The sequence below is a fragment of the Polistes dominula genome, unplaced genomic scaffold (genome assembly GCF_049000335.1).
Source record: "Polistes dominula isolate Pdom_NZ unplaced genomic scaffold, Pdom_raw_medaka contig_84, whole genome shotgun sequence".
In the NCBI taxonomy this organism is placed as follows: Eukaryota; Metazoa; Arthropoda; class Insecta; order Hymenoptera; family Vespidae; genus Polistes; species Polistes dominula.
The window spans coordinates 1243838-1315926 of record NW_028300944.1 but is presented as its reverse complement, the minus strand read 5'-3'; the positions used below and the strand labels follow the sequence as shown (position 1 = coordinate 1315926).

Here is a 72089-nt window from a genome sequence, read left to right as displayed (position 1 = left end):
TTGATCTTCTTGAAAAATTCATTTTTCATTCATTTTTCTTTTTGTTCTTTTTTTTTTTTTTATTTGGAATTATTTCGTAGTTAATCGTTCGAGTGTATGCAATGTGTGGAATTTGTTTTATAAATATTTTGTATTATCTCATTTTTTTCTATCTGATTGTTAATCATTTTATTTCATAAACACACACAAAAAGATTGTTTCTTCAATGAAGATTCCTTTTTTTCGTACACTTGGTCCAGTTGATCTTCTTTATTAAAAATTCATTTCTCATTCATTTTTTTTTTTTATAGATGAAAATTATTTGTAATTAATCTGACAACTTAAAACATAGTAAAGTATGTGTTAAAAAATATTTTTTAATATCTAATGTCTTCCATCTTATTCGTTTTATTTCATAAACACAAAAAGATAGTTTCTTCAATGAAGATTCCTTTTTTTTCGTACACTTGGTCCAGTTGATCTTCTTTTTGAAAATTTCACTTCTCATCAATTTTCTTTTTTTTATTTAGAATTATTTATAGTTAATCTTTAGACTGTATGTAACGTTTGGAATTTTTGTTAAAAATATTATGCATATATTTAATGTCTTTCATCTTAATTATTTTAATTCATAAACATCCCCAAAAAATGGTTCTTCAAAGAAGATTCCTTTTTGGTAAACTTAGAAGAGCTGATCTTCTTTAAAAATTCATCTTTTATTCATTTCTTTTTTTATCTACAATTATTCGTATTTAATCTTTCAACTGCAAGCAACGTGACATTTGTGTTAAGAATGTTTTTTATTATCTAATTCTTCTAATGCATTTGCATCTTACTTAATCATTTTATTTCATAAATCAAACAAATTATTCCTCACCCCTGCCCTAGTTGACCTTTTTCAAAATTTCATTTTTCAATAATTTCTTTTTAAACTACCATCATCCATACTCAATCTTCCAATTGCAAGTAACGTGACATTTGTGTTACATTTTTTGTCATTTTTTATTATTTAATTCTTCAGATGCATTTTCATTTTACCTAATCATTTTATTTTATAAATCAAACAAATTATTCCTCACCCCTGCCCTAGTTGACCTTTTTCAAAATTTCATTTTTTAATAATTTCTTTTTAAACTACCATCATCCATACTCAATCTTCCAATTGCAAGTAACGTGACATTTGTGTTACATTTTTTGTCATTTTTTATTATTTAATTCTTCAGATGCATTTTCATTTTACCTAATCATTTTATTTCATTAATCAAAAAAATTGTTTCTCATCCCTGCCTTAGTTGACCTTATTCAAAATTTCATTTCTCACTCATTTTTTTATCTACAATCATCCATACTCAATCTTCCAATTGCAAGTCCCATGACATTTGTGTTAACAATATTTTTTGTATTATTCAAATTTTTTAAAATGCATTTCCATCTTAATCATTTTATCTTCTAATAAAAATAAATGCTTCTTCAAAAAACAAAAAAAACTCCTCTCTCATCAATCAGTTGACCTTATTCAAAAATTCATTTCTCATTTATATTTTGTATCTACAATTATTTTTACTTAATCTTTCAACTTCAAGCAAACTTTGAATTTATATTAAAAATATTTTGTACTACTCTACTTTTTAAGATGCATTTGCAATAAATCATAATATCTTATTTAAAAAAAAGATTCAGAACTAACCAACGATTGAAGAATCTGTCGAAGTAGAAAAAAAACAAACGAAAAGAAAAGAAAAAAAAAAAGATTAAAATAACCGAGTAATTATTTCCATTACTTTGCAGCTTTCTCCAAAGTCATACTTCCGTGTCCGTTGACACGTTGTTTCTACGACGAAGAAATCTTTGTCGAGTCGATAGAATTAATACAACAAAATGAAATAACACACGTTCGTTCGTTCGTTTGACGAACCACTCGAACTCGTTGCTTAACCTCCTCAGATGTATGTAAATATTAAACAAAAGAATAGAATAGAAAAAGAAAAAGAAAAAACACAACAAAAATGAAAACTCATTGAAGTTTATAGATTTCACTTGTTATATACGTTCAAATCATCATATAAATCACTAGAGTTACACATTTTTTATTTAATATCATTTCCTTTCTAATTAGTTTTAAGTTTCTTCTTGCAGTTCTTGAAACAACCCACACACTAGGGATTTTTCATCAATCCCCATGTAAGTGTACCATACTTGACACTTTCATTTCTGTTTAAATAAGAAAAAGAAGAAGTTTAAGAATAAAAAGAAGAAGAAGAAGAAGAAGAAGTTTGAGAAGAATAAAAATAGTTTACTTGTCTATTATAATCTTGCTGTAACAACTAACAGAACAATGATCCTTTTTAAAGTATTGCAATGGTATAAGAAAACGAGTACAAATGTAGTAATGAAAACAACACAACTGAAATCGTGAAATTAGAAACGCTTAAAGTTTCCGTTAATGAACGAATGAGAGTGACAATGTGCAAGTGAAAATTCTAAGCACGTAATAGGCGAATATTTCAGCGTTTCCTTTAGTTTTACAAGTTTGCTTACTTTTTTAACATTCCGACCTCGTCCGATATTCTACGAATATATTAGTAACTTTGTTGCAATTTAGAATACGTTACGCAAAAAACTTTTTCATCGTCAATATACATCTCTCTTTCCCCCTCTCTCTTTCTCTATTTAACAATTATGAAGTTAATAATATGAGAATCACGAAAAGAGATCTCTCGTTAAAACGAACAATAAAAAAAAAAAAATAAGAGCGAGCACCACCTTTTCTACCTTTCAATGATTTATTTAAATAACTACATTAATATTTAATATACAGTGTGGAACATTTTAAGTGGGAAGTTTTGCTTTCTCTTTACTATCTCATTCTATCTCGTTCTCTTGCAAACTCATCTTTATTATTCTCTACCAAAGTCAAAGTCGTCAGATGGGCCCATATAATTATAGTAACAACCCACACCTATAACAACAACAACAATAACAATAACAGACCAAAAGATATATTATAAAATATAAACATTTCAATATAGTATCTCTCAAAATCATTAATTTGAAATAATACGAGTATATAAAATAAATGAACACAAATTGTGAACCATGGTGGTGCATAGTGATAGGGGAGGGGGATTTTAAGGGGTTCATATCCGATGATTCTAGGGAATATTAGATTTGAAATTATTTAGTGATCATTTTTGAAAGTACTTAAGAAACTTACGTGTTGTTAAAACAAAACTTATCTCAGTGATTTAAAATCTGTGTCATCTACAATCCCACACCTATAACAACAACAACAATAATAAACAAAAAGATATATTATAAAATATAAACATTAAAATATAGTATCTCTCAAAATCATTAATTTGAAATAATACGAGTATATAAAATAAATGAACACAAACTGCGAATCATAGTGGTGTATGGTGATAAGAATAGGAGTAAGGGGATTTAATGGTGTAATGGTTACGTCAAGATTTCTAATAAAATATTTCTAAATATCAATTATTTTCATAATTTATTTAATCAGTTTATATCATTTCAGATCTCTTTTATAAATTCTGTAACAATTGGGTAGTTACAGAAAACAATTGACAAACGCATATATGCGTCCTAACTCCACACAGATTGTTTCCAATATTCCGATTGTGTTCAAATCGTTATAATAAAAATTAACTTAGAAATAGTTGGTAGATAAAAAGGAAATATTAAGATTAAAAAGAAATAAAACGAATTGTAAGAAAAATAAACCCATCAACTCAAAAATCAAAAGAAACCAACGAAAAATTCTGGTTTGGTTTTATAAGTATTGTACATTCAGCATACCTCTAACCGATTTTGTAGGCTGTCAGGTCATCGGCATTTTTCCAAATGCATTATGATAATTGTGAAATAATGAATTTATAATTTGCGCAAATAATACATGAGAGAGATGAGTGCGGCCCAGGGAAAATTATACGGTACCACCGGCAAAACAATTTCTGTCTCTCGTCTTCTCTTCTTCTCATATATATATATATATATATCTCATTCTTTCTTACTATTATATATATATATATACATATACATATACATTTTTGTGTTTCTTTTTCTTTTCTTGTTCTGGGTACTCTCGCGCGGTTGGGCACGCCATTTTTTGCGCTAATCGTCGAAATTATCCTCGTGAGAAAATCGCGAAAAACGCTATTATACTCTCGTCGTACTATCGACGTGCTCTCTTTATTTTATTTGATTTTTTTTTTTTTATATTATTTCCATTCTCTCTTTCAAGTTCTACGTGCGACTGTTGGCTGCTTTTGATGCTGCGGCTGCTGCTGCTGCTGCTGCTGGTGTTGTTGCTTATGTTGGCTCCCTCGACTTCGACGAATCCCTTAGAATCGAACAACTCTCGTAATGATACGTCATTTCAAAAAGGGGATTCCTGGCTCAGACTTGTTACTCATCGCTTATTGGGTACAAATATAACACGCACCGGATACAGACGGAAATGACGGTGGTGGTTAATGACGGACAGTTTTGTAATGCGGATTTTAAAATCACTGGAGATAAGGTTTGTTTTAACAACACGTAAGTCGTCTCTTACGTATTTTTCAAAATTATCACTAAATTTCATAGATAATATTCCCTAGAATCAAATATGAATCTCCTAAAATCCCACTCCTTTATCAACATACTACCATGATTTGCAGTCATCATTATTATTTTATTTATACTTGTATTATTTCAAATTAATGATTTTGAGAGATATTATATTTAAATATTTATATTTTATATTATATGTTTTTGTTTATTAATGTTGTTGTCTTTGTTGTTATTGTTTTAGGTACGGGATTGAAGATGACACAGATTTTTAATCACAGAGATAAGTTTTATTTTAACAACACGTAAGTCTCTTAGGTGTTTTTCAAAATTATCACTTAATTTCATAGATAATATTCCCTAGAATTATCGGATATGAATCCCCTAAAATCCCACTTCTTTATCACCATACATCACCATGATTTACAGTTTGTGTTCCTTACTTTTTTATTCTCGTATTATTTTAAATTATTACGGTTCAAAATATTATTTTAATTTGTAATAATTAATTGACTCACAACTCTATTGGGATCTCTGGCAGGGGCGTGGCGTTGCAATTCGACCTATGTACTCTAATTTTGAATTTAGCCACCAGATAGCGTATTCAAGTGCTAGAAATCCCACGTGGCGTAGCAATTCGACCTATCTACTCTAATTTAGAATTTAGCCACCAGATAGCGTATTCAAGTGCGAGATTTCCCACGTGGTATAGCAATTCGACCTATGTACTCTAATTTTGAATTTAGTCACCAGATAGCGTATTCAAGTGCTAGAGATCCTACGTGGCGTAGCAATTCGACCTATGTACTCTAATTCTGAATTTAGTCACCAGGTAGCGTATTCAAGTGCTAGAGATCCCAATACAACTTCTCAAAATTTGTATTATACTTTTTCAATATCATAACTATGAGATTTAATATATGGTGACCAAGTTGTACCACACTACCATTTTCAAAAATTGAGCAAACTAATTGACAGTAGAAATTTTTGACTGTATTTGTATTTTTAAAATGTTTGAAAATTCTATAAATGAATCTACGAATGCATGGTGACCAAATTGTACCACACTACCATTTCAAAAATTGAGCAAATCGATTAACAATAGAAAACTTGTAATGTATTTGTATTTTAAAAATATTGAAAAAATATACAAATGACTCAGCAATGAATTAAAATTATTTGGAAGGATATTGTGTTAAAATGTGATTGACAAAAAAAATATCAGAAAAAATATAATACCTAAATCATTAACAGAATTAATCAAAGATAACAAAGAGATGAATTTGTACGATAATTAAACGTATAATTTATGAATACGTGGAAGAATAATAAATTAGATAAGAGAAAAGTAAAAGAAACATTGATTTTATTTTTCGAACAGCTTGTTTCCTGTTCGAATAGAAGAATTCTCATCGGCACGTTGTAGATGACTATCACGGAAAGCACGATCGATCGGGAAGATCGTGAAGGATCGCAACGATAGCGGAAAAAAAGTCTCTTTAAATCCATTCTAACAAATGTCTGTCGTATCAGCTACGCTATTGGAATTTAATTCTATACTTCGTACATGTCCTTAGTAAGGGAAAGATACGTTGTATCACTTGTAAGATCTTTTGCAAAAAAAAAAAGAAAAGAAAAATGTATTTAACATTTAATTCATCGTACTTTTGATGTCAAACGTGACTCAACATTCGTTTTTTATCTTTGAAAGTTTCGTTTCATCGATGTCTAACACTCGACGTTTTAATTCTTATCAAATTGATTAAATTTTCATATGTATTATTTCTTATTAAATGTATAATTCAAATAAAACATTTTATATATAAATGATTGTTTAACAAATATTAAATAATAAACGAATATGGAATGAAATATAATTCGAATTGCAAAAAGGGTATTTAACAAGGAAACTTTGTATGAAATTTTGAATTATTAAAATCACAGGATGAAATCAATTTTTATCAATAACATATTGCATTATTTTGATTATATTTCATTTATTTACTTTTTTTAAATATTAAACTTCATTTCAAATAAAATATTTAATTGCAATGATAACTGTTGGTAATATTAAATATAATAAATAAATATATATAAAGTATATAGTTTATAGTATTATATATATAAGTATATATTAGTATATATTAATATATATACTAATTATTATTATTATATTATTTATAATTTTAATTTTATTAATATAATTATTACTGTTATTTTAATATACACATTTTATATATAGTATATAGTTTATAGTATTATATATATTAGTATATATTAATATATACACTTATTATTATTATTATAATAATTATAATTTTAATTTTATTAGTATATTTATTACTGTTATTTTAATATACAGTAATAATTATATACATATTTTATAATAAATAATATGTATTTTAATATAAAATAATTATAATACTAATATTATTATTATAAATTATATATATTAAATATATTTTTATAAATATTTTTTTTAAATAAATTCATATAAAATAATAAACACAAAAGTATATTAATTAATAAATATATAATATATTTATTATTATTAATTAGAATTAGAAACTCGAAAGTTTATTGATAGAATATATTTATTAATGAAATAAAATTCAGATTGCAAAAAAAGGGTGTTAAACAAATTAATTTTGTATCAAATTTTGATTAATTAAAACCACACGATGAAATAATAAAATAATAATAAATTGCATTATCATATATGTGCCATATATAATGAGCTCAACGCATACTATCTTATCTTTCAATGATGCGTCAAAAATTCGTTCGTTCATTCGTTCGTTTGTACAAACAAACAAACAAACAAACAAACAAACAAACAAACAAACAAACAAACAAACAAACAAACAAACAAACAAACAAACAAACAAAAAGATCTTTTTTTTCATCTAACTTTCCCGACTTGTTTTAATCTCGCTATCATCCGACAAGCTTTGACGATTTACATTTTACTACGACAATCACACACTCCACACAATCTAAACACACACACACACACACATATACACATATGATTAGAAAAAATTCAAAGTACGTGTCCAGTTCGTTCTTTTTTTTCTTTTTTTTTTTTTATACACTCTTTCAATCTTTCATTCAATCATAAGATGAATTAAAAAAAAAAAAGAAAAAAATATGAAGTGAAGTTCAAACGACGAAATGTAAATTCAACGTGATCTTCTCCCACCACTTCCTTTATTTCCACACCTCCCACTTAATTTAATCTTCTTCGTGCAAATCACGCTTTTGTCACAGCAATAACTCACCTGACAGAAAAAGAGAAATAAAGAATGAAAGATTGCACGAACAGAGAATGAATTTAAATAAACGAAACTTACGATCAATGGATGAACTAATATTATAATCTGTATTTTGTAATAACTTGAAAATAATTTATGCAAAAGATGATCGCAAAATTGGTTTACTTCGATTACCTTCTGAATTGATTTAGGAAAATAATATGAAGTCTGCCAATATTTCTATAGATTTATCAATATGTCATTTTGTTATATAAATTTGTTTTAGATGAATTTTACTAAACTAAAGTATATTTATGGGCTGCAAATAAACTTAAGCGAAACTTTCTGCTCAAATTTTAGCGATATTTCAAAACGATTATGTAATTAACAGTTTTTATTTCTTTGTCTTTCATCGATGTTTTATATAAAATAGTGTATAGTACAATTTTAATAAACCTCATCCAACATATTGGCAAGCAATTAACCTTTTCTTCATTAGTTTCTTCTTATCTGCTTTTTGATTGCGTTATGAAGATTTTTTCTTGAGACGAAATTCTGTCCTTTTATTTCATGTAAAATGAATTTATTATGTTTGCTATATTGTTTTAATAAATCATAATAATCCTCTGGTTTATATAGAAAATACTTTTTCCCTTTTTTTTTTATTACTATAAAACTTTCGTAATCAATGATTATGCAATTTCTTTTACTGAGAAATTTTAAACTGTATAAAACATAGGCATTTTTTAAGAAATTAAATACTATCTAGTTATACATGAGAAGTTTACATTAAATTAAGTATAAATTTCGTGATATCTCATTCTTTTTAAAAGTGGACTTTAAAAAAAATTAAATCACTTTTAAAATAAATGGTCTATATATTAAAATATAATAATAAAAAACGGATAAAACGTGTTGTACAGGATCATACGATTCAATTTATCAGTGACACCTCTAAACAAAATCAGGAGCCGTCGATTTCTGTTTTCAGCAGGAAAACACTGCATCGTCTAAGATTCAGGTAAGTAGTAAAGCAACATTTCTGTCTTTAAGTCTCTAGAATATTTGTCCATTTATAATAAGCTCCATTATTATTTTTTATATGATAAGTTTTTTTTATTTTAAGAACGGATTAAATAATAATCGCGTAATGATTTTATTATCTTGTCACTTAGTATTAACTAGTCCTTCTACGCTTAACAGTCAAATCTAAATTCAAAATAGCGAAAGAAAAAAAATAAGATAAATATTTATATACACAGTGAGTCAAAGAATTATTCTATATATCATTACTGCCAAAGTTTATAAACAATAATTGAAACCCAATGTTTTCAAATTCAAATTCATTTCAAATTTATATCATTTTAATAAACGGAAAATCTATTTTAAAATCATTTATTCTTTAATGAATACATTGAGATCAGTTTAATTACTTTCAAAAGAAAATTTAATCTAGAAGAAAAATATTATTTCAGATAAATGATAAAAAAATAAGTAATTATGTATATTATATCATTTGTATAAAACACGTCAAATTTAAAATGAATTCTATGGAACGAATATTCGTAAATAAATATTATTTGTTATACCTAGTAACGGTTTATGTAATATTATATACTGAAGAAATAAATCATAAATAAACTTTGATAATAATCATAAAAAATAGAAAATATGTTTCAAATAAACAAACAAACAAACGAAAAAATAATAAAATTTTTTTTTTATATTCCGCCGATTTCAAAGAGAAAGTAATATTTTTATTATATATATGTTACTATTAGATATAGAACTTTGCTTACAACTTTTTTCATTTTATTCGTTTTCTATTTTCAAAGGGTCTATGATCCTTTCAGCTTGAGATATGCTTATGTCATGTACTTTTGCTAACTCTTCTGGAGTTACACCCGGGAATTCATCTATAAAATGCTCTAATTCTTCATCTTCCGACTCTGTGCTTGGTGTTCTTGAAATACGTCTTTCTAAGATAAAATCACATCTCTTGAAGCGTTTATTTCATACACAACATGTACTTAAGGATATAAAATCTTGTATATATATACATTATATGATAGTAATATTTAATATATTATATTACTTTTAGGTATAGAACTTGGCTTCAGCCCTTTTTCTTTTAATTTGTTTTGTATTTTCTGAGTGTTTACGCCTTTTGAAGTTGTTGGTAGGTTCATTTCCAATTGCTTTGCTAGCTCATCTTGACTCATACGAGGGTTTTCAGAAATCAAACGAACCAATTTTTTATCTTCCAATTCTCTATGTTGTCTTTTTAAAGTAGTTCTTTCTGAGTAAAAATAACCCGACTTGTAGCGTTTATACCATGCACAACATATACTTAAGGATATAATATCTATTCTATATATATGTATACATAAACTAAATATATTTTTTCCGATCGTTCAATTTCATTTCTTGAATTTTACAGTTTTTTTCCGAAAAATAAATAAAAGACAAAATATATATATCGTATAATATAAAAATTTTATGTATTTATTACCATAAGGTATAGAACTTTGGTTCTGCTGTAGTTTTTTTAATTCCTTTTTATACTCCTGACTTATTTGGTATCTGCTAACTGATTTTTGACTTATTCCCACTTTTGCTGCCATCTCTGCTTGAGCCATACACGGGTCTTCAAGTCTCAAACGCACTAATTTTTTAATCCTCTCTTCTCTAATATATCTCCGTCTTGATGTAGTAAGTTCTAAGATAAAATTACCTTTCTTGAAGCGTTTACACCATCCACAAAATTTACTTAAGGATTTCATATCCTATATATATTAGAGTGGGTCAAAAAAATCAATTATTTTTCTTCTACTAAATTGGATGCTGAAAATCAGATGATGAATATTTTTTAATCGCTTAACTTAATCGCCAAAAAATAAAAAACTATTTTTATAGAGCAGTTAATTTCCTACAAAAATTTGTATTGTGTACTTTTGAATAGTCATTTATTGTCGAGATACAAAATTCATAAACAAAAATGAACTTTGTCGTATTAAAATTAAACTTAAATCTTCAATATAATTCAAATTGTGAGATTTACGGAAAAATTATAAGATCCCTTCTTTTTAGATCATTAAATTTCCTAAAAGACTCCATCAAAACATTGTTCTGTATAATAAATAAATAATGAGGTATGAATTTTAATCTATTGGACTGAGAAAAAAATAAAAATCTGCGATGCGGAGGATCTTCCTATTAAAATTAAGTGCTCATATCTGGTGAGAAATTTTTTAAGGTGTCTAGCAACCAATTTTTCAGTGTTTCTTGTAAAAAAAAAAAAATAATTGATATTCTGGACCCACCCTAATTTATATATATATAAAATAAATTTAATTTTTCTAATTTTACAATTTTTTCCGAAAAATAAATAGAAGAAAAAATATATATGTATATTGTATTTTGTTAAAATTTTATATATTACCGGGAGGTATAGAACTTTGGTCCTGCTGTAGTTTTTTTAACTCGTTTTGATACTCATGACTTCTTTCGTATTTGGAAACTGTGTCTGGACATATTCCCACTTTTGCTGCCATCTCTGCTTGAGTCATACCCGGGTCTTCAAGTCTCAAACGCACTAATTCTTGAATTAACCGTTCTTTATTTAGTCGTCTTCTAGTACGTCTGTTTAAGTTAAAATCACCGCTCCTGAAGCGCTTAAAGTTTCTTATACATGTAATTAGGGATATAAGACCCTTGCCATAAGCGTGTACGAGCATTCGGTGAGCCTCAGAAGCGGATTTGTCACTATTAAAATAATAAAGTAACACTTCTCGCAAATGACGCATTGTTGGCTTATAAACTGACATTTCTAATTTGAAATTACTATACGATGTAAACACAAGTAAACAACTGATACTACCAAGTTATCTTCACGAAATTGTTAAGAGTATTCAAAGCTGTCTTATATATATGAATTCGGCGTCTACTTGTCGCTAACGCCATCTACAGAAAAGCTATATATATATGTCTACACAGAATTTATTAATATTATATTTAATATAGAGTTCACGTAAAGTCTAACAGCACCTAGCGTCGGCTACTCATATATGGACCGTTTCTTTTGAAAGTTGGGTAAATCTACTTTCTCTTGTTACAAGAAAATTAAAATTTAGTATATCTGTTCACTAAAAAATTTAGGCAAATTATATGAAGCCTGCCAATATTTCTACAAATTTATCAATATTTCATTAGTTATATAAATTTGTTTTAGGTGAATTTTACTAAACTAAACTATATTTATGGGCTGCAAATAAACTTAAACAACTTTGTAAATGAAACAATTGTAAATATTGTTTTTCTCACACCTGGATGGAAAGTACGTATTTTGCTCCCTGTTTTCAGGGAGCAAAGTGCCCCATTCCCGCCCGGTTGAATCTGTGCCAGGGAGAAAAGTGCCTCATTCCCTCCCGCTTGAATGTAGTAACGAATTAGTGCGCATGCGCTAAAAAATAGAAGCATGCGCACTAGTTCCTTAACCTTAAAAATGTTTTAATAAATTACTGCTCATGCTTATATATATTATATATTATGATATATAATTAATGATTTTAATAACATGTGTTGTCTCATATATTTTATATTTTATTTATTTTTACAAGTTTTAAAGATATTTGTTTAGTTAAATATTACAAACATAAATAGGTTACTACGTATACATTTAGTTATTTTCTTGATTATGAGAGTTGTATTTGTTATTATTTATTATAATCTGTTTAAACTTACAATTCTTGAAAGTGACAAAAGGTGTATTGACGGTCAAAGAATCAATCACTTCGTTCTCGATTTGAATTTCATTTAAATGCTTTTTTTTGGACTCACACAGACTTACACACACAACCTCTTCGATTTTCAACACTTCCCAGAATAATATAATTTATAAACTCCCTACTTAATTAATTAAATTTTATTTTAAAAAATATTTTTTAAACTTAAACAATAATGTATATTTTTAATAGAATCAAATTTTATATTTAAATTTTTTTTTAAGTTTTTTTATATTTTATTTTATTTTTATATTTAAATTTTCTTAAAGTGGGGGGCTCCGCCCCCATCCCCGGCGGGGGGCTCCGCCCCCCTCAACCCCCGCCGGGGGCTGTGCCCCGGACCCCCCTGATTTTTTTTTTCTGGGGGCTTCGCCCCGAGACCCCCATCGGGGATTTCACCCCTGGACCCCTTGATTGTTGTTAAATTTGCATAATCTTCGCAAAATGTATTAATTGACAACAAATAAAATAGTATATTACATACCTAGGACAGTATAGTAAGAAAGCGGCAACTTCGTTTTACGCAGCGAGAAGAGAGGAAGGCAGGAAGCGACATCTACGTTTGTTACAGATGCAGCGGGAGAAAAGTAGGCGCTTTTCGCCCGGGTAGAAAAGTAGGCACTTTTCGCCCGGGTAGAAAATTAGTATATTATTATTTAATTACAAGCGAACTTTCGATCCAGGTGTGAGAAAAAATTGTATACTCACCACGGGAGCAAAGTATGACATCCCGACCCGCGTTTTGTCACCCTCGCCTTCGGCTCGGGTGACAATATTACGCGGGTCGGAATGCCATACTTTGCTCCTAGGTGAGTAATATACTATTAATTTTAATATTGAAAAATCAAATATTATATTTAAAATATATTTTATATTATTCCAATTTTCTTTACAAATAATTACAAGATATAAAATGAAAGTATTATTTTTTATTTTAGACGTTATATACATTGTTAAAATTGCAACATATTGGTAGTATTTACTTATGCTCTATATATGAGAGTTTTTTGAAATATTTATGATCCACAGAAGGTATTTAAGTTAATAACTACTTGATATCTCTATATTTTCCATAACTAATAGGTCTGATATCATGGTACATAGACGCGAGAACTATGTTTTCAAATTTTATCGATTTTTCAAGACGATTATGTAATTTATAGTTTTTATTTCTTTGTCTTTCATCGATGTTTTATATAAAATAGTGTACGGTGCACTTTTAAGAAACCTTATCCAACAAACTTAACATCAATTTATCATTTCTTCAATAATGCTGTTTCTTTTCTGTTTTTTGATTGTGTTTTGAAAATTTTTTTTGAAATGAAATTTTCTCGTTATATATCATGTTAAATGAATTTATTATGGTTTTTATATTGTTTTACTAAATGATAATAATAATGTGATTTATATGGGAAATCCTTTTTCTCTTTTTTTTCTTATTTTACTACAAAAATAGGACTAAGACTTCTTCTAAAATAAACTGCCCAGATCTTAAAAAATAATAATCAAAAACGAATAAAATGTGTTGTAAAGGATCATAAGATCCAGTTTATCAGTGACGCTCACGACAACATCAGGAGCGGTCGAATTCTGTTTTCAGCAGGAAAGCACTGCATAGTCTAAGATTCAGGTAAGTGTTACAGCTACATTTCTGTGCTTTAGTCAATGTGATACTTATTCATTTATAAGAAGCCCCATTATACTACGTTATATATGGATTGTTCGTTTATTTTCAAACTAGATTTTGTATACATCACGTATTTTCGATATTATCCTGTCTCCTAGTACGAAACAGAAAGAGTCCCTTAACGATTTTCAGTGAGACCTACATTCAAATTAGCAACAGAAAAAAAAAAAGACAAATATTTTTGTATACACAGTGAGCCACAGAATTATTCTATATATCATTGTTTATAAACAATAATTGAAATACAATGTTTTTAAATTCATATCATCTCATTACACAGAAATTTTAATTTAAGATTATTTATTAATTTAATCAATAGATAAAGATCAATTATATTACTTTCAATGGAAAAAATATTTCATTCTAAAAGAAATATATTATTTTAGATAAATTATTTAAAAAATTAATCCCGTATATATATCATTTGTAAACAGTAAATCAAATATAAAATGAATTCTTTGCAACGTATGTTCGTAAATCAGAATTATTTTTAATTCCTAGTAACGGTTTATCTAATATTGTATACTGAAGAAATAAATAAACTTTGATAATGATAATAAAAGTTTGAATATATGTTTCAAATAAACAAAAAAACAACAAAAAAATAATAAATTTTTTTTGTCAAATTTCGCTGATTGCAAAAAGAAAATAACATTCTCATTATATACATATGTTCATATATATAAATTAAATATCATTTTTTCACTCGTTAAATTTAATTTCTTGAATTTTAAAATTTTTTCTAAAAAAAAAATAGAGTAAAAGTAATATATATATAGATATATTATGTTATATTAAAATTTAATATATATATTACCAAGAGGTTCACAACTTTTCTCCGGCTCATTTTCTTATAATTTGCTTTGTCTTTCCATATTGTTTAGGAACTCTTCAGTTTCAGATATGCTCATTCCATATATATTTTTTCTCTCGTCTAGAGTTATAGGCGGGATTTCATTCAGACTGTTCAGTGATCCTTCCTCTACCAATTCTTTACTTGGTGTTCTTGAAATACGTCTTTCTAAATTGGAATTATCTTTCTTGAAGCGTTTATACCACACACCAAATGTACTTAAAGATATAATATCTATTCTATGTATATATATATATATAAACTAAATATCATTATTCCATTCTTTAAATTTCATTTTTTTATTTTTAGAATTTAAAAAAAAAAGAAGAAACATTAAAATATATATATATATATATTCATTATATTATAGTAATACTTAATATATTATATTACTTTTAAGCATAGAACTTGGCTCCAGCCCTTTTTCTTTTAATTTGTTTTGTCTTTCCATATTGTTTAAGACCTCTTCAGTTTCAGATATGCTCATTTCATATATACTTCTTCTCTCGTCTGCAGTTATAGGCGGGATTTCATTCCGACTATTCAGTGATTCTTCCTCTTCCAATTCTGTATGTTGTCTTTTTAAAGTAGTTCTTTCTAAGTTAAAATAAACCGATTTGTAGCGTTTATATTATCCACAAAATTTACTTAAGGATTTCATATCCTATATATATTTGAGTGGGTCAAAAAAATCAAATATTTTTCTTTTACTAAATTAGATGCTGAAAATCGGTTGATGAATATTTTTTAATCGCTTAACTTAATCGCCAAAAAATAATGAACTATTTTTATAGAACAGTTAATTTCCTACAAAAATTTGAATTGTGCACTTTTTAATAGTCATTTATTGTCGAGTTTTAAAATTCATAAACAAAAATGAAATTTGTCTTAAGATAATTCAAATTAAATCTTCAATATCATTCAAATGGTGCGATTTACGGAAAAGTTATAAGATATTTTCTTTGTAGAGCATTAAATTTTCTAAAAGATTCCTTTAAAACATTTTTCTGTACAATTAATTAATGATAAGGTATAAATTTTAATCTATTGGACTGAAAAAAAATAAAAATCTGCGATGCGGAGGATTTTTCCATTAAAATTAAGAGCTCATATCTGGTGAGAAATTATTTAAGGTGCTTAGCAACCAATTTTTCAGTGTTTCTTGTAAAAAAAAAAATAATTGATATTTTGGACCCACCCTAATTTATATATATAAAATAAATTTAATTTTTTTAATTTTACAATTTTTTCTGAAAAATAAATAGAAGACAAAATATATATGTATTGTATTTTGTTAAAATTTTATATATTACCATGAGGTATAGAACTTTGGTCCTGCTGTAGTTTTTTTAACTCGTTTTGATATTCCTGACTTTTTTCGAATCGGCAAACTGTCACATTACTTGTTCCAACTTTTGCTGCCATCATTCTTTGAGACATACTCGGGTCTTCAAGTCTCAAACGCACTAATTCTTTAATTATACGTTCTTTATTTAGGTTTCTTGTAGTACGTTTGTGAATATTGAAATCACCTTTCTCGAAGCTTTTATACCAATTCCGACATGTTTTATAGGATATAATATCGTTGCCATAAGCGTGTACGAGCATTCGGTGAGCATCAGAAGCGGATTTGTTACTATTAAAATAGTAAACTAATACCTCCCGCAAATGACGCATTGTTGGCTTGTAAACTGACATTTCTAATTTGAAATTACTATACGATGTAAACACAAGCTAACAACTGATACTACCAAGTTATCTTCACAAAATGTGAAAGAATATTCCAAGCTGTCTTATATATATGTATTCGACGTCTACTTGTCGCTAATGCCATCTACAAAAAGCTTTATATCAACCGTTTATTTTGAAATTGTTTAAAGTCTCGTTTCTTTTGTTTTAAGAAAATTATATATTTTCATATCAAAGACTAGTCATTATTCTTTGCCGACCAAATTTATATTGTACAAGACATATGCTCTTTATATGAAAATAAATATTTACTAGTAATCTATAAAAAGTTTACATTAAAATAAACATAAATTACGTTATATCTCTTTTTTAAAAAATTATTTAGGGTTATGAACAAGATATCTAATAGAACAACATTAATGTTTAAAATAATTTATATTTTGAATATATATAAAATAAAGTTTATTGATAAAACAGTCAAGAAATTACTTAAATAATATTACAATTTAGAAAATAAATTTACAATAAATAATATAATATTATGTTTCTCTAAAGATTTAATGATAAGCATATTTATATTTGAGGTACATTTAAATTTGCACTTAACTTTTTCCGAAACCCTGTCAAGTATCAAGGAATTATTTTATTATTACTTGACGTAAAAATATTTCTACCGTAAGTTAATCTTCTACAATGATACTTTAACGATACGGAAACGGTTAATGTGTTCATTAGATAGGTAAAATACGGAAAACTCTTGGTACCCCACATAAAAGAAATAAATCATATAATCTTTTGAGTTTTCCCCAAACTTCAACTCCACATATATCTCAAATAATAATAATCAAAAAAGGTGAAAGGGGTGCAGGGTCATACAATCCAGTTTATCTAGGGACGCTCATGGTAGCATCGGTCGATTTCGTTTATCAGCAGGAAAACTTTGCATCGTCTATGGTTTCGGTAAGTGCTACAGCAACATTTCTGTGCTTTAGTCAATATAGTATTTGTTCATCTATAAGAAGCCCCATTAATATACGTTATATATGGATTGTTCGTTTATTTTCAAAACGGATTTGGTATATATCAGGTATTGTCGATATTACCCTGTCCCCTAGTACCAAATAGATATAGACCTTTAAAGCTGTTCAGTTAGACCTACATTCAAAATAGCAAAAGAAAAAAGAATAAGATAAATATTTATATACACAATGAGTCACAGAGTTATTTTATATTTCATTGTTTATAAACAATAATTGATGTACAATATTTTCAAACTCATATATACAGTAAATCGATTTTAAAATAATTTATTCATTTAACGAATAAATTAATATCAATTTTATTACTCTCTAAAGAATATTTTACTCTATATAAATATATTATTTCAAATAAATGATAAAATAAAAGAAATTTGGTATATTATATCATATGTATCTAGTACTTGAAATATAAAATGAATTCTTTGAAACGAATGTTCGTAAATCAGTATTATTTATAATACCTAGTAACGGCTTATATAATATTATATAGAGAAGGAATAAATCATAAATATGTTTTGACAAAGATCTTAAAAGATTCAAATAATGTTTAAAACAAAAAACAAATAAATCCTTTACATAAATTTTTCTCATTTTAAACTGACCCATGAGCTCTTCAGTTTCAGATATGCTCATTCCATATATATTTGTTCTCTCATCTGGAGTTATAGGCGAAATTTCATTCAGACTGTTCAGTGATCCTCCCTCTTCCAATTCTTTACTTGGTGTTCTTAAAATACGTCTTTCTAAATTGGAATTATCTTGCTTAAAGCGTTTATACCACACACGAAATGTACTTAAAGATATAATATCTATTCTATGTATATATATATATATAAACTAAATATCATTATTCCAATCTTTAAATTTCATTTTTTTATTTTTAGAATTTAAAAAAAAAAAAGAATCCTTAAAATATATATATATTCATTATATTATAGTAATGCTTAATATATTATATTACTTTTAGACATAGAACTTGGCTCCAGCCCTTTTTCTTTTAATTTGTTTTGTCTTTTCATATTGTTTATGACCTCTTCAGTTTCAGATATGCTCATTTCATATATACTTCTTCTTTCGTCTGGAGTTATAGGCGGGATTTCATTCCGACTGTTCAGTGATTCTTCCTCTTCCAATTCTCTATGTTGTCTTTTTGAATTAGTTTCTTCTAAGTTAAAATAAACCGATTTGTAGCGTTTATACAATCCACAAAATTTACTTAAGGATTTCATATCCTATATATATATATATAGTTTGGTTGGTCAAAAAAATTAGTTATTTGTTTTCTACAAGACACACTGAAAAATTGGTTGCTGAAAATTGGATGATGAATATCTTTTAAACGCTTAATTTAATCGCCAAAACATGAGACACAATTTTTATAGAGCAGTCAATTTCCTACAAAAATTTGTATTGTGCACTTTTTAATAGTCATTTATTGTCGAGTTTTAAAATTCATAAACAAAAATGAAATTTGTCTTAAAATAATTCAAATTAAATCTTCAATTTCATTCAAATGGTGCGATTTACGGAAAAGTTATAAGATATTTTCTTTGTAGAGCATTAAAAATTTTCTAAAAGATTCCTTTAAAACATTTTTCTGTACAATTAATTAATAATAAGGTATGAATTTTAATCTATTGGACTGAAAAAAAATAAAAATCTGGGATGCGGAGGATCTTCCTATTAAAATTAAGAGCTCATATGTGGTGAGAAATTTTTTAAGGTTTCTAGCAACTAATTTTTCAGTGTTTCTTGTAAAAAAAAAAAAATAATTGATATTTTGGACCCACCCTAATTTATATATATAAAATAAATTTAATTTTCTTAATTTTACAATTTTTTCCGAAAAATAAATAGAAGATATAATATATATGTATATTGTATTTTGTTAAAGTTTTATATATTACCAGGAGGTATAGAACTTTGGTCCTGCTGTAGTTTTTTTAACTCGTTTTGATATTCCTGACTTTTTTGGAATCGGCAAACTGTCACTATACTTGTTCCAACTTTTGTTGCCATCTCTGCTTGAGTTATACCCGGGTCTTCAAGTCTCAAACGCACTAATTGTTCAATTAACCATTCTCTATCATATCTTGGTCTTGTTTTAGTAAATTCTAAGATAAAATCACCTTTCTTGAAGCGTTTATACCATTCACAAAATTTACTTAAGGATTTCATATCCTATATATATAAGAGTGGGTCAAAAAAATCAATTACTTTTTTTCTACAAGTCATACTAAAAAATTTGTTGCTGAAAATCGGATGATGAATATTTTTTAATCGCTTAACTTAATCGCCAAAAAATAAAAAACTATTTTTATAGAGCAGTTAATTTCCTACAAAAATTTGTATTGTGCACTTTTTAATAGTCATTTATTGTCGAGTTATAAAATTCATACAAAAAAATGAAATTCGCCTTAAAATAATTCAAATTAAATCTTCAATATCATTCAAATGGTGAGATTTACGGAAAAATTATAAGATATATTCTTTGTAGAGCATTAGATTTTCTAAAAGATTCCTTTAAAACATTTTTCTGTACAATTAATTAATGATAAGGTATGAATGTTAATCTATTGGATTGAAAAAAAATAAAAATCTGCGATGCGGAGGATCTTCCTATTAATAGTATATTACTCACCTAGGGAGCAAAGTATGGCATTCCGACCCGCGTAATATTGTCACCCGAGCCGAAGGCGAGGGTGACAAAAACGCGGGTCGGGATGTCATACTTTGCTCCCGTGGTGAGTATACAATTTTTTCTCACACCTGGATCGAAAGTTCGCTTGTAATTAAATAATAATATACTAATTTTCTACCCGGGCGAAAAGTGCCTACTTTTCTACCCGGGCGAAAAGCGCCTACTTTTCTCCCGCTGCATCTGTAACAAACGTAGATGTCGCTTCCTGCCTTCCTCTCTTCTCGCTGCGTAAAACGAAGTTGCCGCTTTCTTACTATACTGTCCTAGGTATGTAATATACTATTTTATTTGTTGTCAATTAATACATTTTGCGAAGATTATGCAAATTTAACAACAATCAAGGGGTCCAGGGGTGAAATCCCCGATGGGGGTCTGGGGGCGAAGCCCCCAGTAAAAAAAATCAGGGGGGTCCGGGGGCACAGCCCCGGCGGGGGTTGAGGGGGCGGAGCCCCCCGCCGGGAGACGGGGCGGAGCCCCCCCTTTAAGAAAATTTAAATATAAAAATAAAATAAAATATAAAAAAACTTAAAAAAAAATTTAAATATAAAATTTGATTCTATTAAAAATATACATTATTGTTTAAGTTTAAAAAATATTTTTTAAAATAAAATTTAATTAATTAAGTAGGGAGTTTATAAATTATATTATTCTGGGAAGTGTTGAAAATCGAAGAGGTTGTGTGTGTAAGTCTGTGTGAGTCCAAAAAAAAGCATTTAAATGAAATTCAAATCGAGAACGAAGTGATTGATTCTTTGACCGTCAATACACCTTTTGTCACTTTCAAGAATTGTAAGTTTAAACAGATTATAATAAATAATAACAAATACAACTCTCATAATCAAGAAAATAACTAAATGTATACGTAGTAACCTATTTATGTTTGTAATATTTAACTAAACAAATATCTTTAAAACTTGTAAAAATAAATAAAATATAAAATATATGAGACAACACATGTTATTAAAATCATTAATTATATATCATAATATATAATATATATAAGCATGAGCAGTAATTTATTAAAACATTTTTAAGGTTAAGGAACTAGTGCGCATGCTTCTATTTTTTAGCGCATGCGCACTAATTCGTTACTACATTCAAGCGGGAGGGAATGAGGCACTTTTCTCCCTGGCACAGATTCAACCGGGCGGGAATGGGGCACTTTGCTCCCTGAAAACAGGGAGCAAAATACGTACTTTCCATCCAGGTGTGAGAAAATAGTATATTACTCACCTAGGGAGCAAAGTATGGCATTCCGACCCGCGTAATATTGTCACCCGAGCCGAAGGCGAGGGTGACAAAAACGCGGGTCGGGATGTCATACTTTGCTCCCGTGGTGAGTATACAATTTTTCTCACACCTGGATCGAAAGTTCGCTTGTAATTAAATAATAATATACTAATTTTCTACCCGGGCGAAAAGTGCCTACTTTTCTACCCGGGCGAAAGCGCCTACTTTTCTCCCGCTGCATCTGTAACAAACGTAGATGTCGCTTCCTGCCTTCCTCTCTTCTCGCTGCGTAAAACGAAGTTGCCGCTTTCTTACTATACTGTCCTAGGTATGTAATATACTATTTTATTTGTTGTCAATTAATACATTTTGCGAAGATTATGCAAATTTAACAACAATCAAGGGGTCCAGGGGTGAAATCCCCGATGGGGGTCTGGGGGCGAAGCCCCCGATAAAAAAAAATCAGGGGGGTCCGGGGGCACAGCCCCCGCGGGGGTGAGGGGGCGGAGCCCCCCCGCCGGGGATGGGGGCGGAGCCCCCTACTTTAAGAAAATTTAAATATAAAAATAAAATAAAATATAAAAAAACTTAAAAAAAAATTTAAATATAAAATTTGATTCTATTAAAAATATACATTATTGTTTAAGTTTAAAAAATATTTTTTAAAATAAAATTTAATTAATTAAGTAGGGAGTTTATAAATTATATTATTCTGGGAAGTGTTGAAAATCGAAGAGGTTGTGTGTGTAAGTCTGTGTGAGTCCAAAAAAAAGCATTTAAATGAAATTCAAATCGAGAACGAAGTGATTGATTCTTTGACCGTCAATACACCTTTTGTCACTTTCAAGAATTGTAAGTTTAAACAGATTATAATAAATAATAACAAATACAACTCTCATAATCAAGAAAATAACTAAATGTATACGTAGTAACCTATTTATGTTTGTAATATTTAACTAAACAAATATCTTTAAAACTTGTAAAAATAAATAAAATATAAAATATATGAGACAACACATGTTATTAAAATCATTAATTATATATCATAATATATAATATATATAAGCATGAGCAGTAATTTATTAAAACATTTTTAAGGTTAAGGAACTAGTGCGCATGCTTCTATTTTTTAGCGCATGCGCACTAATTCGTTACTACATTCAAGCGGGAGGGAATGAGGCACTTTTCTCCCTGGCACAGATTCAACCGGGCGGGAATGGGGCACTTTGCTCCCTGAAAACAGGAGCAAAATACGTACTTTCCATCCAGGTGTGAGAAAAAATTAAGAGCTCATATCTATTGAACATTTTTTAAGGTGTCTAGCAACCAATTTATCAGTGTTTCTTGTAAAAAAAAAAAATAATTGATATTTTGGACCCACCCTAATTTATATATATATAAAATAAATTTAATTTTCTTAATTTTACAATTTTTTCCGAAAAATAAATAGAAGAAAAAAATATATATGTATATTGTATTTTGTTAAAGTTTTATATATTACCAGGAGGTATAGAACTTTGGTCCTGCTGTAGTTTTTTTAACTCGTTTTGATATTCATGCCTTCTTTCGTATTTGGAAACTGTGTCTGGACATATTCCCACTTTTGCTGCCATCATTCTTTGAGACATACTCGGGTCTTCAAGTCTCAAACGCACTAATTCTTGAATTATCCGTTCTTTATTTAGTCGTTTAACTGTACGTCTGTTTAGGTTAAAATTACCCTTCCTGAATAACGCAAAGTTTTTTTTGCATGTACTTTCAGATATAATATCCTTGCCATAAGCGTGTACGAGCATTCGGCGAGCCTCAGCAGCTGATTCCTTACTATTAAAATAGTAAAGTAACACTTCTCGCAAATGACGCATTGTTGGCTTATAGACTGACATTTCTAATTTGAAATTACTATACGATGTAAACACAAGTAAACCACTGATACTACCAAGTTATCTTCACGAAATTGTTAAGAGTATTCCAAGCTTTCTTATATATATGAATTCGACGTCTACTTGTCGCTAATGCCATCTACAGAAAAGATTTATATCGACCGTTTATTTAGAAAGTGTTTTAAGTTTAGTTTCTCTTGTTTCGAGAAAATTAAAGATTTGCATATCAAAGAATACGCATTTTTCTTTACCGACCACATTTATATTGTACAAAACATATGGCCTTTATATGAAATTAAATATTAACTACTAATATATAAAAAGTTGACATTAAAATAAATTACGTTATATCTCTTTTTTTTTTTTTAAATGGACATATACAACTTTCTAAAGAAACGGTCTATATATATGTAGGAGAGTTTTAAGTGTAGCAGAGGTAGACAAAAACTAGTATTCTGTATTCAGTCCTTCCTGTGAATATTATTTCATTGAAAAGGAAAACTTTTCAGACTAAAAGAAAAGATCAGGTAGGCCATAAATCAGTAAACGAACCTTAAGGATTATTAGGATATTGGTGTAATAAAAACCATGTGTGCAGTGTCGGGACCTTTTGAAGAATTTCTGATACCTGTGTAAACATATGCGATTCCATAAAAAGGGTAACATTCCGATGTGCTAGATTAAGTTTCTGTATGTATAGTTACCACTACCGAAAACCATAGGCTGTACCTGTCGGTGGACTATGGGGTGGATCCTTATGCTATTGGTCAGTAAGATTTGTAAGCTTCTTTCCTCTCAAAAAGGGGTGTTGGTGATTTCTGATATAAAAGACATGGAAAGGAATAAGAAAGGGGTAGTCTCGGTGGTAGAAGGAAAGCAGTCTCAGTCGTAGAAGTAAAGCAGTCTGAGTCGTAGAAGTAAAGTAGTCTCAGTCGTAGAAGTAGAACAGTTGCAGTCGTAGCCGTAGTTAGATATCAGTTGAAACAGTCGCAGTTGTATCAGTTGTAACAGTCGTAAGAATTCAGTCGCTAATCTAAGTTGTAAACGTAAGATTGTAAAACTAATATTGTACGTTTTCTAATACCTGTTTTAAATAAATCTTATTAGTAGAATTAAACTGGGTGTATGTTCACCTCGCACCTCTCACCCTAAATAAATTATCCCTACATATATGTGTATACATAATATATATTACTACTATATTTATATAATATATAGGTGAGTTCACGAAACGTTGAACAGCACCCAGCTTCGGCTAATCGTATATTTTAAAAAATAATAATAAAAAACGGGTAATTGTGGTGCAGGGTCATACGATCCAATTAATGCAGTAAAACTTAAGGGTTCATTCTGGTTTATACGCCGAAAAAAAGGCTATTTTCACGATTTTTTGTTAGGCTTTGTAGGATACATATACATATGAATGTTGCTGGGTATGATAAATACACTCTAGAAGTACAAGAAAACAATTTTTTTTTATTGTTCAGAACATTTTTTGACATCCAAAATGGCTGACAAACGTGAACCCTTCAAAAAAAGGTATGCTGTTGGCGGGCATCGAAATTCGAGAACGGGTGATCTAAAACAAAAAATTAAACGGTTTTAAATTTAGTATGACAATGGCTATCGGGTATGCTAAAACTATCAATTTTTATGAAAGCAAAACAAAATGACAGCCATTTTTCCAAAAAAAAAATCGTTGATTTTTTTCGCAGTTTTTTGTAAAAAAAAAATAGTAAAAATTAATATTTTAACTTGGTTGTAGCATGCGAGATAGCCATTCATGTGTCGAGTATGTGGTTAAAACTTCAGAAGGATCGGTTGAGTAGTTTCGGAGATATCATGCCCGCCAACCGAAAAAACGTTGTTTCGAGAAAAACGCGTTTAAAGTTTCTTTTAACAAATTTTTAAAAAGTCTGACTCTACCTTATTCTGCGATGCCTGCACCATACAGTATGCCTTCTGCTTCTTCAAAATACTCATTTTCTTCAACTCTAACCTTTTTTCGTTGTGTCCTGGCCTCTTTTAAAGATTCTCCGCTCAAACGATTGGCTGAACGCACACGCGTGTTGTCGCGGTGACTAGCGTAATTGACTGCGATAGGGCCAAGTTTAATCTCCAAAACGTGCATTATTTTTAGTATTGGATCAAAACCTTCGTTAAATATACAAGCTGCCAATTGACAAGCTATTTCCACAATTTTTTTACCATTAAATAGATGTTTAGGCACCATAGCCCAAACGCATTTGTTGAAGCACTCATTATTATTTTGAGTGTTGCCACCTAAACATCTTTCAAGCAATTCTGGTTTTGTCAGGTCTTCGTACACTGGCTTTAATACTTCTTGGACATCTTTAGCGAGATGAGGAGGATGTTTATAAGTATCAAGGGTTTTAGCTGCCTCAACTTTACGATACTTACACCAGTTGCTAGAACAGTATGTATGTTGCGGGTCATCATCAGTAGAAATTTTGTGATAGTACCCCGCCCAAATTTCCTTTCTCATGTTCTCAATTGAATTTTTATTTCTTTGAACAGCTAACCCATAGTTAGTTGACAGTTCCTTCATCAACTTTATAGTCAATCGTTGAGTTTTAATCACTGGAACACTTTTTTTAATAACTTTTTTCTTTTTTACAACTTTCTTCGGTCCTTTTTTTGCAGCAGGTTTCTTGGCTTCCGCTTGTTTCAAAGCTTTTCTCTTTTGAATCAGTGCTTTTCGTGCTTCATTAGCACGGTTGAAAACTCGTTTGGCAACATGTAAAACACACTCTAATTTTTTGATAACAAAATCTTCGCCGTAGGGAAAAACATTTAGCAACATTTGAAAAGTTTTTGTGTCGCCATCGCCGATATAAAAACCATATTTTACGGAGAACTTCTTGAGTGATCGAAGAAACATCTCCACGATACCATCAATCTCCATCTTCCCGGCACTACCTTCATGGTTTATCGTACAATGCGTTTTATGCTGTTCGTACCAGGCAAGATAGTTTACTTCCTTCACTTTTCTTTTCTACATCTCACATCCCTTACAGTAAGTTGACCTTATAGAAATGACGACAATTTTTCCACTGTATTTTAAAATTAGAAAAACTATTCCAATCAACGAAGAGAATCTTCTTTTGGCCCAAGAGCCGTCGCCAGAAACAGACAGAATATCCTCTGGTTCTCCTCGTTTCTTGTTTTCGAGTTGCTCTTCGGTGACGGCTTTATGCGACACTACGTTAAAAACAGTATTGACCGCGATTAGTATAAAGTCAACGATTCCATAATATACAGAGATACTTAACCTTTTCCGAGGTCCATAAGGTTGCAAAACATATTTATGCCATGCACACCAATACCAAAAAACCTTTCCAAAAAAAAGAATATAGCGAAAAAAACTGAATACTAGTTTTGTTTTCCTACACCATTCTGAATAATATGCAGAGACATTTCCACTTAAACAACCGTTTATGGTTTGTCTCCTCTCTCTGTAATATCTCTGTGTTTGGGTCGCAAAATAATATACTTAGACTGCTCGGATCGTTCTAAAATTTTTGTATGATAATTCTACATATGCCTACTTTCGAAAAATGCAAAAAAAAAATTAATTTTTTCAAAATTATAAACCAAAATGAACCCTTAAGACAGCATCAAGAGCGGTCGATTTCTGTTTTCAGCAGGAAAACACTGCTTCGTCTAAGATTTAGATAAGTGTTAAAGCCACATTTCTGTGCTTAGGTCAATGTGGTATTTGTTCATCTACAAAAGGCTCAATTATTATTTGTTGTATATTAATTGTTCTGCTAATTTTCAAAACGGATTAGGTATTGATCACGTAATGTTTTTATTATCCTGTCCCATTGTACAAAACAGAAATAGTCCTTTACGCTGTACAGTCAAATCTAAATTCAAAATAGGGAAAGAAAAAAAATAAGATAAATATTTATATACACAATGAGTAACAGAATTATTCTGTATATCATTACTGATAAAGTTTATAAACAATAATCGATACCCAATGTTTTCAAATTCAAATTCATTTCAAACTTATATAATTTTAATAAAGGGAAAATCTATTTTAACTTTATTTATTTTTTTAATGAATAAATTCAGATTAGTTTCATTACTTTCAAAAGAAAATTTATTCTAGAAGAAAAATATTATTTCAGATAAATGATAAAAATGAAGTATTTATGTATATTGTATAATTTGTATAAAGAACGTCTAATTTAAAATTAATTCTATGAAACGAATATTCGTAAATAAATATTATTTGTTATACCTACTATAACGGTTTATGAAATATTATATACTGAAGAAATAAATCATAAATAAACTTTGATAATGATCATAAAAGCTTTAAAATATTTTTCAAACAAACAAACAAAAAAACGAGAAAATAATAAAATTTGTTTTTATATTTCGCCGATTTCAAAAACAAAGTAATATTTTTATTAAATATCTATATTGCTATTAGATATAGAACTTTGTTTACGTCTTTTTACTTTTTATTTGTTTAATTTTTTCATACAGTTTATGAACGTTTGAGCTATAGATATGCTTAAATCACTTTCTTCTGCTAACTCGTCTAAAGTTAGATGCGGGAGTTCATCTATATTATGCACTAATTCTTCATTTTCCGACTCTGTGCCTGGTGTTCTTGAAATACGCCTTTCTAAGTTAAAATCATATCTCTTGAAGCGCTTATACTATACACAACATGTACCTAAGGATACAATATCCTGTATATATATATCAATAATATATTTTTTTTCAATCGTTAAATTTAATTTCTTGAATTTTACAATTTTTTCAAAAAAGAAAAAAATAGAAGAAAAAAAATATATATATATACATTATATTATAGTAATATTTATTTTATTACATTACTTTTAGGTATAGTACTTTGCTCCAACCCTTTTTCTTTTAAGTCGTTTTGTATTTCCTGAGTGTTCACGCCTTTTAAAGCTGTAGGTAGGCTCATTTCCAATTGCTTTGCTAACTTATCTTTACTCATGCGAGGGTTTTCAGGAATCAAACGAACCAATTTTTCATGTTCCAATTCTCTATGTTGTCTTTTTAAAGTAGTTCTTTCTGAGTAAAAATAACCCGACTTGTAGCGTTTATACCATGCACAACATATACTTAAGGATATAATATCTATTCTATATATATGTATACATAAACTAAATATATTTTTTCCGATCGTTCAATTTCATTTCTTGAATTTTACAGTTTTTTTCCGAAAAATAAATAGAAGACAAAATATATATATATATCGTATAATATAAAAATTTTATGTATATATTACCATAAGGTATAGAACTTTGGTTCTGCTGTAGTTTTTTTAATTCCTTTTTATACTCCTGACCTATTTGGTATCTGCTAACTGATTTTTGACTTATTCCCACTTTTGCTGCCATCTCTGCTTGAGTCATACACGGGTATTCAAGTCTTAAACGCACTAATTCTTGAATTAACCGTTCTTTATTTAGTCGTCTTCTAGTACGTCTGTTTAAGTTAAAATCACCGCTCCTGAAGCGCTTAAAGTTTCTTATACATGTAACTAGGGATATAAGACCCTTGCCATAAGCGTGTACGAGCATTCGGTGAGCCTCAGAAGCGGATTCGTAACTATTAAAATAATAAAGTGACACTTCTCGCAAATGACGCATTGTTGGCTTATAAACTGTCATTTCTAATTTGAAATTACTATACGATGTAAACACAAGTTAACAAATGATACTACCAAGTTCTCTTTACAAAATGTGAAAGAGTATTCCAAGTTGTCTTATATGTATGTATTCGACGTCTACTTGTCGCTAATGCCATCTACAAAAAGCTTTATATCAACTGTTTATTTTGAAATTGTTTAAAGTCTCATTTCTTTTGTTTCAAGAAAATTATATATTTTCATATCAAAGACTAGTCATTATTCTTTACCGTTCAAATTTATATTGTACAAGACATATGCTCTTTATATGAAAATAAATATTTACTAGTAATCTATAAAAAGTTTACATTAAAATAAACATAAATTATGTTATATCTCTTTTTTAAAAAATTATTTAGGGTTATGAACAAGATATCTAATAGAACAACAGTAATGTTTAAAATAATTTATATTTTGAATATATATAAAATAAAGTTTATTGATAAAACAGTCAAGAAATTACTTAAATAATATTACAATTTAGAAAATAAATTTCCAATAAATATTATAAGTTTATGTTTGTCTAAAGATTTTATGATAAGAATATCTAAATCGAGGTACATTTAAATTTGCGGTTAAATTTTCTGGAACCGTGACAAATATCAAGGAATTATTTTAATATTATACGTAAAAATATTTCTACAGTAGGTGAATCTTCTTTAATTTTGATAAAATTTCTTTTATCAGCAGGAAAACACTGCATCGTCTAAGATTCAAGTAGGTTTTACAGCTACATTTCTGTGCTTAGGTCAATGTGGTATTTGCTCATCTTTAAGAAGCCCCATTATTATACGTTATATATGGATTGCTCGTTTATTTTCAAAACAGATTTGATGTATATCACGTATTGTCGATATTATCCTGTCCCCTAGTACCAAACAGAAATAGTCCTTTAACGCTTTTCAGTGAGACCTACATTCAAAATAAGAAAAGAAAAAAAATAAGATAAGTATTTATATAAACAGTGAGTCACAGAGTTATTTTATATACCATTGTTTATAAACAATATTTGATACACAATGTTTTTAAATTTATATACACAGTTAATCTATTTAAAAATTATTTATTCGTTTAATGAATAAATTGATGTCAATTTCATTACTTTTGAATAAATATTTTATTCTAGAAGTAATATATAATTTTAGATAAACGATGAAAAAAAAGAAATTAGGTATATTATATCATATGTATCTATTACTTCAAATATAAAATGAATTCTTTGAAACGAATGTTCGTAAATCAGTATTATTTCTAGTAACGGTTTATCTAATATTATATACTGAAGAAATAAGTAAACTTTGATAATGATAATAAAAGTTTGAATATATGTTTCAAATAAACAAACAAACAACAAAATATAATAAATTTTTTTGTTAAATTTCGCCGATTGCAAAAAGAAAATAACATTCTCATTATATACATATGTACATATATATCAATTAAATATGATTTTTTCACTCGTTAAATTTAATTTCTTGAATTTTAAAATTTTTTCTAAAATAAATAGAATAAAAATGATATATATATATATATATATATATATATATATATATATATATATATATATATATAGATATATTATGTTATATTAAAATTTAATATATATATTACCAAGAGGTTTACAACTTTGTTCCGGCTCTTTTTCTTTTAATTTGCTTTGTCTTTTCACACTGTTTATGACTCCTTCAGTTTCAGATATGCTTGTTCCATGTTCATTTGCTCTCTCGTCTGGAGTTATACCAAACAATTCATTTAGAATATTCTGTAATTCTTCCTCTTCCAGTTCTTTACTTGGTGTTCTTGAAATACGTCTTTCTAAATTTGAATTATCTTTCTTGAAGCGTTTGCACCACACACAACATGTACTTAAAGATACAATATCTATTCTATGTATATATATATATAAACTAAATATCATTATTCCAATCTTTACATTTCATTTTTTTATTTTTAGAATTTAAAAAAAAAAGAAGAAACCTTTAAATATATATATATATATTCATTATATTATAGTAATACTTAATATATTATATTACTTTTAGACATAGAACTTGGCTCCAGCCCTTTTTCTTTTAATTTGCTTTGTCTTTCCATATTGTTTATGACCTCTTCAGTTTCAGATATGCTCATTCCATATATATTTGTTATCTCGTCTTGAGTAGTAGGCGGGATTTCATTCAGACTGTTCAGTGATTCTTCCTCTTCCAATTCTCTATGTTGTCTTTTTAAAGAAGTTCCTTCTAAGTTAAAATAAACCGACCTGTAGCGTTTATATTATCCACAGAATTTACTTAAGGATTTCATATCCTATATATATTAGAGTGGGTAAAAAAAATCAATTATTTTTTTTCTACAAGTCATACTAAAAAATTTGTTACTGAAAATCGGATGATGAATATTTTTTAAGCGCTTAACTTAATCGCTAAAAAATAATAAACCATTTTTATAGAGCAGTTAATTTCCTACAAGATTCCATCAAAACATTGTTCTGTATAATAAATAAATAATGAGGTATGAATTTTAATCTATTGGACTGAAAAAAAAATAAAAATCTGCGATGCAAAGGATTTTCCTATTAAAATTAAGAGCTCATATCTGGTGAGAAATTTTTTAAGGTGTCTAGCAACCAATGTTTCAGTGTTTCTTGTAAAAAAAAAAAAAAATCGATATTTTCGACCCACCCTAATTTATATATATATATATATAAAATAAATTTAATTCTTTTAATTTTACAATTTTTTCCGAAAAATAAATAGAAGACAAAATATATATATATATATATATATATATATTGTATTTTGTTAAAATTTTATATATTACCAGGAGGTATAGAACTTTGGTCCTGCTGTAGTTTTTTTAACTCGTTTTGATATTCCTGACTTCTTTGGTATCTGCTAACTGATTTTTGATTTATTCCCACTTTTGCTGCCATCTCTTCTTGAGTCATACGCGGGTCTTCAAGTCTCAAACGCACTAATTCTTTAATCTTTTCTTCTCTATTATATTTCTGTCTTGGTTTTGTTCTTTCTAAGTTAAAGTAACCCGACTTGTAGCGTTTATATTATCCACAAAATTTACTTAAGGATTTCATATCCTATATATATTAGAGTGGGTCAAATAATCAATTATTTTTTTTCTACAAGTCATATTCAAAATTTTATTGCTGAAAATCGGATGATGAATATTTTTTAAGCGCTTAACTTAATCGCCAAAAAATAATAAATCATTTTTATAGAGCAGTTAATTTCCTACAAAAATTTGTATTGTGTACTTTTCAATAGTCATTTATTGTCGAGATAAAAACCTCATAAACAAAAATGAACTTTGTCTTATTATAATTAAACTTAAATCTTTAATATCATTCAAATGGTGAGATTTACGGAAAAATTATAAGATCCCTTCTTTTTATATCATTAAATTTCCTACAAGATTCCATCAAAACATTATTCTGTATAATAAATAAATAATGAGGTATGAATTTTAATCTATTGGACTGAGAAAAAAATAAAAATCTGGGATGCGGTGGATCTTCCTATTAAAATTAAGAGCTCATATCTAGTGAGAAATTTTTTAAGGTGTCTAGCAACCAATTTTTCAGTGTTTCTTTAAAAAAAAAAAAAAATAATTGATATTTTGACCCACCCTAATTTAAATATATGTTTGTACATAAAATAAATTTAATTTTTTTAATTTTACGATTTTTTCCGAAAAATAAATAGAAGACAAAATATATATATATTGTATTTTGTTAAAATTTTATATGTTACCAGGAGGTATAGAACTTTCGTCCTGCAGTAGTTTTTTTAACTCGTTTTGATATTCATGACTTCTCTCGTATTTGGAAACTCTGTCGTGACTTATTCCCACTTTTGCTGCCATCATTTTTTGGGTCATATGTGGGTCTTCAAGTCTCAAACGCACTAATTCTTTAATTATCCGTTCTTTATTTAGGTTTCTTGTAGTACGTTTGTGAATATTGAAATCACCTTTCTCGAAGCTTTTATACCAATTCCGACATGTTCCATAGGATATAATATCCTTGCCATAAGCGTGTACGATCATTCGGCGAGCCTCAGAAGCGGATTTGCTACTATTAAAATAATAAAGTAACACTTCTCGCAAATGACGGATTGTTGGCTCATAAACTGACATTTCTAATTTGAAATAACTTTATGAAATAAAACCCAATAACCTACTGATACTAACAACTTATCTTCACAAAATGGTAAATAATATTTCAAGCTTTCTTATATGTATGTATTCAACATTTACTTGTCGCTAATGCCATCTACAGAAAAGCTATATATATATATATATATATATATATATATGATCATACAAAATATATTACTACTATATTTAATATATAGGGGGAGTTTACGTAACGTGGAATGGCACTTAGCGCCTGCCACTCAAATATTATTGTAAAATATATATATATATATATATTTATAATATTTGAGTAGCTGGTATATTTATGTAATATAACTATATTATATCATAATATAATTAATAATATTTATAATTTATTTCTGAAGTTGCAGTTATTTAAAAAAGAAACAACAACCTAAAAATGAGTCCTAAAGAAGGCTATTGACACGTAATGGTTTAAATCGGTTGAAGAAAAAAAAATTCAAATCTTAAGAAGGGATCCGTATGATGAATCTTAGTTGGTCAAATGACGAGTATGACGTATATTAGATAACCTAATAAGACATTATAAAGTCATAGTTATATTTATAACCGAACACGTAAAATTTCTTCTTCCAATTATAGCAAAAAAAAAAACTTTGTTTGTTTGTTAGTCAAATCTCCTGAATCCTATTTCTAATCCTTCTTTTCTTTTTGATAAATTTATAGTTGTTTTATATCGTTTCGTAGAAAAATTATATCTTCCAACAAACACACATAGACACACACAGGCAGACACACAAGATGTGCAAATATTTTTAGAGGGTTGACTACTCTCGTAAAGTCCGTGAACAGTCGTCATTTTTGTCGTAGTTAGGCTACTACGTCATTAAAAAAATGACGTTTCTATCTTCCATCTTTATCTATCCGTCTCATCTATCCTCTTTTTTCTTTATTACTACGAAGATACGACGATAACATAAGGAAGTCGGTGACACCTACTCCTCAAGCATGATCGAGCATGATCGAGCATGAACTTGCATGGTGTAGGTGAGGAAGGAAGGGGATTTCTCCTCCTTATCACTCACTCTCTATCTCTCTCTATCTCTCTCTCTCTCTCTCTCTCTCTCTCTAGAAAGTCGTTAATTTATTTTTTTTTCTTTATTTCCTTTTTCTCTTCTTCATATTCTTCTTATTCTTATTCTATTTTTAATCAATGGTTCGTATACTATGACATGATAAAGAATTTTATTTGTTTCTTGTATCATACAAATAAACGAATTAATTTTTAATTAATTTGAGGGAGGATAAAAAATGTTTTTAATAATTTGAGAGAAAAATTAACATTAATTGTGATTTGTAATATGAATTTTGTTTAATTATAAATGACCAATTTTATTAATTTAATTAATTGATATTATATCATTATCTCATTATTATATCATTAATTATTATTTATTATAACAATTTAATTTTATTTAAATAATTTATATATAATATCAAATATATCAATTTAATTTTATTTAGGTTATTTAATTATTATATCATTATTTAATAATTATTACATCAATTATTATATACATTGTTCTGTATAGTTAATTAATGATGAGGTATGAATTTTATTCTATTGGACTGAGAAAAAAATAAAAAACTGCGATGCTATTGATGATCCTATTTAATTTTTGATTATGATTTATGATCCTATTAAAATTAAAAGATCATATCTGGTGAGAAATTTTTAAGGTTTCTAGCAACCAATTTTTCAGTGTTTCTTGTAAAACAAAAAAAAATTGATTTTTTTGACCCTTCCTAATTTATATATATACATAAAATTAATTTCATTTCTTTAATTTTTCAATTTTTTCCGAAATATAAATAGAAGACACAATATACTTATTATATTATATTAAAATTTTATATATTTATATATATATAAATTACGTGTCACGTTGTTTGTCCGCAATGGACTCCTAAACTACTGAACCGATTTTAATAAAATCTGGCATACTGTGTAAAGTTTTATCGAACTTGAAAGATAGGATGATTAATACCATAATTTATAATCGCAATATTATTTTTTGGCGAATTATTTGTTTATTAACAAAGAGTCATAGTTATCTCTTTTTGTTTGATAAGATTCTAACAGATGGCGGTATAAGGTAATTTTTTAACTGGAATGAGTGTATTCATTAGATAGCGCCATGTTAAAAGTACAAACGTTTTATGTAACTTACAATTTATTAGTATAACCATGTGCATGTGGTGCTAGAATAATCGGTCACGTGTTGCTAAGGCTAAATTAGTTAAATTGACAATATCGTAAACGTAATAGAGTGTAATAAATTATTCTTGATTATGCAATTTTTTGTGCTTTTTTTGCCTTTAGTGCTTTATTAAAACTCTTTTATTAAAATAAATACAAATAAGTATTATCATATAATGTCACATAATTATATTATTGTTATATTAAACGAAATACATGAATCAAACGATAATTTTTATCAATCGTTTTCAAAATTTGACCTAAAATTCAAATTCCGATTCCGTGGATTTTTATACCGGGTAAAACGTTTTCGTCTTTATTCGTAAATAATAATTTCACTGTATTAAATTGCTAACAATAATATAATGTAACGTACTCCTTAGCCACAGCCATATTCATATATTTTTAATAAACAACTTTTGAAATAATTATACTCAAATATGATATTATTTAAATGTGAAATTAAAAATTTGATGCACATTTGTGCTTAATTTAAACTCACCGAAATTCTAAGTGAATAATAATAAGACTTCATTGAACACTTTAAAATTATATTAAATGAACGTATCGTCTAATTCTAAAGAAGTTTTGACGTAAAAAGCCACAGCAACGCGTGGCCGGGCACCCCTAGAATATATATATGTATATATATATATATAATATATTATATTACCAAAAGGTATAGAGATTTGCTCCTGCATTTTTTCTTTTCAAAGTTTTTTAAATCTACTTTCTCTTCTTTCAAGAAAATTAAAATTTAGTATATCTGTTAATTAAAAAATTTAGGCAAATTATATAAAGTCTGCCAATATTTCATTTAATTATATATATTAATTTTAGGCGAATTTGACGAAACTAATGTATATTTACGGGCTGCAAATAAACTTACACCACTTTTTAAATGAAAGAATTGTAAAAATATTTTAATTTCAATTTTAAGAAATCAAATATCACTTAAAATATACTTTACATTAAAACAATTTTGTTTGCAAATAATGACAAGATATAAAATGGAAGTAGTATTTTTAATTCAAGACGTTAATTACATAGTTATAATTTCAAGATATTATTATTATTTACATATACTCTGCATATGACAGTGTTTTGAAATATTTATGATGCGCATAAGGTATATAAGATAATAACTACTTGATATGACTATATTTTACTACTATATTTTAGGACATGTAGATAATTTACAGTTTTAAATTCTTTGTTTTTATTCGATTTTTTAAATAATATAGTGTATGGTACAATTTTAATAAACCTCATCCAAGATATTGGCAAGCAATTAACCTTTTCTTCATTAGTTTCTTCTTATCTGCTTTTTGATTGCGTTATGAAGATTTTTTTGTTCAGACGAAATTTTGTCGTTTTATTTCATGTAAAATGAGTTTATAATGTTTTCTATATTGTTTTAATAAATCATAATAATCCTCTGGTTTATATAGAAAATCCATTTTCCCTTTTTTTTTTACTATAAAACTTTGGTAATCAACGATTACGCAATTTCTTTTACCGACCAATTTTAAATTGTACAATACATGGGCATTTTTTAAGAAATTAAATAATATCTAGTTATACATAAGAAGTTAAATTAGGTATAAATTACGTCATAACTTATTTTTTTTAAAAATGGATTTTTTAAATTATTAAATCACTTTTATAATAAACAGTCTGTATATTAAAATATAATAATAAAAACGGATAAAACGTGTTGTACAAGATCATACGATCCAATTTATCAGTGACACCTCTAAACAAAATCAGGAGCCGTTGATTTCTGTTATCAGCAGAAAAACACTGCATCGTCTAAGATTCAGTTAAGAGTTACAGCTACATTTCTGTGCTAAGTCAATGTGGTTTGGTTCATTTATAAAAAGCTTCATTTTAATTCGTTATATGTTAATATTTTTCTTGATTTTAGAAACGGATTAATTATTAATCATGTAAAGTTTTTATTATCTTGTCTCCTAGTCTCGATCAGAATCAGTCTTTCTACGCTTAACAGTCAAATCTAAATTGAAAATAGCAAAAGAAAAAAAATAAGATAAATATTTATATACACAGTGAGTCAAAGAATTATTCTATATATCATTAGTGCCAAAGTTTATAAACAATAATTGATACACAGTATTTTAAAATTCATATAAACCGTAAATCTATTTTAAAATTATTTATTCATATAACGAATAAATACATATCAATTTTATTACTTCCTAAAGAATATTTTATTCTAAAAAAAAAATATATTATTTCAAATACATGAAAAAAAAAAGAAAATAGATATATTAAATCATTTGTATAAAGTACGTCAAAAATAAAATGAATTCTATAAAACGAATATTCTTAAATCAATATTATTTGTAATACCTAGTAACGGCTTATATAGTATTATATACAGAATGAATAAATGATAAATATGCTTTGACAAAGATTTAAAAAGTTTCAAAAAATGTTTCAAATAAACAAAAAAATAAATCTTTTATATAAATTTTTATCATTTTAAACTGACCGTTGTTCTAAAGTTTTCAAAAAAAAAAAAAAAAAGTTTACATTATATAAATATGTACATATATATCAATAAAATATCATTTTTCCAATCGTTAAGCTTAATTTCTTAAATTTTACAATTTTTCCACAAAAATATATAAAAGAAAAAATTATAAATATACATACATATATATATATTAATTTTAGATAAAGAACGTTGCTCCTCCCCTTTTTCTTTATATTTGTTTTCTATTCCGAATAGTTTCCTATGCTTAAAACTTCAGATATGCTCATTCCCACTTCTGTTACCATCTCGTCTTCAGTTACCTGTGGAAATTCATCCATAAAATGCACTAATTCTTCATCTTCCAATTGTGTACTTGGTGTTCTTGAAGTACTTATTATTTCTAAATTGAAATTATCTTTCTTGAAGCGTTTATACCACACACAAAATATACTTAAAGATATAATATCTATTATATGTATACATATATAAACTAAATATCATTATTCCAATCTTTAAATTTCATTTTTTTATTTATAGAATTTAAAAAAAAAAAAGAAGAAACCTTAAAATATATATATATATATATATATATATATATATATATATATATATTCATTATATTATAGTAATACTTAATATATTATATTACTTTTAGACATAGAACTTAGCTCCAGCCCTTTTTCTTTTAATTTGCTTTGTCTTTCCATATTGTATAGGAGCTCTTCAGTTTCAGATATGCTCATTCCATATATACTTCTTCTCTCGTCTGGAGTTATAGGCGGGATTTCATTCAGACTGTTCAGTGATTCTTCCTCTTCCAATTCTCTATGTTGTCTTTTTAAATTAGTTTCTTCTAAGTTAAAATAAACCGACTTGTAGCGTTTATATTATCCACAAAATTAACTTAAGGATTTCATATCTCATATATATTAGAGTGGGTCAAAAAAATCAATAATTTTTTTTCTACTAAATTGGAGGCTAAAAATCAGATGATGAATATTTTTGAATCGCTTAACTTTATCACCAAAAAATAAAAAACTATTTTTATAGAGCAGTTAATTTCCTACAAAAATTTGTATTGTGCACTTTTTATTAGTCATTTATTGTCGAGTTATAAAATTCATAAACAAAAATGAACTTTGTCTTATTATAACTAAACTTAAATCTGCAATATCATTCAAATAGTGAGATTTACGGAAAAATTATAAGATCCCTTCTTTTTAGATCATTAAATTTCCTACAAGATTCCATCAAAACATTGTTCTGTATAATGAATAATTAATGAGGTATGAATATTATTCTATTGGACTAAGAAAAAAATAAAAAACTGCGATGCGGAGGATCTTCCTATTAAAATTAAGAGCTCATATCTGGTGAGAAATTTTTTATGGGGTCTAGCAACCAATTTTTCAGTGCTTCTTGTAAAAAAAAAAAAAATAATCAATATTTTGGACCTACCCTAATTTATATATATAAAGTAAATTTAATTTTCTTAATTTTACAATTTTTTCCGAAAAATAAATAGAAGACAAAATATATATATATTGTATTTTATTAAAATTTTATATATATATATATTACCAGGAGGTATAGAACTTTGGTCCTGCTGCAGTTTTTTTAACTCGTTTTGATAATTCTGACTTCTTTCGTATAAGGAAACTGTGTTTTGACTTATTCCCACTTTTGCTGCCATCTCTGCTTGAGTCATACCGGGGTCTTCAAGTCTCAAACGCACTAATTCTTTAATCCTCTTTTCTCTAATATATTTCCGTCTTGATGAATTTCCTTCTAAGTTAAAATAAACCGACTTGTAGCGTTTATATTATCCACAAAATTTACTTAAGGATTTCATATCCTATATATATTAGAGTGGGTCAAATAATCAATTATTTTTTTCTACAAGTCATACTAAAAAATTTGTTGCTGAAAATCGGATGATGAATATTTTTTAAGCGCTTAACTTAATCGCCAAAAAATAATAAACCATTTTTATAGAGCAGTTAATTTTCTTCAAAAATTTGTATTGTGTACTTTTTAATAGTCATTTATTGTCGAGATACAAAATTCATAAACAAAAATGAACTTTGTCTTATTATAATTAAACTTAAATCTTCAATATCATTTAAATGGTGAGATTTACAGAAAAATTATAAGATCCCTTCTTTCTAGATCATTAAATTTCCTACAAGATTCCATCAGAACATTGTTCTGTATAATAAATAAATAATGAGGTATAAATTTAAATCTATTGGATTGAAAAAAAAACAAAAAACTGCGATGCGGAGGATCTTTAAATTAAAACTAAGAGCTCATATCTAGTGTGAAATTTTTTAAGGTGTCTAGCAACCAATTTTTCAGTGTTTCTTGTAAAAAAAAAAAAAATAATTGATATTTTGGACCCACCCTAATTTATATATATAAAGTAAATTTAATTTTCTTAATTTTACAATTTTTTCCGAAAAATAAATAGAATACAAAATATATATATATTGTATTTTATTAAAATTTTATATATATATATATATATATTACCAGGAGGTATAGAACTTTGGTCCAGCCGTAGTTTTTTGAACTCGTTTTGATATTCCTGACTGCTTTCGTATATGGAAACTGTGTTTTGACTTATTCCCACTTTTGCTGCCATCATTTTTTGAGTCATATGAGGGTCTTCAAGTCTCAATCGCACTAATTCTTTAATCATCTCTTCTCTAATATATCTCCGTCTTGATGTAGTTCTTTCTAAGTTAAAATAAACCGACTTGTAGCGTTTATATTATCCACAAAATTTACTTAAGGATTTCATATCCTATATATATTAGAGTGGGTCAAAAAAATCAATTATTTTTTTTCTACAAGTCATACTAAAAAATTTGTTGCTGAAAATCGGATGATGAATATTTTTTAAGCGCTTAACTTAATCGCCAAAAAATAATAAACTATTTTTATAGAGCAGTTAAATTCCTTCAAAAATTTGTATTGTGTACTTTTTAATAGTCATTTATTGTCGAGATACAAAATTCATAAACAAAAATGAACTTTGTCTTATTATAATTAAACTTAAATCTTTAATATCATTCAAATGGTGAGATTTACGGCAAAATTATAAGATCCCTTCTTTTTAGATCATTTAATTTCCTACAAGATTCCATCGAAACATTGTTCTGTATAATAAATAAATAATAAGGTATGAATTTTATTCTATTGGACTGAAAAAAAAAACAAAAAACTGCGATGCGGAGGATCTTCAAATTAAAACTAAGAGCTCATATCTAGTGTGAAATTTTTTAAGGTGTCTAGCAACCAATTTTTCAGTGTTTCTTGTAAAAAAAAAAAAATAATCAATATTCTGGACCCACCCTAATTTATATATATAAAATAAATTTAATTTTCTTAATTTTACAATTTTTTTCTAAAAATAAATAGAAGACAAAATATATATATATTGTATTTTGTTAAAATTTTATATATTACCAGGAGGTATAGAACTTTGATCCTTCTGTAGTTTTTTTAACTCGTTTTGAAATTCCTGACTGTTTACATAGATTGAAACTGTATATTGACTTTTTCCAACTTTTGCTGCCATCATTGTTTGGGTCATATGTTGGTCTTCAAGTCTCAAACGCACTAATTCTTTAATTATCTGTTCTTTATTTAGGTTTCTTGAAGTAGGTTTGTCAATATTGAAATCACCTTTCTCGAAGTTTTTATACCAATTCCGACATGTTCCATAGGATATAATATCGTCGCCATAAGAGTGTACGAGCATTCGGTGAGCCTCAGAAGCGGATTCGTTACTATTAAAGTAATAAAGTAACACCTCCCGCACATGACGAGTACTCGGCATATAATTTGACATTTCTAATTTGAAACAGCTATAAGATGTAAACACATGTCAATTACTGATACTACCAAGTTATCTTCACGAAATGGTTAAGAGTATTCCAAGCTGTCTCATATATATGTATTCGACGTCTACTTGTCGCTAATGCCATCTACAGAAAAGAATTATATCGACCGTTTATTTTGAAAGTGTTTTAAGTTTAGTTTCTCTTGTTTCGAGAAAATTAAAGATTTGCATATCAAAGACTACTCATTATTCTTTACTGACCACATTTATATTGTACAAAACATATGCCCTTTTTATAAAGCGAAAGGAGAAAACTTCATAGAGTTGAAGTACATCGATTGTACAAAAAACCGGACATTTTCAACGTCGTAAATTCACGCTGATTTAGATGGTCTGATCACATGGTGCGCATGAGGGAGGATCAAACGGCGTACAAAATATTGGGCGGTATACCAAATAGGAAAAGACCACTAGTTAGACCGAGACGTAGATAGTAGGTTAATATTAGAAAAGAACTGAAAAAAATAGGATACGAAGACCGCGAATGAAAGGATTGCGCTCAGGGACGGGAACAATTGCGGGATTTGGTATTTAGGGCAATAAACTTTCGAGTTTCTAATGCCAGTTAATTATACCAATAATAATAATGAAGTTAAATATTATCTAGTAATTTATAAAAAGTTTACATTAAATTAAATATAAATTACGTGATATCTCTTTTTCTTTTTAAATGAACTTACACCACTTTCTAAAAAAACAGTTTCTATATGTGTATACATAATATAAATTACTACTATATTTATATAATATATAGGGGAGTTCACAAAACGTTCGAAAGAACACAGCACCTGCCGCTCGCATATTTTAAAAAATATTAATCAAAAACGGGTAAATGGGGTGCAGGGTCATACGATCCAGTTCATCCAGTAACGCTTAACGCAGCATCAGGAGCGGTCGATTTCCGTTTTCAGCAGGAAAACACAGCATCGCGTAAGATTCAGGTAGGTTTAAAATCTTGACTACTCTTTGTTAACACAAAATAAGTATAATAAACTTTTTTAACTAGTAAAAGATAAAAATTTTTCGAAGTATAAAAATATTATAAAAGATAATATTTTTATCATTAAAGTAAAAGTAATGATATAATTTAGTAGCAAGAAAACGACGCGAAGAAAAAATTTTTGTGGTAGAATGAAAGGCTACTTTTAAGTTTTTCCCATTCGGATTGATAATAAATGATAGGCAAGCGTAAAAGGGCCCGTGTATCGGTTTGAAGAAAGAAAATAAGCCGTGTATCACGACTATGCTCTATCGATGGATTTAACGTAAAACAATCTGATTTCGAATAGACTTTAAATCATAGATAAAACAAATCTATTGTCGCATATTTTCCATTGTGAATGAAGCAATAGAATAATCTGATGAAAAATGTGATTCACAAACGGTAATTATGTTTATGTAAACTTTTGTGGTAAAAAACAAAAAGAAAAAACTGTATGAAATAGAAAATGAATGGCAGAGGGAATTTCAAGAGGCGCCAGGATTCCAATAGATTAAACCGATTTCCCTGTCTATTTATACTTTTTCTATTCTATCCTCAAGCATCAACATAGTTGATGTCCTTTTCTTACAAAAGTAAGATGTCAAGGTAAGTTCGAGGGATTTACAGGACTAGAGAATCACTCTCGAAAACATCCATGTGAAATCATCTACGCAAACTTGACACGATAGATTTTTCTTTTCACAACCTCTTGAGAAAAGGTAGAAATATTTGCTTGTTAAAGGACATTGCTGCGTGCTTCTGAATGAAACGAATCAATTGTTTTTAGAATGAAGCTACATCAAAAATATAATAAAAAAAAAATATTTTTATGTTTGTTTTAACAAAATATAAGTGAAGAAATCATTTGGGTTGCAAATTATCTTTAGGTAATTTGCTGATTAATTAGGGTTAAAAACAAAACTTTTAATAGAACAACAGTAATGTTTAACATCATTTATATTTCAGATATAATTTTAAATAAAGTTTGGTAATTAAACAATCAAAAAATACTTAAATATTATAATTAGAATTTTAAAAATAAATTTACAATAAATATGATAATATTATGTTTGTCCAAAGATAATACGATAAGCATTTCTATATTGGAGACTCATTTAAAGTTGCAGTTACATTTTCAGAAAGCCTGTCAAGTATCAAGGTATTATTTTATTATCAGTTGACGTAAAAATATTTCTACCGTAAGTTAATCTTCTTTAATGATACTTTAACGATACGGAAACGGTTAATGTGTTCATTAGATAGATAAAATACAGAAAACTCTTGATACCACACATAAAAGAAATAAATCATATAATCTTTTGAGTTTTCCCCAAACTTCAGCTGCACATATATCTCAAAAAATAATAATCAAAAAAGGTGAAAGGGGTGCAGGGTCATACAATCCAGTTTATCTAGGGACGCTCATGGTAGCATCGGTCGATTTCTTTTATCAGCAGGAAAACATTGCATCGTCTATGGTTTCGGTAAGTGTTACAGCTACATCTCTGTGCTTTAGTCAATATAGTATTCGTTTATCTATAAGAAGCCTAATTATTATACGTTATATATGGATTGTTCGTTTATTTTCAAAACGGATTTGGTATATATCACGTATGGTCGATATTATCCTGTCCCCTAGTATGAAACATAAATAGTCCTTTAACGCTGTTAAGTGAAACCTATATTCAAAATAACAAAAGAAAAAAAAGTATTTATATAAACAGTGAGTCACAGAGTTATTTTATGTATCATTGTTTATAAACAATAATTGATACACAATGTTTTCAAAGTTATATAAACGGTTAATCATTTTAAGAATTATTTATTCCTTTAATGAATAAATTGATATGAATTTTACTACTTTCGAAATAATATTTTATTCTATATAAATATATTATTTCGGATCAATGATATAAAAAAGGAAATTAGGAATATTATATCATATGTATCTAGTACTTGAAATATAAAATGAATTCTGTGAAACGCGAATATTTGTAAATCAATATTATTTGTACTGTATAGTAACGGTTTCTATGATATTATATACTAAAGAAAACAAATCATAAAAAAACTTTGACATTTCTAATAAAAGTGTCAAAATAGGTTTAAAACAAACAAAAAAATTAAACTTTTCTTTAAATTCCTTCCATTTTATACTGACTGATGTTCCAAAGCTGTCAATAAGAAAATAACATTTTCATTATATACATACATATATGGATTATATAATATTAACATTTAATATATATATTACTTTTAGGTATAGAACTTTCCTGCTGCATTCTTTCTTTTAATTTGTTTTGTATTTCTGGACTGTTTATGCGAGTTGGAAGTGTAGTTTGGCTTATTCCCAATTGTATTGCCAACTCCCTGTGAGGTATATTCGGGTTTTCATAGAGCAAACGCACTAATTCTCCATCTTCCCATTCTCTACGTGATCTTCTTGTAGTAGGTCTTTCTGAAATTAAATCACTCTTCTTAATACGTTTATACAACACACAACATGTACTTAAGGATAAAAAATTCCTGTATATATATATATATATATATAATTTTTCACTCGTTAAATGTCATTTCTAAAGTTACAAAATTATTTCAAAAAAAAAAATAGAAAAAAAGAAAATATATATAAATATTGTATTATATTACATATAAGCTTTCTATTATATTATATATGTTACTATTTTATATATATTAGTTAAAGAACTTTGCTTACGTCTTTTATCTTTTAATAAGCTTTGTATTCCCTGAGTGCTAACACGCTTTGAAACTGTACGTCTGCTAACTCCCAATTTTTTTGCGATGTCCCCATGCGACATACCAGGATTCTCATGGATCAAACACACTAATTCTTCATCTTCCCATTCTCTACATAGTGTTCTCGAAGTAGGTCGTTCTAATTCTAAGTAAAATTACATCTTTTGAAGCGTTTTTACCAAACACAAAATTACTTAAACATATAATATCCTAAATAAATAACTTAAATTTCATTTCTTAGATTTAACAATATTTTTAAAAAAAGAAGATAAAAGATAAAGAAAAAATATATATACTAGATTCTATTAATGTTTAATATATTTATATTACTATTAGGTGTAGAGCTTTGATCCTGCAGTTTTCCTTCTAATATGTTTTCTGTTTCCTGACTGTTTACAACAGATGGAACTGTAGTATGGCTTATTCCAAATTGTATTGCCAACTCCCTTTGAGTTATAGGAGGGATTTCTTGGATCAAACGCACTAATTCTTCATATTTCCATATTCTAAATGGTCTTCGTGAAGTTGGTATTTCTAAGTTAAAATAACCTCTCTTGAAGCGTTTATAACAGAGACAACATGTACTTAAGGATTTAATACCCTATATACATATATATATACATCTTCATATATAAATTAAATTTCATTTCTTGAATTTTACAATTGAAAAAAAACAATTGAAGATAAAAGACAATAAATAAATAAATAAATATATATATATATATATATATATATTTGATTAGTTAATATTTAATACATATATATTACCGTTAGGAATACAACTTTGTTCCTGTACTTTTTCTTTTAATTCGATTGGTATGTTCAGACTGCTTACGCCCTTTGAAGCTGTAGGTTGGCTCTCTTCCAGTTTTTTGGCTAACTCGTCTTCACTCATACAAGGATTTTCAGGAATCAAGCGCACCAAATTTTCATCTTCTAATTCTCCATGTTGACGTATTGTAGTAGGTATTTCTAAATTTAAAATTACCTTTCTTAAAGCTTTTATTCTACTCACAACATGTTTCTAAGGATTTAATATACTCCATATACATTTATATATATTTTAATTTTCATTTTTTGAATTTTACAATTTAAAATAAAAATTGAAGAATAAAGAAAGTAAATATAAATATATATATGTATATATTAGATTATATTAATATTCAATACATATATATTACCATTAGAAATAGATCTTTGGTCCTGCTGTAGTTCTTTTAATTCGTTTTGATAATCATGACTTCTTTGGTAAAGTGAAACTGTAGTTTGGTCTATTCCCATTTTTGCTGCCATCTCTGCATGAGTCATACCCGGGTGTTCAAGTTTCAAACGCACTAATTCTTTAATTTTCCGTTTTCTATTTAGTGCCCTTGAAGTTTCTCTATCTAAGTTGAAATTACATTTCTTGAAGCGTTTATGCCATACACAACATTTACTTTCGGATATAATATCCTATGTACATGCATATGTATATATATATATATATATATATATATATATATATATATACATATATATATGTATATATTTTTAGGTAATTACTTTGTAGTATAGAACTTGGATCCAGTCCTTTTTCTTTTAATTCGTTATGATATTCCTGACTTCTTTGGTATCGGGAAACTGTAGTTTGGTCTATTCCCATTTTTGCTGCCATCTCTGCTTGAGTCATACCCAGGTCTTCAAGTCTCAAACGCACTAATTCTTTAATCATCTCTTCTCTATTATATCTCTGTCTTGATGTAGTAAATTCTAAGATAAAATCACCTTTCTTAAAGCATTTATACCACACACAACATTTACTTAAGGATATAATATCCTATGTATATGCATATATATATATATATATATATATATATATATATATATATATTATATATCATTTTTTCAATCGGTAATTCTTATTTCTTGAATTTTACAATTTAAACAAAAAAATAAAAACAAATAAAATATATATATATATATTAGATTATATTAATATTTAATACATATATATTACTGTTAGGAAAAGAACTTGGATCCAGTCCTTTTTCTTTTAATTCGTTTTGATATTCCTGACTTTTTTGGTATCTGCAAACTGTCATTTGGCTTATTCCAGCTTTTGCTGCCATCTCTCTTTGACTAATACCCGGGTCTTCAAGTCTTAAACGCACTAATTCTTTAAGTGTCGATTCTTTTTCTAGGATTCTTGTAGTAGGTTTGTTAATGACGAAATCACCTTTCTCGAAGCTTTTATACCTATTCCAACATGTTCCATAGGATATAATATCGTTGCCATAAGCGTGTACTAGCATTCGATGAGCTTCAGAAGCGGATTCGTTACTATTAAAATAATAAAGTAACACTTCTCGCAAATGACGCATTGTGGGCTTATAAACTGACATTTCTAATTTGAAATAACTATACGATGTAAATACAAGTCAACTACTAATACTACCAAGTTATCTTCACGAAATGGTTAAGAGTATGCCAAGCTGTCTTATATGTATGTATTCAAAATTTACTTGTCGGTAATGCCATCTACAAAAAGCTTTATATCCACCATTTATTTTGAAAGTGTTTTAAGTCTAGTTTCTCTTGTTTCGAGAAAATTAAACGTTTGCATATCAAAAACTACTCATTTTTTTTTTACCGACCAATTTTAGATTGTACAAAACATATGCCCCTTTTATAAAGCGAAAGGAGAAAACTTCATAGAGTTGAAGTACATCGATTGTACAAAAAACCGGACATTATTAACGTTGTATAATCACGCCGATTTAGAAGGGCTGGTTACGTGGCGCGCATGGGGGAGGTTCGAACGGTGCACAAAATATTGGTCGGTATAGCAAACGGGAAAAGTCCGCTAGTTGACCGAGACGTAGATAGTACGATAATTTTAGAAGGGTCCTGAAAAAAATAGGATACGAAGATCATGAATAGAAGGATCGCGCTCAGAGACGGGAACAATTGCGGGATTTGGTATTTAGGGTAATAAACTTTCGAGTTTCTAATGCCAGTTAATAATAGTAATAAAAATAATATTGAAATTTTTTATTTATATTTATTTTATTATTATATATTAATTAAATATTAACTAGTAATCTATAAAAATTTTACATTAAATTATACATAAATTACGTGATATCCTTTTCTTTTTTAAAATGAACATACTCCACTTTTTAAAAAAAAGTTTCCTCTATGTCTATACATAATATATATTACTACTATATTTATGTAATATATAGGGGACTTCACAAAACGTCGAAAAAAACATAGCGTTGGCAACTCATATATTTTAAAAAATATTAATCAAAAACGGGTAAAAGGGGTGTACGGTTATACAATCCAGTTTATCCAGTGACGCTCAAGGTAACATCGGTCAATTTCTTTTATCGGCAGGAAAACATTGCATCGTCTAAGATTTCGGTAAGTTTTACAGCAACATTTCTGTGCTTTAGTCAATATAGTATTTGTTCATCTATAAGAAGCCCCATATAATACGTTATATATGGATTGTTCTTTTATTTTCAAAACGGATTTGTTATATATCACGTATTGTCGATATTATCCTGTCCCCGAGTACCAAACAGAAATAGTCCTTTAACGCTGTTCAGTGAGACCTACATTCAAAATAGCAAAAGAAAAAAGAATAAGATAAATATTTATATACACAATGAGTCACAGAGGTATTTTATATTTCATTGTTTATAAACAATAATTGATGTATAATATTTTCAAACTCATATATACAGTAAATCGATTTTAAAATAATTTATTCATTTAACGAATAAATTAATATCAATCTTATTACTCTCTAAAGAATGTTTTACTCTATATGAATATATATTATTTCAGATAAATGATAAAAAAAAGAAATTTGGTATATTATATCACATGTATCTAGTACTTAAAATATAAAATGAATTCTTTGAAACGAATGTTCGTAAATCAGTATTATTTATAATACCTAGTAACGGCTTATATAATATTATATACAGTAAGAAATAAATCATAGATATGTTTTGACAAAGATCTTAAAAGATTCAAAAAATGTTTAAAACAAAAAACAAATAAATCTTTTATATAAATTTTTCTCATTTTAAACTGACCGTTTTTCTAAAGTTTAAAAAAAAAAACATTTACATTATATAAATATGTAAATATATATAATGTAAATGTTATTTTTCTAATCGTTAAGCTTAATTTCTTAAATTTTACAATTTTTCCACAATAATATATAAAAGAAAAAATTATAAACATATATATATATATATATATATATATATATATATATATATTACTTTTAGGTAAAGAACGTTGCTTCTCCCCTTTTTCTTTTTATTTGTCTTCTATTCCGAATAGTTTGCCATGCTTACAACTTCAGATATGCTCATTCCCACTTCTGTTACCATCTCGTCTTCAGTTACCTTTGGGAATTCATCCATAAAATGCACTAATTCTTCATCTTCCAATTGCGTACTTGGTGTTCTTGAAATACGTCTTTCTAAATTGGAATTATCTTTCTTGAAGCGTTTATACCACACACCAAATGTTCTTAAAGATATAATATCTATTCTATGTATATATATATATATATATATATATATATATATATATATATATAAACTAAATATCATTATTCCAATCTTTACATTTCATCTTTTTATTTTTAGAATTTAAAAAAAAAAAGAAGAAACCTTAAAATATATATATATATATATATTCATTATATTACAGTAATACTTAATATATTATATTACTTTTAGACATAGAACTTGGCTCCAGCCCTTTTTCTTTTAATTTGCTTTGTCTTTCCATATTGTTTATGACCTCTTCAGTTTCAGATATGCTCATTCCATATATATTTGTTATCTCGTCTTGAGTAGTAGGCGGGATTTCATTCAGACTGTTTAGTGATTCTTCCTCTTCCAATTCTCTACGTTGTCTTTTTAAAGTAGTTCTTTCTAAGTTAAAATAAACCGACTTGTAGCGTTTATATTATCCACAAAATTTACTTAAGGATTTTATATCCTATATATATTAGAGTGGGTCAAAAAAATCAATATTTTTTTTCTACAAGTCATACTAAAAAATTTGTTGCTTAAAATCGGATGATGAATATTTTTTAAGCGCCTAACTTAATCTCCAAAAAATAATATACCATTTTTATAGAGCAGTTAATTTCCTACAAAAATTCTTATTGTGTACTTTTTAATTGTCATTTATTGTCGAGTAAAAAAATTCTTTAAAAAAAATGAAATTTGTCTTATTATCATTAAACTGAAATCTTTAATATCATTCAAATAATAAGATTTACGGAAAAATTATAAGATACCTTTTTGGTAGAGCATTAAAATTCAACAAGATTTTTACAAAACATTTTTCTGTACAATTAATTAATGATGAGGTATGAATTTTAATCTATTGGACTGAGAAAAAAATAATAATCTGCGGTGCGGAGGATCTTCCTATTAAAATTAAGTGCTCATATCTGGTGAGAAATTTTTTAAGGTGTCTAGCAACAAATTTTTCAGTGTTTCTTGTAAAAAAAAAAAAAAATAATTGATATTCTGGACCCACCCTAATTTATATATATATATATAAAATACATTTAATTTTCTTAATTTTACAATTTTTTCCGAAAAATAAATAGAAGAAAAAATATATATGTATATTGTATTTTATTAAAATTTTATATATTACCAGGAGGTATAGAATTTTGGTCCAGCTGTAGTTTTTTTAACTCGTTTTGATATTCCTGACTTTTTTGGAATCGGCAAACTGTCCCTTTACTTGTTCCAACTCTTGTTGCCATCTCTGCTTGAGTCATACCCGGGTCTTCAAGTCTCAAACGCACTAATTCTTCAACTGTCCGTTTTCTTTTTAGTGCGCTTGAAGTAAGTCTTTCTAAGTAGAATTCACATCTCTTGAAGCGTTTATACAACTCACACATGTACTTAAGAATATAATATCTTATGTATATATAAAAATGATATATAATTGATATAGATTACCAAGAGGTATAGAACTTTGGTCCTGCTGTAGTTTTTCAATTTCATTTTGATATTCCTGACTGCTTTGGTAATTGTAAACTGTTCTTACACTCACTCCTAATTTTGCTGCTATCTCTGCTTCAGTCATACTCGGGTTTTTAAGTCTTAAACGCACTAATTCTTCAACTGTCCGTTTTCTTTTTAGTGCGCTTGAAGTAAGTCTTTCTAAGTAGAAATCACATCTCTTGAAGCGTTTATACAACACACACATGTACTTAAGAACATAATAACTTATGTATATATAAAAATGATATATAATTGATATAGATTACCAAGAGGTATAGAGCTTAGTCGTTTATAAGCAGGTCTGTTTAAGTTAAAATCACCGTTCCTGAATAACGCAAAGTTTTTTTTACATGTACTTAGAGATATAATATCCTCGCCATAAGCGTGTACGAGCATTTGGTGAGCCTCATGAGCGTAAGCATTACTATTAAAATAGTAAAGTAATACCTCCCGCAAATGACGCACTGTTAGCTTATAAACTGACATTTCTAATTTGAAGTTACTATACGATGTAAACACAAGTTAACAACTGATACTACAAAGTTATCTTCACAAAATGTGAAAGAATATTCCAAGCTGTCTTATATATATGTATTCGACGTCTACTTGTCTCTAATGCCATCTACAGAAATCTACATATATATATATATATATTGTTTTTTATTAAAATTTTATGTATTACCAGGAGATATAGAACTTTGGTCCTGCTGTAGTTTTTTTAACTCGTTTTGATAATCCTGACTTCTTTGGTAAAGTGAAACTGTTTCTTGACTTATTCCCACTTTTGCTGCCATCTTTCTTTGAGTAATAAACGGGTCTTCAAGGCTCAAACGCACTAATTCTTTAATCCTCTTTTCTCTAATATATTTCCGTCTTGATGTAGTTCCTTCTAAGTTAAAATAAACCGACTTGTAGCGTTTATATTATCCACAAAATTTACTTAAGGATTTCATATCCTATATATATTAGAGTGGGTCAAAAAAATTAATTATTTTTCTTCTACTAAATTGGATGCTGAAAATCAGATGATGAATATTTTTTAATCGCTTAACTTAATCGCCAAAAAATAAAAAACTATTTTTATAGAGCAGTTAATTTCCTACAAAAATTTGTATTGTGTACTTTTCAATAGTCATTTATTGTCGAGATACAAAATTCATAAACAAAAATGAACTTCGTCTTATTATAATTAAACTTAAATCTTCAATATAATTCAAATTGTGAGATTTACGGAAAAATTATAAGATCCCTTCTTTTTAGATCATTAAATTTCCTACAAGATTTTTTCAAAACATTTTTCTGTACAGGTAATTAATGATGAGGTATGAATTTTAATCTATTGGACTGAGAAAAAATAAAAATCTGCGATGCGGAGGATCTTCCTATTAAAATTAAGTGCTCATATCTGGTGAGAAATTTTTTAAGGTGTCTAGCAACCAATTTTTCAGTGTTTCTTGTAAAAAAAAAAAAATAATTGATATTCTGGACCCACCCTAATTTATATATATAAAATAAATTTAATTTTCCTAATTTTACAATTTTTCCCGAAAAATAAATAGAAGAAAAAATATATATGTATATTGTATTTTGTTAAAATTTTATATATTACCAGGAGGTATAGAACTTTGGTCCTGCTGTAGTTTTTTTAACTCGTTTTGATATTCATGACTTCTTTCGTATTTGGAAACTGTGTCTGGACATATTCCCACTTTTGCTGCCATCTCTGCTTGAGTCATATAAGGGTCTTCAAGTCTCAAACGCACTAATTCTTTAATCCTCTCTTCTCTAATATATCTCCGTCTTGATGTAGTAAATTCTAAGATAAAATTACCTTTCTTGAAGCGTTTACACCATCTACAAAATTTACTTAAGGATTTCATATCCTATATATATTAGAGTGGGTCAAAAAAATCAATTATTTTTCTTCTACTAAATTGGATGCTGAAAATCTGATGATGAATATTTTTTAAGCGCTTAACTTAATCGCCAAAAAATAAAAAACTATTTTTATAGAGCAGTTAATTTCCTACAAAAATTTGTATTGTGTACTTTTCAATAGTCATTTATTGTCGAGATACAAAATTCATAAACAAAAATGAACTTCGTCTTATTATAATTAAACTTAAATCTTCAATATAATTCAAATTGTGAGATTTACGGAAAAATTATAAGATCCCTTCTTTTTAGATCATTAAATTTCCTACAAGATTCCATCAAAACATTGTTCTGTATAATAAATAAATAATGAGGTATGAATTTTAATCTATTGGACTGAGAAAAAAATAAAAATCTGGGATGCGGAGGATCTTCCTATTAAAATTAAGAGCTCATATCTGGGGAGAAATTTTTTAAGGTGTCTAGCAACCAATTTTTCAGTGTTTCTTTAAAAAAAAAAAAAAAAAATAATTGATATTTTGACCCACCCTAATTTAAATATATGTTTATACATAAAATAAATTTAATTTTTTTAATTTTACAATTTTTTCCGAAAAATAAATAGAAGAAAAAATATATATGTATATTGTATTTTGTTAAAATTTTATATATTACCAGGAGGTATAGAACTTTGGTCCTGCTGTAGTTTTTTTAACTCGTTTTGATATTCATGACTTCTCTCGTATTTACAAACTGTGTATTGTCTTATTCCCACTTTTGCTGCCATCATTTTTTGGGTCATATGTGGGTCTTCAAGTCTCAAACGCACTAATTCTTTAATTATCCGTTCTTTATTTAGGTTTTTTGAAGTAGGTTTGTCAATATTAAAATCACCTTTTTCGAAGCTTTTATACCACTTCCAACATGTTCCATAGGATATAATATCGTTGCCATAAGCGTGTACGAGCATTCGGTGAGCATCAGAAGCGGATTCGTAACTATTAAAATAATAAAGTGACACTTCTCGCAAATGACGCATTGTTGGCTTATAAACTGTCATTTCTAATTTGAAATAACTACTCGATGTAAACACAAGTCAACAACTGATACTACCAAGTTATCTTCACGAAATTGTTAAGAGTATTCAAAGCTGTCTTATATATATGAATTCGGCGTCTACTTCTCGCTAACGCCATCTACAGAAAAGCTATATGTCGACCATTTATTTTAAGGATGGTTTAAGTTCAGTTTCTCTTGTTTCGAGAAAATTAAATATTTGCATATCAAAGACTACTCATTTTTCTTTACCGACCACATTTATATTGTACAAAACATATGGCTTTTATATGAAATTAAATATTAACTACTAATATATAAAAAGTTGACATTAAAATAAATAACGTTATATCTCTTTTTTTTTTAAATGGACATACACAACTTTCTGAAGAAACGGTCCATATATATGTGTATACATAATATATATTACTACTATATTTATATAATATATAGGTGAGTTCACGAAACGTTGAACAGCACCAAGCTACTGCTAATCGTATATTTTAAAAAATAATAATAAAAAATGGGTAATGGTGGTGCAGGGTCATACGATCCAATTAATCGAGTAAAACTTAAGACAGCATCAGGAGCGGTCGATTTCTCTTTTCAGCAGGAAAACACTGCATCGTCTAAGATTTAGATAAGTGTTAAAGCCACATTTCTGTGCTTAGGTCAATATAGTATTTGTTCATCTATAAGAAGCCCCATTAATATACGTTATATATGGATTGTTCGTTTATTTTCAAAACGGATTTTGTATATATCACGTATTGTCGATATTATCCTGTTCCCTAGTATCAAATAGATATAGACCTTTAAAGCTGTTCAGTTAGACCTACATTCAAAATAGCAAAAGAAAAAAGAATAAGATAAGTATTTATATACACAATAAGTCACAGAGTTATTTTATATTTCATTGTATATAAACAATATTTGATACACAATGTTTTCAAATTTATATACACAGTTATTCTATTTTAAAGTAATTTATTCGTTTAATGAATAAATTGATGTCAATTTTATTACTTTTGTAAGAATATTTTATTCCAGAAGAAATCTATGATTTTAGATAAATGATGAAAAAAAAAATTAGGTATATTTTATCATATGTATCTAGTACTTGAAATATAAAATAATTTCTTGAAACGAATGTTCGTAAATCAGTATTATTAATAATACCTAGTAACGGTTTATGTAATATTATATACTGAAGAAATAAATCATAAATAAACTTTGATAATGATAATAAAAGTTTAAATATATGTTTTAAATAAACAAAAATAAAAAACGAAAATATAATAAAATTTTTTTTTAAATTTCGCCGATTTCGAAAAGAGTAATATTTTTATTATATATATATATATATTACTATTAGATATAGAAATTTGCTTACGTCTTTTTACTTCTTATTGGTTATATTTTTTCATACTGTTTATGAACGATTGAGATATACATATGCTTATTCCACTATCTTCTGTTAACACGTCTGGAGATAGATGCGGGAATTCATACATATTATTCACTATTTCTTCATATTTTGACTCTGTGCGTGGTGTTCTTGAAGTACTTGATCTTTCTAAGTTGAAATTATATTTTTTAAAGCGTTTTTACCATACACAACATATACTTAAGGACTTAATATATATATATATATATATATATATATGGGACGAGCGCCTTCATTTCAAACTTATTGGGTATTCGTGAGAAGAATTGGTCGGTGGGCCCTGGATAGCTCAACTGGTTAAAAAAGCAGTCGCCCGGAATGCGAAAGATCCGTGGTTCGAGTCTTGGTCAAGTCGGTCAGCGGTCCAATTTTCTTCACGAATTCCATATAAATATTAGTGATATATCATTTTCTAATCGTTAAATTTATTTTCCTAAATTTTACAATTTTTTCAGACAAATAAATAGAAAAATATATATATATATATATATATTTTATATTAAATTAAAATTTTATTCATATATTACCAGGAAGTATAGAACTTTTGTCCTGCTGTAGTTCTTTTATTTCATTTTGAAATTCCTGACTGTTTACATAAACTGAAACTGTATATTGACTTATTCCAACTTTTTCTGCCATCTCTTTTTGAGTAATACCCGGGTGTTCAAGTCTCAAACGCACTAATTTTTTAATCATCTCTTCTCTATTATATCTCTGTCTTGCTGAAGTAAATTCTAAGATAAAAATACCTTTTTTAAAACGTGTACACTACACACAACATGCACTGGAGGGCTTAATGTCTTATATAAATATGTATATATGTGGGACGAGCGCCTTCATCTCAAGCTTATTGGGCATTCGTGAAAAGGATTGGTCGGTAAACCCTGGATAGCTCAATTGGTTAAAAGAGCAGCTGCGTGAAAAGCGAAATATCTGTGATTCGAGTGTCGGTCCAGTCGTTCAGCGGTCCAATTTTTTCACAAATCCTTTATATATATATATATAATAATGATATATTATTTTCCAATCGTAAAATATCATTTTTTAAATTTTACAATTTTTTCAGAAAAATAAATAGAAAAAAAAATATATATATATATACATATATATTATATTATATTAAAATTTAATATACATATATTACCAAGAGGTACAGAACTTTGATCCTGCTGTAGTTCTTTTAATTCGTTTTGAAATTCCAGACTGTTTAGGCGTCTGCTAACTGTTTTTCGACTTATTCCTACTTTTTCGGCCATCTCTATATGAGTCATCCCCGGGTGTTCAAGTCTCAAACGCACTAATTCTTTAATTTTCCGTTTTCTATTTTGTGCCCTTGAAGTATGTATTTCTAAGTAGAAATCACATCTCTTGAAGCGTTTATACCACACACAACATTTACTTAATGTTATAATATCCTATATATATATATATATATATATATATATATATATATATATATATATATATATATACCTAGTGACCACAAGACTTTAAAATGATGTCATTCGTATGTCATACAGTGATCTTCAAATTTTTTCGTAGTCATGACGGAATGGTGACTTATTTATGAGCTCAATATAAAGTCATTTGTTCTGACTTAAAAATGATGTAATAATTCCATCATATTATTGCAGCAAAAACGAAAGGTTAAATTTTCTTTTTTTAAAAAACTTTGTATTTTGAGACTATAAATTAAGTATATAATATTGTAAAATTTTTTAATTGCAATAATTTAATTTAAAAAGAAATTTGATTTATTTTCTTTTTAAATTAAATTAGTTTAATTAAGCAGTTTTACAATATTATATACTTAATTTATAGTCTCAAAGTACAAAGTTTTTCAAAAAAAAAAAAAAATTCAACCTTTCGTTTTTTGCTGTAAAAATATGATGGAATTATTACGTCATTTTTAAATCAGAACATATGATTTAATATTAAAGTCATAAATAAGTCACCATTCCGTCATGTCTACGAAAAAATTTGAAGATGACTTTATTACATACGTATCACATCATTTTAAGGTCTTGTGTTCACTGAGCTATATCATTTTTCCAATCATTCAATTTCATTTCTTGAATTTTACAATTTTTTTAGAAAAATAAATAGGAAATATATATATATATATTATGTTATATTAAAATTAAATATATATATTACCAAGAGGTTTACAACCTTGCTTCTGCATTTTGTCTTTTAAGGGGACCTTCTACTCTGAGCACCTAAAAAAAAGGCTATTTTCGCGAATTTTTTCCAAGAAAACTATAAAAGATATCGATCTAAAAGTTGTTGGGTTTGTTAAATTGAGTCTTAAGCTATATAAATGAATTTTTATTTTTTCATTTTAATTAATTTTTTATTGCAAAAACAGTAGTATAAAAAAACACCTTAAAACTTTAGTGCTTTGGTAGCTCCATCAGAACTTGAGAATGGCTTACCTGAAACATAAAAGTAAAATGGTTTTATATTCTGTATGACTTCAGCTACAAAGTGACAGTTTTATTTAAAAATTTTATTAATAAATAAAAAAATGGTGGACAAATTACAAAAAAAAACGTAAATTTGACCTTTTTTTTATTGTTTTTGACTAAAAATAAATAGTAAAAATTAAAATAGAAGAAAAAACTCTCCGTCACTTTGTTACAGCTCATGTGTAGAATATGTGGATTAAATTTTATAAGAATCGGTTTACTGGTTCGTGAGATACGATGGAGCTAGTATTTCAAAACATAGTTTCGAGATAAACGCGTTTAAAGTTTTTTTTTTCTACTCAAAATCGTTAAAAATTCTTACCTAAACTTAATCTGCGATGCCTGGACCGTACAATAGACCTTCTTCTTGTTCATATTCTTCAATTTCTTCCAGTCTTGCCTTCTTCCACTTTGATCTGGCATTTTTTGAGCACTCAGAGCTTCGACGGTTCGCAGATTCGATACGTCGGTCGTCGCGTCTTTTAGTAAAGTCGATCGCTCCTGGCCCAAGTTTCATGCCCATCGTTTCCATTATCTTCATCACTGTTTGAAATCCTTCGTTAAAGATACATGCTGAAACTTTGCACGCAATTTCAACAACTTTTTTGCCGTTAAACAGGTGTTTAGGTGCCCTGTTCCATACGCAGTTATTAAAGCTTTCATTATTATTCTGCGTATGTCTACCTAAACATCTTTCCAGCAGTTCTGTCTTAGTCAGATCCTCATAAATAGGCTTTAGCACTTTCTGTACATCTTTAAAAAGTGCCGGAGGATGCTTGTATTTTTGCTTCAGTGCCTTAGTTTTGAGGTACTTACACCAGTCGATGGAACACGTATGGTAATTATTATCTTTTTTTTTTTTTTTATGAATCGTGAGATATTATGATCCCTTTCTATTTGTAAGGAAAGATACAGTCTCCGTCGAAAGTGTACGAACAAGTTGAAATGAAAATAAATTAAAATGCAAACAAACTTTGAAAAGGGTTGAGAACATGGGAATCCGTTATTTTATAAAATTCAACTTCAATGATCAATTAAACATTTCTCATTTCTTTTTCTTTTTATGAAATAAAAATGTTTCCTTGTCGAAGATATTAGAATGAGAATTGAAATGAAAATAATAAGGGAAGTGTAAACACAATGCGGAAAAGAAAGAGGAAGAAGAAGAATATGAAGAAGAAGTTGGGGTAGGGGTTGGTAAAGGTGAAAAGTTGGGGTGGAGTTATTCTTTTATTTATTTATTTTTTTTTTCAAGTCGAGTGATATTAATAATTCCCCATACAAAGTTTGAAAACAGGCCCTTGGATGGCCAATCGCCGGGCAAATGATGACAACTAACGGCCGATCATTGACGTTTTCTAATAGCCCATAGAGGGCTCAATATCCAAATGATAACCCCGGCCCATTAATAGTAATTGATCATTGGCCGATTAATAATAGTTGATCATCGGCCCATTACCGGCATTTATTACTGGCCCATTACCGGCATTTATTACTGGCCCATTACCGGCATTTATTACTGGCCCATTACCGGCATTTATTACTGGCCCATTACCGGCATTTATTACTGGCCCATTACCGGCATTTATTACTGGCCCATTACCGGCATTTATTACTGGCCCATTACCGGCATTTATTACTGGCCCATTACCGGCATTTATTATCGGCCCATTACCGGCATTTATTACTGGCCCATTACCGGCATTTATTACTGGCCCATTACCGGCATTTATTACTGGCCCATTACCGGCATTTATTACTGGCCCATTACCGGCATTTATTATCGGCCCATTACCGGCATTTATTATCGGCCCATTACCGGCATTTATTATCGGCCCATTAATAAAATTTATTATCGGCCCATTAATGGTAGTTGATCATTGGCCGATTAATGGTAGTTGATCATCGGCCGATTAATGGTAGTTGATCATTGGCCGATTAGTGGGCCCAGCAATGGGCCACGTATTATTCAAATTATTAGCCCATTAACATCATCATAATTTAATAATCTATATATCATCATTTTCAAACAGTTATATATTTCTCTATGTCTGATCCCCCGAAAAATATACCTGACAATACGAAGGATTATACAGATTACAATAAAAAAAACTGCTTGAATAAACATTGAAAGAGAAAGGGATTGAACAAGATAAGAGTCGGCCGTGCGCGCCGAACGCTCAGGAAAGCGGTCCGAGGTAGTTACGTTCAGGCACCAAAAATGTAGTTAGAGACATCGGATCTTTTTGAAATTTTAACACAATATTTCTACATATATATACATTCGAAAAATGATAAAAAAAAAAAAAAAATAAATTTTTTTAAATTGCAGAGTAGAAGGTCCCCTTAATTTGATTTGAAATTCCTGACCTATAAAGCGTCTTGAAACTGTCTGTTGACTTATTTCAACTTTTGCTGCCATCTTTATTTGAATAATACCCGGGTTTTCAAGTTTTAAACGAACTAATTCTTCATCTACGCATTTTTTATCTATTATTTTATTCATAGGTTCGTCTACGTTGAAATCACCTCTCCTGAATCGAGCAAAGTTTTTTCCACATGTACTTAGAGATATGATATCCTCGTAATAAGCGTGTAAGAGCATTCGGTAGGCCTCAGAGGCGGATTTCTTACTATTAAAATAGTAAAGTAACACCTCCCGCAAATGACGCATTGTTGGCTTATAAGCCGACATTTCTAATTTAAAATAACTTTATCATATAAACACCAATAACCTACTGATACTAACAACTTATCTTCACAAAATGTTAAACAGTAATTCAAGCTGTCTTATTTATATGTATTCGACGTCTACTTGTCGCTAATGCCACCTACAGAAAAGCTATATATATGTCTAAACAAAATATATTACTACTATAGTTAATATATAGGGGGAGTTCCCGTAACGTCGAACGGCATCTATCACCGGCCCACTCATATATATACCGTTTATTTCTAAAATGGTTTAAATCCACTCTAACTTTTTTCGAGAAAATTAAAGATTCGTATATCTGGTAATTAAAAAATTTCGGCAAATTATATGAAGGCTGCCAATATTTCTATATATTTATCAATATGTCATTTAGTTATATAAATTGGTTTTAGGCGAATTTGACTACACTAATATATATTTACGGACTGCAAATAAACTTACACCTCTTTCTAAATGAAACAATTGCAAAAATTGTTTCATTTCTATTTTGAAAAATCAAATATTTAAAATATGCTTTATATTAATCTAATTTGCTTTACAAATAATGACAAGATATAAAATGGAAGTATTATTTTTTATTTTAGACGTTATATACATTGTTAAAATTGCAACATATTGGTAGTATTTACTTATGCTCTATATATAAGAGTTTTTTGAAATATTTATGATACTCAGAAGGTATTTAAGTTAATAACTACTTGATATCTCTATATTTTCCATAACTAATAGGTCTGATATCATGGTACATAGACGCGAGAACTATGTTTTCAAATTTTATCGATTTTTCAAGACGATTATGTAATTTATAGTTTTTATTTCTTTGTATTTCATCGATGTTTTATATAAAATAGTGTACGGTGCACTTTTAAGAAACCTTATCCAACAAACTTAAAATCAATTTATCATTTCTTCAATAATGCTGTTTCTTTTCTGTTTTTTGATTGTGTTTTGAAAATTTTTTTTGAAATGAAATTTTCTCGTTATATATCATGTTAAATGAATTTATTATGGTTTTTATATTGTTTTATTAAATCATAATAATCCTGTGATTTATATGGGAAATCCTTTTTCTCTTTTTTTCTTATTTTACTATAAAAATAGGACTAAGACTTCTTCTAAAATAAACTGCCAAGATCTTACAAAATAATAATCAAAAACGGATAAAATGTGTTGTAAAGGATCATAGGATCCAGTTTATCAGTGACGCTCACGACAAAATCAAGAGCCGTCGATTTCTGTTTTCAGCAGGAAAGCACTGCATCGTCTAAGATTCAGGTAAGTATTACAGCTACATTTCTGTGCTTTAGTCAGTGTGATACTTATTCATTTATAAGAAGCCCCATTATAATACGTTATATATGGATTGTTCGTTTATTTTCAAACTAGATTTTGTATATATCACGTATTTTCGATATTATCCTGTCTCCTAGTACGAAACAGAAAGAGTCCCTTAACGATTTTCAGTGAGACCTACATTCAAATTAGCAACAGAAAAAAAATACAAATATTTTTGTATACACAGTGAGCCACAGAATTATTCTATATATCATTGTTTATAAACAATAATTGATATACAATGTTTTTAAATTCATATCATCTTATTACACAGAAAGCTTATTTTAAGATTATTTATTAATTTAATGAATAGATAAAGATCAATTTTATTACTTTCAATGAAAAAAATATTTCATTCTAAAAGAAATATATTATTTTAGATAAATTATTTAAATAAATAAGTCCCGTATATTATATTATTTGTAAACAGTAAATCAAATATAAAATGAATTCTTTGAAACGAATGTTCGTAAATCAGTATTATTTCTAGTAACGGTTTATCTAATATTATATACTGAAGAAATAAGTAAACTTTGATAATGATAATAAAAGTTTGAATATATGTTTTAAATAAATAAACAAACAACAACAAAATAATAAATTTTTTTGTTAAATTTCGCCGATTTCAAAAAGAAATTATGATTCTCATTATATACATATGTACATATATATCAATTAAATATCATTTTTTCACTCGTTAAATTTAATTTCTTAAATTTTGAAATTTTTTCTAAAAAATAGAATAAAAGTAATATATATATAGATATATTATGTTATATTAAAATTTAATATATATATTACCAAGAGGTTCACAACTTTTCTGCGGCTCATTTTCTTATAATTTGCTTTGTCTTTCCATATTGTTTAAGGCCTCTTCAGTTTCAGATATGCTCATTCCATATATATTTTTTCTCTCGTTTGAAGTTATAGGCGGGAGTTCATTCAGACTGTTCAGTGATCCTTCCTCTTCCAATTCTTTACTTGGTGTTCTTGAAATACGTCTTTCTAAATTGGAATTATCTTTCTTGAAGCGTTTATACCACACACAAAATGTTCTTAAAGATATAATATCTATTCTATGTATATATATATATATATATAAACTAAATATCATTATTCCAATCTTTAAATTTCATTTTTTTATTTTTAGAATTTAAAAAAAAAAGAAGAATCCTTAAAATATATATATATATTCATTATATTATAGTAACACTTAATATATTATATTACTTTTAGGCATAGTACTTGGCTCCAGCCCTTTTTCTTTTAATTTGTTTTGTCTTTCCATATTGTTTAAGGCCTCTTCAGTTTCAGATATGCTCATTCCATATATATTTTTTCTCTCGTTTGAAGTTATAGGCGGGAGTTCATTCAGACTGTTCAGTGATCCTTCCTCTTCCAATTCTTTACTTGGTGTTCTTGAAATACGTCTTTCTAAATTGGAATTATCTTTCTTGAAGCGTTTATACCACACACAAAATGTTCTTAAAGATATAATATCTATTCTATGTATATATATATATATATATAAACTAAATATCATTATTCCAATCTTTAAATTTCATTTTTTTATTTTTAGAATTTAAAAAAGAAAAGAAGAATCCTTAAAATATATATATATATATTCATTATATTATAGTAACACTTAATATATTATATTACTTTTAGGCATAGTACTTGGCTCCAGCCCTTTTTCTTTTAATTTGTTTTGTCTTTCCATATTGTTTAAGGCCTCTTCTGTTTCAGATATGCTCATTTCATATATACTTTTTATCTCGTCTGAAGTTATAGGCGGGATTTCATTCAGACTGTTCAGTGATTCTTCCTCTTCCAATTCTCTATGTTGTCTTTTTAAAGAAGTTCCTTCTAAGTTAAAATAAACCGACCTGTAGCGTTTATATTATCCACAAAATTTACTTAAGGATTTCATATCCTATATATATTAGAGTGGGTAAAAAAAATCAATTATTTTTTTTCTACAAGTCATACTAAAAAATTTGTTACTGAAAATCGGATGATGAATATTTTTTAAGCGCTTAACTTAATCGCCAAAAAATAATAAACCATTTTTATAGAGCAGTTAATTTCCTACAAGATTCCATCAAAACATTGTTCTGTATAATAAATAAATAATGAGGTATGAATTTTAATCTATTGGACTGAAAAAAAATAAAAATCTGCGATGCGAAGGATTTTCCTATTAAAATTAAGAGCTCATATCTGGTGAGAAATTTTTTAAGGTGTCTAGCAACCAATGTTTCAGTGTTTCTTGTAAAAAAAAAAAAAAAAAATCGATATTTTCGACCAACCCTAATTTATATATATATATATATATAAAATAAATTTAATTTTTTTAATTTTACAATTTTTTCCGAAAAATAAATAGAAGACAAAATATATATATATATATATATATATATATATATATATATATATATATATATATATATTGTATTTTGTTAAAATTTTATATATTACCAGGAGGTATAGAACTTTGGTCCTGCTGTAGTTTTTTTAACTCGTTTTGATATTCGTGACTTCTTTTGTATCTGCTAACTGATTTTTTACTTATTCCCACTTTTGCTGCCATCTCTTCTTGAGTCATACGCGGGTTTTCAAGTCTCAAACGCACTAATTCTTGAATTATCCGTTCTTTATTTAGTCGTTTAAAATTACGTCTGTGTAAGGTAAAATCGCCGCTCCTGAAGCGCTTAAAGTTTTTTTTACATGTATTTAGGGATATAATACCCTTGCCATAAGCGTGTACGAGCATTCGGCGAGCTTCAGCAGCGGATTCGTTACTATTAAAATAGTAAAGTAATACCTCCCGCAAATGACGCATTGTTGGCTTATAAACTGACATTTCTAATTTGAAATTACTATACAATGTAGACACAAGTAAACAACTGATACTATCTATTTACCTTCAAGAAATGGTTAAGAGTATTCAAAGCTGTCTTAAATATATGAATTCGGCGTCTACTTGTCGCTAACGCCATCTACAGAAAAGCTATATATATATGTCTACACAGAATTTATTAATATTATATTTAATATAGAGTTCACGTAAAGTCTAACAGCACCTAGCGTCAGCTACTCATATATGGACCGTTTCTTTTGAAAGTTGTGTAAATCTACTTTCTCTTGTTACAAGAAAATTAAAATTTATATATCTGTTCATTAAAAAATTTAGGCAAATTATATGAAGCCTGCCAATATTTCATTTAATTATATATATTAATTTTAGGCGAATTTGACGAAACTAATGTATATTTACGGGCTGCAAATAAACTTACACCACTTTTTAAATGAAAGAATTGTAAAAATATTTTAATTTCAATTTTAAGAAATCAAATATCACTTAAAATATACTTTACATTAAAACAATTTTGTTTGCAAATAATGACAAGATATAAAATGGAAGTAGTATTTTTAATTCAAGACGTTAATTACATAGTTATAATTTCAAGATATTATTATTATTTACATATACTCTGCATATGACAGTGTTTTGAAATATTTATGATGCGCATAAGGTATATAAGATAATAACTACTTGATATGACTATATTTTGCTACTATATTTTAGGACATGTAGATAATTTACAGTTTTAAATTCTTTGTATTTAATCGATGTTTTAAATAAAATAGTATATGGTACAATTTTAATAAACCTCATCCATCATATTGGCAAGCAATTAACCTTTTCTTCAGTAGTTTCTTCTTATCTTCTTTTTGATTGCGTTATGAAGATTTTTTGTTCAGACGAAATTCTGTCGTTTTATTTCATGTAAAATGAGTTTATAATGTTTTCTATATTGTTTTAATAAATCATAATAATCCTCTGGTTTATATAGAAAATCCATTTCAATCAAAATCAGGAGCCGTTGATTTCTGTTATCAGCAGAAAAACACTGCATCGTCTAAGATTCAGTTAAGAGTTACAGCTACATTTCTGTGCTAAGTCAATGTGGTTTGGTTCATTTATAAAAAGCTTCATTTTAATTCGTTATATGTTAATATTTTTCTTGATTTTAGAAACGGATTAATTATTAATCATGTAAAGTTTTTATTATCTTGTCTCCTAGTCTCGATCAGAATCAGTCTTTCTACGCTTAACAGTCAAATCTAAATTGAAAATAGCAGAAGAAAAAAAATAAGACAAATATTTTTGTATACACAGTGAGCCACAGAATTATTCTATATATCATTGTTTATAAACAATAATCGATACCCAATGTTTTCAAATTCAAATTCATTTCAAACTTATATCATTTTAATAAACAGAAAATCTATTTTAAATTTATTTATTCTTTAATGAATAAATTCAGATCAGTTTCATTACTTTCAAAAGAAAATTTATTCTAGAAGAAAAATATTATTTCAGATAAATGATAAAAATAAGGTATTTATGTATATTGTATAATTTGTATAAAGAACGTCAAATTTAGAATTAATTCTATGAAACGAATATTCGTAAATAAATATTATTTGTTATACCTACTATAACGGTTTATGAAATATTATATACTGAAGAAATAAATCATAAATAAACTTTAATAATGATCATAAAAGCTTTAAAATATTTTTCAAACAAACAAACAAAAAAACGTGAAAATAATAAAATTTTTTTTTATATTCCGCCGATTTCAAAAAAAAGTAATATTTTTATTATATATCTATATTACTATTAGATATAGAACTTTGCTTACGTCTTTTTACTTTTTATTTGTTTAATTTTTTCATACAGTTTATGAACGTTTGAGCTATAGATATGCTTATTTCACTTTCTTCTGCTAACTCGTCTGGAGTTAGATGCGGGAATTTATCTATATTATGCACTAATTCTTCATTTTCCGACTCTGTGCCTGGTGTTCTTGTAATACGCCTTTCTAAGTTGAAATTACATCATTTGAAGCGTTTATACTATACACAACATATACTTAAGGGCTTAATATATATATATATATATATATATATATATATATATATATATATATATATATATATCAATAATATATTTTTTCTCAATCGTTAAATTTAATTTCTTGAATTTTACAATTTTTTCAAAAAAGAAAAAAATAGAAAAAAAATATATATATATATACATTATATTATAGTAATATTTATTTTATTATATTACTTTTAGGTATAGTACTTGGCTCCAACCCTTTTTCTTTTAAGTCGTTTTGTATTTCCTGAGTGTTCACGCCTTTTAAAGCTGTAGGTAGGCTCATTTCCAATTGCTTTGCTAACTTATCTTTACTCATGCGAGGGTTTTCAGGAATCAAACGAACCAATTTTTCATGTTCCAATTCTCTATGTTGTCTTTTTAAAGTAGTTCTTTCTGAGTAAAAATAACCCGACTTGTAGCGTTTATACCATGCACAACATATACTTAAGGATATAATATCTATTCTATATATATGCATACATAAACTAAATATATTTTTTCCGATCGTTCAATTTCATTTCTTGATTTTTACAGTTTTTTTCCGAAAAATAAATAGAAGACAAAATATATATATCGTATAATATAAAAATTTTATATATTACCATGAGGTATAGAACTTTTGTCCTGCTGTAGTTTTTTTAACTCGTTTTGATATTCATGACTTCTCTCGTATTTGGAAACTGTGTCTTGACTTATTCCCACTTTTGCTGCCATCTCTGCTTGAGTCATACACGGGTATTCAAGTCTTAAACGCACTAATTCTTGAATTAACCGTTCTTTATTTAGTCGTCTTCTAGTACGTCTGTTTAAGTTAAAATCACCGCTCCTGAAGCGCTTAAAGTTTCTGTTACATGTACGTAGGGATATAATCCCGTTGCCATAAGCGTGTACGAGCATTCGGCGAGCTTCAGCAGCGGATTCGTTACTATTAAAATAGTAAAGTAATACCTCCCGCAAATGACGCATTGTTGGCTTATAAACTGTCATTTCTAATCTGAAATTACTATACGATGTAAACACAAGTAAACAACTGATACTACCAAGTTCTCTTCACAAAATGTGAAAAAGTATTCCAAGTTGTCTTATATGTATGTATTCGACGTCTACTTGTCGCTAATGCCATCTACAAAAAGCTTCATATCAACCGTTTATTTTGAAAGTGTTTTAAGTCTAGTTTCTCTTGTTTCGAGAAAATTAAATGTTTGCATATCAAAAACTACTAATTTTTTTTCTCTCGACCAATTTTAGATTGTACAAAACATATGCCCCTTTTATAAAGCGAAAAGAGAAAACTTTATAGCGTTGAAGTACATCGATTGTACAAAAAACCGGACATTATTAACGTTTTAAAATCACGCCGATTTAGAAGGGCTGGTTACGTGGCGCGCATGGGGGAGGTTCGAACGGTGCACAAAATATTGGGCGGTATAGCAAACGGGAAAAGTCCGCTTGTTGACCGAGACGTAGATAGTAGGATAATTTTAAAAGGGTCCTGAAAAAAATAGGATCATGTATAGAAGAATCGCGCTCAGAGACGGGAACAATTGCGGGATTTGGTATTTAGGGTAATAAACTTTCGAGTTTCTAATGCCAGTTAATAATAATAATAAAAAAATTAATGAAATTTTTTATTTATATTTATTTTATTATTATATATTAAATAAATATTAATTAGTAATCTATAAAAATTTTACATTAAATTATACATAAATTACGTGATATCCTTTTTTTTTTAAATGAACATACTCCACTTTTTAAAAAAAGTTTCCTCTATTTCTATTATACATAATATATATTACTACTATATTTTTATAATATATAGGGGACTTCACAAAACGTCGAAAAAAACCTAGCACCGGCAACTCATATATTTTTAAAAATATTAATAAAAAACGGGTAAAAGGGGTGTAGGGTTATACAATCTAGTTTATCCAGTGACGCTCAAGGTAACATCGGTCAATTTCTTTTATCGGCAGGAAAAAATTGCATCGTCTAAGATTTCGGTAAGTGTTACAGCAACATTTGTGTGCTTTAGTCAATATAGTATTTGTTCATCTATAAGAAGCCCTATTATTATACGTTATATATGGATTGTTCGTTTATTTTCAAAACGGATTCGGTATATATCACGTATTGTCGATATCATCCTGTCCCCTAGTACCAAACAGAAATAGTCCTTTAACGTTGTTCAGTGAGACCTACATTCAAAATAGCAAAAGAAAAAAGAATAAGATAAATATTTATATACACAATGAGTGACAGAGTTATTTTATATTTCATTGTATATAAACAATATTTGATACACAATGTATTCAAATTTATATACACAGTTGATCTATTCAAAAATTATTTATTCGTTTTATGAATAAATTGATGTCAATTTTATTACTTTTGAAAGAATATTTTATTCCAGAAGAAATCTATGATTTTAGATAAATGATGAAAAAAAAGAAATTAGGTATATTATATCATATGAATCTAGTACTTGAAATATAAAATAATTTCTTGAAACGAATGTTCGTAAATCAGAATTATTTTTAATTCCTAGTAACGGTTTATCTAATATTGTATACTGAAGAAATAAATAAACATTGATAATGATAATAAAAGTTTGAATATATGTTTCAAATAAACAAACAAACAACAAAAAAATAATAAATTTTTTTGTTAAATTTCGCCGATTGCAAAAAGAAAATAACATTCTCATTATATACATATGTACATATATATCAATTAAATATGATTTTTTCACTCGTTAAATTTAATTTCTTGAATTTTAAAATTTTTTCTAAAAAAAATAGAATAAAAATGATATATATATATAGATATATTATGTTATATTAAAATTTAATATATATATTACCAAGAGGTTTACAACTTTGTTCCGGCTCTTTTTCTTTTAATTTGCTTTGTCTTTTCACACTGTTTATGTGTCCTTCAGTTTCAGATATGCCTGTACCTTGTTCATTTGCTCTCTCGTCTGGAGTTATACGAAACATTTCATTTAGAATATTCTGTAATTCTTCCTCTTCCAGTTCTTTACTTGGTGTTCTTGAAATACGTCTTTCTAAATTTGAATTATCTTTCTTGAAGCGTTTGCACCACACACAACATGTACTTAAAGATACAATATCTATTCTATGTATATATATATATATATAAACTAAATATCATTATTCCAATCTTTAAATTTCATTTTTTTATTTTTAGAATTTAAAAAAAAAGAAGAAACCTTTAAATATATATATATATATATATATATATATATATATATATATATATATATATATTCATTATATTATAGTAATACTTAATATATTATATTACTTTTAGACATAGAACTTGGCTCCAGCCCTTTTTCTTTTAATTTGTTTTGTCTTTCCATATCGTTTATGGCCTCTTCAGTTTCAGATATGCTCAATTCATATATACTAGTTTTAGGCGGGATTTCATTCAGACTGTTCAGTGATTCTTCCTCTTCCAATTCTCTATGTTGTCTTATTAAAGAAGTTCCTTTTAAGTTAAAATAAATCGACCTGTAGCGTTTATATTATCCACAAAATTTACTTAAGGATTTCATATCCTATATATATTTGAGTGGGTCAAAAAAATCAAATATTTTTCTTCTACTAAATTAGATGCTGAAAATCAGATGATGAATATTTTTTAATCGCTTAACTTAATCGCCAAAAAATAAAAAACTATTTTTATAGAGCAGTTAATTTCCTACAAAAATTTGTATTGTCAACTTTTTAATAGTCATTTATTGTCGAGTTATAAAATTCATAAAGAAAAATGAAATTTGCCCTAAAATAATTCAAATTAAATCTTCAATATCATTCAAATGGTGAGATTTACGGAAAAATTATAAGATATATTCTTTGTAGAGCATTAGATTTTCTAAAAGATTCCTTTAAAACATTTTTCTGTACAATTAATTAATGATAAGGTATGAATTTTAATCTATTGGACTGAAAAAAAAAACCTGCGATTCGGAGGATCTTCAAATTAAAACTAAGAGCTCATATCTGGTGAGAAATTTTTTAAGGTGTCTAGCAACCCCTTTTTTTCAGTGTTTCTTGTAAAAAAAAAAAAACATAATTGATATTTTGGACCCACCCTAATTTATATATACAAAATAAATTTAATTTTTTTAATTTTACAATTTTTTCTGAAAAATAAATAGAAGACAAAATATATATGTATATTGTATTTTGTTAAAATTTTATATATTACCAGGAGGTATAGAACTTTGGTCCTGCTGTAGTTTTTTTAACTCGTTTTGAAATT

At 27.6% G+C, this 72089-nt stretch overlaps 2 protein-coding genes and 3 long non-coding RNA genes across 5 annotated transcripts; 1 reads left to right on the top strand and 4 right to left on the bottom strand.

Moving 5' to 3' along the window:
* The first annotated feature begins 21781 nt into the window (after nt 1-21781).
* Nucleotides 21782-23024, top strand: LOC149032780 (uncharacterized). Its single transcript, XR_016176318.1, has 3 exons — nt 21782-21895; nt 22008-22117; nt 22888-23024. It is a non-coding gene; the product is annotated as an uncharacterized LOC149032780 (long non-coding RNA).
* Nucleotides 23025-25485: 2461 nt separating this feature from the next.
* Nucleotides 25486-26681, bottom strand: LOC149032779 (uncharacterized). Its single transcript, XM_089171695.1, has 2 exons — nt 26094-26681; nt 25486-26024 (listed from the first exon to the last, which is right to left on the bottom strand). The coding sequence occupies exons 1-2, from the start codon at nt 26596-26598 to the stop codon at nt 25600-25602; spliced, it is 930 nt and encodes a 309-aa protein (XP_089027821.1). The 5' UTR covers nt 26599-26681; the 3' UTR covers nt 25486-25599.
* A 23560-nt stretch (nt 26682-50241) lies between these two features.
* Nucleotides 50242-51722, bottom strand: LOC149032778 (uncharacterized). The gene is made up of 3 exons (XM_089171673.1): nt 51596-51722; nt 50653-50856; nt 50242-50396 (listed from the first exon to the last, which is right to left on the bottom strand). Exons 1-3 carry the CDS (start codon nt 51720-51722, stop codon nt 50242-50244), a joined length of 486 nt encoding a protein of 161 aa, XP_089027799.1.
* Nucleotides 51723-63677: 11955 nt separating this feature from the next.
* On the bottom strand, nt 63678-64200 carry LOC149032777 (uncharacterized). Its single transcript, XR_016176323.1, has 2 exons — nt 64076-64200; nt 63678-63850 (listed from the first exon to the last, which is right to left on the bottom strand). It is a non-coding gene; the product is annotated as an uncharacterized LOC149032777 (long non-coding RNA).
* Nucleotides 64201-67563: 3363 nt separating this feature from the next.
* Nucleotides 67564-68101, bottom strand: LOC149032776 (uncharacterized). Its single transcript, XR_016176324.1, has 2 exons — nt 67989-68101; nt 67564-67737 (listed from the first exon to the last, which is right to left on the bottom strand). It is a non-coding gene; the product is annotated as an uncharacterized LOC149032776 (long non-coding RNA).
* Nucleotides 68102-72089: the final 3988 nt, after the last annotated feature.

Excerpts from the sequence above, each read along its gene's own strand:
- LOC149032778 (XM_089171673.1), bottom strand. The coding sequence starts at position 51,722 with ATGACTCAAGCAGAGATGGCAACAAGAGTTGGAACAAGTAAAGGGACA. Across the intron at positions 50,857-51,595 it reads CCAAAATTCTATACCTCCTG|AAAGAACTACTTTAAAAAGA; the intron begins GTAATATATAAA and ends ATTTTAACTTAG. Across the intron at positions 50,397-50,652 it reads GCCAAGTTCTATGTCTAAAA|AAAGACGTATTTCAAGAACA; the intron begins GTAATATAATAT and ends ATTCCAATTTAG.
- LOC149032779 (XM_089171695.1), bottom strand. The coding sequence starts at position 26,598 with ATGGAGATTGATGGTATCGTGGAGATGTTTCTTCGATCACTCAAGAAG. Across the intron at positions 26,025-26,093 it reads ATACTGTTCTAGCAACTGGT|ATGTCCAAGAAGTATTAAAG; the intron begins GTAAGTATCGTA and ends ATCTCGCTAAAG.